General features: G+C 45.0%; 3 protein-coding genes and 1 pseudogene across 3 annotated transcripts; 3 read left to right on the forward strand and 1 right to left on the reverse strand.

Moving 5' to 3' along the window:
* Nucleotides 1-22,904: 22,904 nt before the first annotated feature.
* Nucleotides 22,905-32,156, reverse strand: LOC146189010 (BTB/POZ domain-containing protein 2-like). The gene is made up of 3 exons (XM_084605158.1): nucleotides 32,129-32,156; nucleotides 29,919-30,111; nucleotides 22,905-23,490 (listed from the first exon to the last, which is right to left on the reverse strand). Exons 1-3 carry the CDS (start codon nucleotides 32,154-32,156, stop codon nucleotides 22,905-22,907), a joined length of 807 nt encoding a protein of 268 aa, XP_084461284.1.
* Nucleotides 27,926-29,221, forward strand: LOC146189011 (uncharacterized; annotated as a pseudogene).
* Nucleotides 32,157-37,231: 5,075 nt separating the features above from the next.
* LOC146189012 (uncharacterized) lies at nucleotides 37,232-37,783 on the forward strand. Its single transcript, XM_084605159.1, has one exon. The coding sequence runs from the start codon at nucleotides 37,232-37,234 to the stop codon at nucleotides 37,781-37,783; it is 552 nt and encodes a 183-aa protein (XP_084461285.1).
* Nucleotides 37,784-44,168: 6,385 nt separating this feature from the next.
* On the forward strand, nucleotides 44,169-66,143 carry LOC146189013 (BTB/POZ domain-containing protein 1-like). Its single transcript, XM_084603195.1, has 5 exons — nucleotides 44,169-44,280; nucleotides 51,292-51,380; nucleotides 53,367-53,587; nucleotides 64,590-64,908; nucleotides 65,604-66,143. Exons 1-5 carry the CDS (start codon nucleotides 44,274-44,276, stop codon nucleotides 65,877-65,879), a joined length of 912 nt encoding a protein of 303 aa, XP_084459321.1. The 5' UTR covers nucleotides 44,169-44,273; the 3' UTR covers nucleotides 65,880-66,143.
* Nucleotides 66,144-72,089: the final 5,946 nt, after the last annotated feature.

Below are 72,089 nucleotides of genomic sequence, written 5' to 3' on the forward strand. Positions count from 1 at the left end.
GGGAGGCGCTGCTCTACCGCCTTTCCACCTAATCTGTATGACAGGTTAAAACCTAGGTTACTGTCTTGTATCCTCCGTTCCAGGTTTATCATATAAAGCATGAACAGCACCGGTGATAGAGGACAGCCTTGTCTTAATCCTTTGCATACTTTGACATCCTCCGTACTTCTTATCCCTTCCCACGTAATTTCTGGTTTGTTATCCCGGTATATTTCTTGTAGGAACTCTATTATCTCATAACCGATACCTTCTTCTTTTAATATGTTCCACAGGAGTTCCCTGCTTACGTTGTCGTACGCCCCGTTTATGTCCAGGAAGGCTAAATACAAAGGTCTATTTTCCACTCTAGATATTTCGATGCATTGGGTAAGCACGAACAGGCAATCATCTAAGCGCCTACCATTTCTAAAGCCGTTCTGAAGTTCTCCGAGTATCTTGTTACTTTCAACCCATGCTTGCACCTTTAATTTCACCGCCTGCATGGCTAACCTGTACATTACAGATGTTATGGTAATCGGCCTGTAGGATTTTATGTGCATCCTTTCTCCTTTCCCTTTATAAATCAAATTCATTTTACTCTGCCGCCAGCTGTCCGGAATTTGCTTATTCGCTATGACTGTTTCCAAAGCTTTTAACAACGTTTCCTTACTTTTTGGACCGAGTTCATTAATCAGCTTGATCGGAATTCCATCTATTCCTATAGATGTGTTTTTAGGAATATTTTTTTTTTTTGCCTTTTTCCAGTTTAGATTGGTCAGTTCTAAGCTGCTTTGTATTCTACTACCTTGTGTTGCTTCCTGATTTGCGGAGATTACCCTATCGTCGTTCTTAAATGACTCGGCTATAACTGATGTAATGTAGTTCATTGCATTGTCTCCCTTTAAACAATTTCCCTCGTTATCTTGAATCCGATCTTGCTTTCTTTGATTCTTCTTCCCTAGCCAGCTTATATGGTTCCAGAATTTTCTTGCTCCGCCTCTAGAGGCGTCGTGTATATCAGCCATCCAGCGATCGGTGGACTGTCTTATTTTACTTTGCACGGGGGCCTGCACTTGAAGTTTCTTTTGTCGATATGATTCCCATTTTTGGTCGATTTCCTCTTGAGAAGCCTGTGCTTTCTTTGCCATTCGGTGTTCCCTTGAAGCAGCCCGTCGTTGTTCAATAGCTTCCCTGATTTCCTTATTCCACCAGCTCCGTGGCTTCCTCTTTCCATTCCAGCGGTTTGCTACTTTAACCTCCTGAATTTTACTCCTTATGAGTAGTTCTACCTGTTCATAATCCCAGTCTTCCATGGGGCTTTTCTCTATTGCTTCCTCTATGTCTGCAGCTATCTGCGCTATTTGATCGTCGTTTAATTTTGCGTTTACGTTTTGTCTAAGTTCCATTTCTCTTTTCATCAAGGGCCCCATCTGCAGACTAATACGTTTATGATCACTTCCAAGACTACACTCCCCTTCTTCGTCTATTTCCATTTTTGTTACCTTCCTATAAATTTCCTGCGACATTAGACAATAGTCAATGGTCGTCTGCCTGTTGCGGGATTCCCACGTGATTTGGCCTTCACATTTTGTTTCTCTATTTACTATAACTAGATCGTGTCGCTCGCAGAAATCTAGCATTAGCTTCCCGTTACAATCCGTGTATCCATCCAGATCGTCGATGTGGCCGTCCATGTCCCCCAGCAGAATAATATTGGCCCCGTTTCCAAACTGGCTTATATCGTCACTGAGACATTCAACAAGATCCCTGTTTTCTTGCCTGCATTGATGTCCTGTTCCCAAATAAACTACCCCTAGCCATGTCCTTATGCCGGCAATGGTTCCTGAAACCCAGATATGTTCTTTACAAGATGATTTAATTCTTTGCCAATTTGTTCCCTGGTGTATCAACATACCTACCCCTCCACCCTTTCTTTCCGTTCTCGTTCTGTTGCACCCTTCCCAGACGTAGCCTTCTATAAACGGCGGATCTTCTAGATCCCTGAGATGAGTCTCGCAAAGAGCGTACACACCTATTTTGTCATCCTTCAACTGCTGTTCTATCTCTAGCCATTTCGCTCTTTTTCTACCTCCTTGCATGTTTATGTAGCTGATCCTAGTGTTAAATTTCTTTTTTGTACTTTTCTTTCTCGACCTACTCTTTGCCATTTTTGGGGGCTCAGCCTCCATTATTACACTTTCTTCTGCTTCTCTTCTAACTACCTCTGTGCACGGAGTCCTCGCGGACCCCCTAAAAAAGCTACAGCCCTGCCTGCCAAGCGCCAGCCGATCTCTGCTCCAACCCTTCTGTTAAAATGAATGCCATCTCGCTGAAAAGCCCTACCAAAACCTGCTTTATGTACCTCCCTGTTTACCTCAACCACTTCGAAACGCTTCTCCAGGCTTAACTTTCTTATGTCCTGATTAACTGTCACCGTCCTTTTCCATCTTTCCGTTCAATCCTAGCACCTAGATGTGTGTTCTCGACATCTAGCGCCATCTGTCGCATACGCCTGTCATGAATCATCTCCAGCTGCGCCGATCGCTGAGGCCAAGAACTGCACATGCGCAACTGGGGTCGGTGGTTTGTTTTCAACCAGAGGAGAGGCGCGCATGCGCAGAGCGGCCTTGTGCAAAAGGCGGATTCACGCAATCCAAATTAGCTGAGAAGATTCTGGAAGTCTATTCCTTTCTACGAATGCTGAAAAAGGTTGTACAATAGTACGGGAAAGAGGTTTACACACTGTTTGACCACTCAGGTGCGGTTCTTCAAGCTTGTTATCTCAAAGCGCGCGTTGTTGGTGCCGCTTAGCGTGACGCACCAAAAGCAAGTTCTTCGTCGCAATGATGCGCATTTCTGCAATGAGTCGCTCGCCCAACAACGCTCCCGCTGCAAGCACCGCGCATAATTTTGTGCGGGGATTCCAGCCGCAGCCACTGCAACCTGTTATGTCCCAGCATTTGCGCGCTTTAAAAGGATGGAGCATTACTGCACGAGCGCAAAAAAAATGGACGCGGACAATATGGATGCAAGTGAAAGAACGAGTTTTGTCCACAGCAAAGCGCTAATTTGGATAAAGTTGTGGAAACAGCGCAAACATGCAGCCAGGGAAACCGAAAAACCAGAGAGCGTTTAAAGAGCCATAAGTACAATCTGTTTACCTGGTGTGCGGCACGCACCACTGCATGAATTTAATTGACCGAGCCGATAGCTCTCGGCAAATATGCTAAAATTTCCATTTGGGTTGAAGGTTTAAAGATGCCTGACTACTGTGCCGGAGTACCCGGGATCGATCCCTAAACCGCCCACGGCTGCGTTTTCATGGAGGCGAAACGGAGAGGCACCCATGTACTGTGCGATGTCAGCGCACGTTAAAGATCGCCAGGTGGTCTAAGTTACTCCGCAGCCTTCCACCACGGCTCCTCTTTCTTTCTTGCATTTTCGTTCCCCTTTCCTCTCTTCTTTTACGGCGCTTCCCTTACAGGAACAAGTGTGACAGATACTGCACATTTCTCTTCCTGCGAACCAATTATTATTATATTATATGAAAGGTTATGTGGCACTTGGCGCACACGTTGCTTCAATGGCCTGATCAAGCTACCCTGATCAAGATGTGACTTTATTTAGAAGCCAATGAGATCCTTGAGCACTTTACATAGTTAAGTGTAATGCATACATGCTGTACAGTTGCTGAACGTGAAATAAGGAACTCAAACTTACAAGAAAATACAATGACCTGAGCCTGACAATAACGCTTACGTAAGAGACAAGTCGCAGAGGGTTTTCTTTATTTAATCCCGCACGCATGTGCCGAAAGGTATTAATAGAGTCGTTGAAAGGGCACAGACGCTGGAGCACAGAAAGCTAAGGGCCACGGCTATAGGATCGCCACGCAAATGCACGGCGACTGGTCGAGTCGAGAGCGCGCTTTACTGCTCTCCTCCCTACCGGCCCTTGCACAATAAGCGCAGTCAGTAGATGAGTGCGATAGACGAAGACATCCCGCTGCCTGCGCATGACAGCAAGCATTGCATGCGAGCACTCCGCTTCGGGAAGTCTTATCAACGCAGCAAAGCATCTAGTTTTATCGCTTGTCGTGAAGTGGCGATTTCGCCTTTTCACCTCTCACCCACCCTATCTGGGTCAGTGATACTAGTACAATGACGAAAGCAACCCGCCAGAGTCACGAGGCGCAGCCACTCAATATAACATTTACGAACCGCGGCCGCCAGAGGAAGCACCATTACTAGAGGCAGTTTTCTGCCGCTCTTTTCGCGGGCGTTTCTAGTGCTCGCCACGCACTTAATTTCGATGCCAACGTAATTCTCGAACACTTGAATCGATTATTTTTGTCTCGGGGAAGATGTTTTTAAAACCCTGCACTCCGAATTCTGTCTTTAGGAGTGCCGAAGGGGGTTACCTTCTCTCTGCAGTACGCTAGTCCGCGGCTGCAGCAACGTCGAAAGCAATTAATTACTTAAAGCAAACATATAGTAACCCAGTATTTGATGCGCCTAAATGCACAAAATATTCAAAACAGCTGATTAACGCACCAGGCTGGGACTGCAGTCGAAAGGAATGCGCGAGTTGGTCCCTGGACATCGCTATATTCCTCAGTAAGATGAATCATACAACCATGAATTGTTGTGGCTGTAGGAAGAAAGAAAAGAAAATGCACGAGCCTGCTACTGGCTCTGTAGCTGAGCCACCTTCGCTGCCTTGTGCAGACAGAATAGAAATAGAGAACAAAGAAAAGGAAGAGGGAAAGAAAGACGCGCACCGCAACAACGGCCGTCGTCCATCACCGAAGCGGAGGCGGGTGCAATGACGGCCTACAACAAATAAAAATTCTGTGGCAGGCTAGCCCCCGCCGTAAGCGGCGATGACCTACTGTCCCAGCCCCATAAGGGAGATAACCATGAATCGGTGTTGGCGACAAGAAGTTATTAAACGGCTCTTTGTCAGACGAGGCTGCCTACCGCAGGAGGCTTCTGTATTGCCACCTCCATGGCTGCTCGAGCGCGCGACGTGTGTCTCTGCATTGGGAAGTTAGGTAATTTGGATAAGTTACAGGAATGTTCCTAACTGCGTAAGCGTTTAAATAAATATAAAGCAGGTATACTTGCATGTTCAAGAGGTTTACTACTAACAAAGGTCGCAAAATCTCTTAGTTGTGCCACTGCTCTATAAGAACGCCAGCAGAATCGGCCGAAAGCATAGCATCATAACAATATGCTGCAAATAGCGGCGCACGCCAGTTGGCGCTATCCTCCGCAGCACGGGCGCGCTGACGGAGCACTTTTCTTTCTTCCACCTCGACCTGGAACGGAAGAGTCGGCATCCTATGACTTCGGCGCTCATGACCGGGCATGGATAATATGCAACTCAATTTTTGCATCTCAGACGGGAGGCTCAGTGACAAAAAGGGCGACGTAGAGCCTACGTCGCGGCTACGTATTGCCTTCCTGGTCATCCTTGCCATCTCGGCGGGCTTTTTGTTTTTGAACTTTTTCCCCCGTCTATCCGACGACTGGGTGCTTTGAATGGTAGACCGGGCGCCGGCGTACAGGACGAAGCGTACGGCATAAGAAGCGCAGCAATGAGCCATGACCAAGCAGCAAGCGTAGCAATTCAACAATGAGTGCGCAGCACTCACAGCTCAAGTAAAGCCCCTCAATAAACTAAAAGTAGCGCCAACATGTGAAGTTTGCCGCCCGCCTCCTCTCCTGCGCTCTCCTTCGTCGTTCGACCCTCTCATTGGCCCAGCGCCGTCACGTGCGCGCGCGCGCTTTTTTTTTTTTTTTGCTGGGCGTGCAGCTTCCTCCTTTCCAGCGGGGCGGGCGGTGCGCGGCACATATCGCCGTGTGTTTTGCTGCCACGCGGACTGCTACTAAATCGTTCCCGCTGGCTATTTAATTTTTTTTTTCAAGCTGTGTGTGTGTGTGTGTGTGTGTGTGTGTGTGTGTGTGTGTGTGTGTGTGTGTGTGTGTGTGTGTGTGTGTGTGTGTGTGTGTGTGTGTGTGTGTGTGTGTGTGTGTGTGTGTGTGTGTGTGTGTGTGTGTGTGTGTGTGTGTGTGTGTGTGTGTGTGTGTGTGTGTGTGTGTGTGTGTGTGTGTGTGTGTGTGTGTGTGTGTGTGTGTGTGTGTGTGTGTGTGTGTGTGTGTGTGTGTGTGTGTGTGTGTGTGTGTGTGTGTGTGTGTGCGTGCGTGCGTGCGTGTGTGTGTGTGTGTGTGTGTGTGTGTGTGTGCGTGTGCGTGCGTGTGTGTGTGCGTGCGTGCGTGCGTGCGTGTGTGCGTGCGTGCGTGTGCGTGCGTGAGCCGAGGAAGGGCTTTCGAAGGTGCTGCAGCTCAGTCCTCGATTTTTCTTTTCGCGTGTTGCTCAGCACGTACACATTGAATTACTCGAACTAGATCATACTACGTAAGCAAAAACCGGCGCAAAAACGGGGACGAGGTTTAGCTTGCTCGATATGGGAAGCTTGGTGGCGAATTAAGAGAGGAAACAAAAATACGGGAGCAGTGAATGCGTTAGCATTACGATCCTCTATTCAAATTTTCTTTAGGTTTTAGTACATTTCATTTCTCATTAAAGTTTATTCGCTAAATTGTGCTGCAAAACCGCTTAGCGCCTTTGACTTGCGGTTCGCTCAGTCACTGTTAATTTCGTTATAACGTTCTTTCTGTAACAGCCACCGCATGTCCAGCCCCTCTTCTCCACTACCTGGGCTGGGGGACTTTTCGCCCTAATACGCCGAATGAAACGTAAACAAATATTTTATCCCGTCGTCTATTTTGTTTTCATTGGTCTGCTTTGAATACGCTGAGATAGACTTCAAAAGTGTACTGAAAAGACCCTACTGAGGCGAGCAGACATGGCGTGCTCTCCGCAAGCTGTTAGCGAGGCGAAGCGCGCAGCACCGTTGAGGAGGAGAACTACAGAACAAGTATTTTAGCTGATAAAATTCCTTGGCTTAACAACAACCGAAACCCCCAGTTTGTCTTTGTCTAATTACTGTTTTTATGTTCAGTTTATTAGAATTCCTCTTGGCATATGTAATGCACAAAAGTCATTTCCGCATTTAGTAGAGAAAAAAAAATCGAAACGTCTTTTTTCACAAACTGATCGTTCCATTTCATGCTGAGCGACCAATGCACAAAGTACTACGCGCGGAGAGCAGTGGGACAAATCGAGCAGCGAGTGCAGCTCGAGAAGAAGCCACGCCTACATGCGTATTTACTTCTTGCAAGATTTTGCGCTTTTCATTTATAATGCCAGGTCATCAAGCCGCGTTTTTAAAACGAAGCGGTTCCCAGCAAAGTATGTTTAAGGGAGGGAGAAAGCAAGATGCAGAGGGCTGGGCTGCGCCCACTGCCCCTTTCATTACCCTCCCCCCCTCCCCCTCTTGAGGGAAAGAAGGACCAGGATGGCAATACGTTGCCGCGACGTAGGTTCTACGTCGCCTTAGTTGTCACGTGACTTTCCCCTTCCGACGTTCAAAAATTGAGTCCTGGATAGTACAGAAGGCCAGGGTTTGGCCCCCGGGCATCTTCTCGCTTCAGTACGCCAGCCAGCCTGAGTCTTCGGCGTCAGTGTCATGTCGCCTGAAAGAGCGCAAATTCGGGCCACTCATTTCATATGGGAGGGTGACATTATAATCAGCCTGCCATGGCATTTAAATTCACTTTACTCCTATAACGCTGGAAGGAGCTGGCAACTCGGCTAGTTCCTTTGATATGGGAGGGTGATATCAGAATCAGCCGTGTAGAATCCTTTGAATTCTCGTTACCCATAGAACACGCAGACACGTCCACGTGGTTTGTGTAAAGCGGAACTTGACATGTGGGCTGGTAGCTCTCGCTCTCGCGGTATACCCTTAAAAGCCGAGCTTTAAGTGTCCCCAATAATGTAGCGCCGTACACTGACAGGGCCTTATGGGTGAGTAATGTAGCAGGCAAAAAAACGCTTCCGCTTCCAACCCGGTTCCAACCGCTCCCAACAAGAGATAAACCACAGCTGATGTTTACCTGTGGGCAGCCACTGTACAGTGCGGTCGCTTGAAGCAACAAAAAAATATTACGTGACCCTCATGATCTGTTACACAAGCATCCGAAGACTTTCCCATAGTCAAACAGAAAACTAATGCAGGATATATACATGAAATTAGTAAATTTTGGAGCTACGCAAGGGACATTTGAACTAAACACTAATCTTAAAACGACGACAACATATGTAATATTTCCGAAAGAAGCTCCTCAACACGAAAATTCCAATCTCATTACACAGTTATGAAAAGTGAAATCCTGCGCACGTGCACTTCATTTCAGAGAATGTTGGAGAGGAAATGGAAAAATATTCACGTATATAAAGTCACCCCTATTTTAAATGTCCATAATATCCTCGCATCAAAGCGAAAGCCAAGGCTTAAATCATTCTTATTGCATCGCAGCACAAGCGTTTCCAGAATCGGTCGAAAACTTTTACCTATACAAAACTTAGCCAGCTTTTTAATGAAGCGAGAATATACCACCCAAAATTAGACAATTTTGGCGCTCACGTGAGATCGCATACAGTGAGGTTGACTCCGATTAGACGGCAGGCATTTCAACTCGCTACGAAGCAGATCATATTGTCCATTTCCAATTGCTATACAATCTTGAATAGACAAAACTGCCGATGCTTTCTGACGTTAGACTAGATATAATCTAGATCATGCTTTTAAGGCACAAGACATCAGATGTCAAACTCGCGCTTACCAGAATTCCTTCTTTCTATATATTATATCTGTGTGAAACAAAGACCCTAAAAACACGTTTACTTCAGATCTGTTTCAGCATTTCATGCATTTAATCATTAATATTGTCATTAGATTGCATATTTCAATGTGTACGAGAACATTTGTGTTTTACGTGGGTTTATGACTGTTCCATGTGATGGTCTAATAGTCTCACTTATCACACTGGCACCTGTGAGGCTTAATTTTGTTCTACGCTCCCCTCTCCCATCTTCCTTGCGTGCACTAAAGCGTTCGGGAGCCACAGGAACCCTAAAATAAATAAACATGGATGACCATCCAATAACCAAAGCTGTTTGATCATTATATATTTTTCGATCACATTACTACATTTCATTCACCCTGATGATGATTTTTATCGGTCATTGAAAGCATTGGATGAATATTTAAATAAAATGCAGCGTGAAGATTGGAACACCATTTCTTTGACCCGGCCTTCACCTTGCACCAACGTCCACCACTTACCACATCGCTTAAGTCTCTTTCTGCGGTCGAAGGAGAGAGATTTGAGCTCTCTTCCGTGATCGTCCCATAAAAGGCGTACTGCAGATGGCAGCAAGCTTCCTGGCAGCTCAACGGAAAACGAAATACTATAGTTCGTATAGACCCTTTTCGCGGCGAGGAGGAAAATAGCCTCGAACCGGAACGCGCTGCGCGGCTCCTCCAGTCTGGTATGTGGGGACGCGGGGATAGCAGCGGGGGCAGCAGGGCATTCTACAGAGAAAGGGCACAAGTTGCAGTCTTTTGCACTCAGAGTGTCTTGAATAGCCGCAAAGTATCTAAGACGATTAGCTGATGTGAGCGATGTGCTTTCTTTCTCTGTTCTTTCTTCTTTCGCCCCTTTCTTTCCTTCATTTCCCTGATCGTTTCATTTCCGCCGGCCGCAGTTTAGCTGCTAAGAGCTGCCGCAATCTTTTTTTTTTTTTACTCAGTTGTTTGCGCTAACAAAAAAAAAAATTAACAACCAAAAGGAGATGATTAACAGAAGATAAAATATTAACAGCAGTGGTATGCCCGTGTGTTGCTCTACACTGTTCCACTTGCAACTCACTCAATTGGGCGAAGACGAGCAGCTTCTGAACTCCAAGCCCCAACCGAAAATGTTTCGCTTTGGCAGCCTTTCGTGCGAGTTCCAAACACTATGTTTGTAGAGTAGGGACCAGGAAAACTTAATACCCGTGCAACAGCGGCAGACTTTGGGCAACAAGCGGATGATATTCCTTGCGGCAAATATTTACGAGATGCCGCCAGGTAAAGAAGAACTATTTCGATTCAGTCACCTGAGGTTAATGCAAGTATGAAAGAACCTGTACCACTTGAAGACAACGATATGCTAATAAATTGGTTGTCAACTTATTCAGTGAAACAGCGCTAAAATATTTTTTTTAAACACGCATCTCGTAAGATTTTGCTGCCGATAATGAATGGGAATATGATCATAGGAATAGCAGCGATTGCTTGCAGTAAGCAAACCTTGCGACGAAAAATGGACTGTATAATTGTTGACAAAAGCGACTTTCGATGGGGTCATTATGGGACATAATTTAAGGTCCCTATTCCATAGGTATCATTTGTTCATTTTATCTTGTATTTTAATGTCAGCATGACGGTAGCGTCAGACAAACGCAACTAACGCCCAGTCGGAGAAATTTCAGGATAGCAGCTTCCGCTGTTGACAAGTCATCGCCACATACCGGCAAACAGGTGGTCGAGTCATGTAGGCAATGCTGAAATCCGATTGCATAGTAGTGGACGCTTGAACACCCTGCCTGATTGTCACCCAACAAAAGTAGCCAGGGTAGAGTAAATGGATCCGAAATGGATAATGGATACTTAAGAATAGAACCCCAGTGGAGGTGTGGGAACTTCCGCAGTAGCCGCTCAAGTAGTAAAGAGTATATGAAGGATCGGTTGACCCAACTAATCTAGCGCGATTAGCATATTGCTCCTAAACGGGACATGAAACGGCTACATTCGCTTTCTTTCTTTCCTCAAATTGTTACGGTAAGCCGTCTCTAGAAATCATTTATGAATAAAAAGTAGATCGAAAGCTGCCATCACTGTCAGTGGTGCGCCGCCGCCTCTCTGTGCCACATAAAAGTTACACACTAATTGTAATCAGGCTTGTAGCCTTCAGTAGACCTGAGCAGGAGCATAATTTTTTTGTCATTTCTGACCGAATGGCTTCGCTGCTACTGAAAACTTTCTTTTCTTTCAGCTAGGTACTTTCAGAAAGCAAAAATTTGCGCGCGAGAGCTCGAAAATGCCGATTTCCGCTACTTGTCGCCTGTTCCGCGGATGGGACCCCACATACCAGCATGGCGGTTGTTCACAACTCGGCCGCTAGATGGCGCCACATATACAAAATGGCAGCGCCCATGATAAAACGGTCTATAGTGTTACTCTTTTCACTTTAATTCAGCCTCTCCAATTGGGGCTGTTCATTAGCAGATACCTTCATTGCGAAAATGGTATTTCACAATAAAATTTAATTAGTTGAGCAGATAACAAAACAAACTATTATTTCGCACTAGTGTTGCACCCTACAAGAACTGTAAAGGTGTTTGTTGAGAAATAAAAAACAGCTGAGGACTTTACTGGACCCAAGAAATTGCCAGAGGATAGTAAAACAAGTAACTTCTTAAACTAAAACTTATGGGTATTATTTCCTTAAAAGAACTATGGAATACTTATGGCCGATGGTCGCCGACAACAACCATGCCAGCAGGTGGAGAGGAGCGGGGTTAGGCCAAGGAAGCAACACCATGGCTGCGATGAGCAAAAAGGGTTCCATATTTGCAAATTCACTGTGGCCGTTGCGGCTGGAGAGGTCAATACCTAATGGTAAAAGCGTACACGTGCTCGACTAATGTAGGTATGCAGCTACATCAGAGGTCGTTTTTTGAGGAGCAGCAGAGTGCGCGTCGCGCCAACGAGGCCGCCGTATTCAAAAGTTTTCCGCTTTGTGTCAGTGCGTGTGTGTCCACACGAAAGCACACAGATTTGCATCGTTTGCTGCACGTAATTCTCAACTTACCGCAGCTGTGAGTAAAGAAAAAAAAGCTTTCACATGCCTCACTGTCGACAGCATTGGCGAAAACTGGGCTTTTGCGCTTTCCTTGGCCATCTGATTAAAATGAGCTGGTTCCTACTTTCAAATTTTAATTGTTCGTAAAAGGCGGCAATATGAAACGGCCCTGACAATACTCCGTAGATTAAGCGGATATATCAACACACCATGATAGGGAGCGCTTGAATTCAGTAGTTCTATTGCGATGACTGCCGCACATTAGTGTTATTTGTGTTACTCTATTGACAACTTTTCCACCGCTCGGTCTTGCGGTTATACCAAGAACTTTATAAAAGAAACAAGAAACATGCGTTATAGCTTGTACACGCCACTCGCTCTTTTGGTAATCAGGTCGGTTTAGACAGCCAGGGAAAAAATGTGCATCCTGCTCTTATCTTCACCAGCGCTGCTTTAAGAAGACAATGTGAATTTTCTTCTGGAGAAAAAAACGTTCAGGAGAATCTTTTCTTCCGTGGGCATCATCATTTATTTTCTGTTCGAAAGTGCGTCCGTGTGAGAGCGGGAAAAAAATGATGCCCGCAGTGCAACCCTTGTCTCTGTCTCGACCCTTACCATTCTTTTCATGCTTAAAAGACGAATATTTACGCATTTTCACCCTTTCAGTACAAATGCAACTCTAGACAGGCTTCTTTTGTCTGTAGCTATGATAGACACGGCCAGCGCCACCAAGTGCGCTGCGTTTATTACCCTTCAATAAGGGTAATTTTTTTTGTCTCTCTCGCAGAATCAGCAGAGAGATCGCAGCGCCAAATCGACCACTTCTGGGATTCCGCTAAAGCGCAGAAGGTATGCTCAGTGACAATATGAGGAAGGTGTAGTCCCACGCAGGGCCATCTTCATGTGTTGTAATTCCTTAAAAGCCAAAGGTTTGAAATTGCCAAGTTCGTTAAGAATGCCAGACACATTGTTTTTTGAAAAGGCTCCTTAATGTCCTAAATGCATTCACTTATCTTTCCTTCAACCACGCGTTTCCCGCGAAGAATAGTCATTATTGGGGAACCTCGTTAAGAGATTAAGTGTCCGTAAGTGTTTCTTTTTCAACATGGGTTGATCATGAATGCCCTTCCTATTTCTCTGTATCTCATGGAATCTATTCCCATGCTTTTCCCCCGTCAAAATGGGAGAAATGCATGGGGTCAATACAGTAGATCACTACCTGTGCTTGCTTAAACGATTTTCATTGTGCTTTCAACTGCTGATTCAACTCCGAAATTTTATGTACCATTTGCAGCTGGCGGGTTCATTCATCCAAAAAAGGCCCCCGCACATCTCCGCCGCCGGCGTTCCGCTGAAGCAAGGTAAATTTTCTGCACTTGGATGTATTTCATAACGCTTTGGTTTGAATCCCTTAATCCATATCATGGAATAAAAACACTACAAATGGACGAATATCCAAGCCTTGTTAAGACCTGGTGTCTTTCATCTACCATGAACCAAGGTTTCCGACAGAGTGATATGCAGAAACCTGGCGCTCATTTCGGCCACCAATGGCGTAGACAGAACCGTGAAGCTGATATGCTGGTTCCACATATAAAGAATTTAAGCACAAAACTATAAAGCATCCAGTGCACGGCCATCAGAGTTGCTTTCAACCGGTACTGCCGCCTCGACTCTCCGTCTGACCTTCCTAAGAATAGGCAGGTGGTAATACTATTCGTACCAAAGCAAAGAATACACTTCTCAAGTTTATTTATCGTATTTTGATTAACAGTAAGATTCTGCTCCCACACAGAAACGCTAGAACACAGCATTCAAAACATTTAGTCGAGGCGCACAGCTGCCCATTTATTTCCTCCTCCTATCCCCTAGCACTCCGTGAATAGAATGTTTTACTTGGTGAGCTGGTTAAATGCCTATCCTTGGATAGCTTTCTTTCGAAGTTGTTAACTCTTTCTTGACTATAGGATACCCTGCATATGTTTACTCTGTCACCTGTGTAAAATTGCGTGACACATGTTTCTTCTAGCTGATTGCATCGTTTTAAATCTTTCTTTTCTATTTCAAATTCAACTCACTAATCTAGAATTATCTCGTAAAAATTAGGCAAGTGTACATGCGTTCCTGTCACTTTCTGTCCAGTGTATTTTATGCCCTAAGCCTGCGACTGCCCCCACATAGGTAGCAGTATCTAAAAAAAATAAATATTTAAGTTTCTGCTTCCTCACCGGAAGAAACGCCTGATGCTAAGACTGCTCACGCTACGGTGAAGGTTCCGACGACTTCCACCACCTTCAATCCGTAGTTATGCGAATTGAAAAACTACGTAGGCATTCCATACAAGTTGTCTGTAAAATAGAGTACTCGAGAAATCCCACTACTTCTATGTTTCCAGCATAAGGTTTCATGCTTCCATACGTGGATAAAAGGTTTGTTACTATATTTTGTCACTTATCTAAATGACGACAAATATTCTCCTTCAATTTTTGTCCCTATGACTGCAAATTCGCAGGGATTCATCCATAGTACCTCTTAAAACGCTTAGTAAACCTCTTATCATTAATCGTGATCACCCTGTGTAATTTTTAGCATAATTAGATTTCCGCTTGTTTCATAGCGCCCGGTGCTTGCATAAGAAGGAGATGATCTCTGGAAAAGTGTTATCCGCAATAACTGCAATGCACATGCCCTTGTTTCCTACCTTAGTCAGTAGACTTAAGAAGGAGAGGGAAAAAATCCGTCAAGTTTAGGGAGTTTACCTTTTCTCACAACACTCCCGTGAAGCAGCTTGCCACTGATATCGTTTTGCCGGCAGGCACATTATTTGGCGCAATTTTCGCACCGAATTATGTGTGCTGCTATCACGAACAGGCATGTCGTCACGTTACAGATTTAACTGCCTTTGTCACATAAGCGACTGGCGCTTGGGCGAGAATTGTTTGCAGGAGAAAATTGGCAGCCGCGTCTCCCAATGTGTGAAATGCATACATCAGTCCTTGACGTCTGGTAAATTGCAAAAAAACAAAAAATGCGTTCTTATTGAGTCCACTAAATTAAGGTAAAACCACATTTTGTTGAGCATTCGCATTTAAAATTTCTTTTTCGGGCACAGTGGTTCAAAAGTGGTATTTACAAGGCGGATGAGCTTTTGGTTATTATCGTAGCATTTGTTTTAATATATATATATATATTCGCAACACCTCAACGTTTACTCCAGCAACATAAGTGTAATGCAGCAAATTTTTTGTTCCAGGAAAATGTTCCATCATTTAAATGTTAGATCCTTGAACGTTTCTTTTGGAATGCTGATTGAGGACCTTTGTCTATATTTACGCAGATGTACCCTATCCAGAGGTCGGCCATAACTACAACGTCACTATTTTGCCGTGGTGGAAGCGTAAGTACTTTTGCAAAACCTCGAAACCTATGCCGGCATTACCCTTTGCATGTAGGCCAATATGTTTTGCAGCCATATATACTTTTTAACGCTATGTACGCATAACTAGAATGATTGTTGGGTAAACGGGTTCATGATGTCGCGTCCGTGTAATGCCTCTCGCCGCGCAACGCAGCTGAAGCCACAATGAAAAATACCCAGCTCTTTATTATGCCAAGAAAAGCAGTACATAAGCGAACAAAATGGCGTTTGTATGTTTTTGTATGAAAACATTATTTCCCCTCTTCCAGCGCAGCCTTCTCGTACAATATGCGATGTTTCGCACCACGCCTCATGAGTTTGTCTTGGGCTGTCGCTAAGTACGAAAACCTCAACCTCTCATTCCAGCCCGCAGTTTTTTCTGGCATGTTCAAAGGTGAACGATGCCATATATTAATGAAAGTTATATCTAGCTCTGCGCATATACGTCGATGACTTATTATAGCTCTTTTTACACCTTTCCATTATATTTAAATGTGTTTCAGCGCCTGATATGCAGTAGGAGTGTGATGCAAACATTAGTTGAATTACTCGACGGACATCGTAGTGCAGCAATTTGAATTCATTTCGTCCACCCAATTTCTCGTACGCGTGGCGAAATCTGAGAAACTAAGGTTGCTGTGGACCACAATTGTACCCACTTGTTAAGTAATGGCAGCAAATATACGCCAAGTAAGCGCAGCACGTCTGTTATTTACGCCCTGCGTTAAAACAAAATACGGGAGTGTTTTCTTTTTGTGTCTGCTATTTTTTACAAAATATATATATATTGTTAAATTGGTTCAGGATAGCTTCTGAAAATTATGGCAGCTCTTTCGTTACCTGGAGGATGCCTCAAAAGGGCGTTCACTTTCAAACTTTTCACATAAATTTCTGCTCGCTTTTTGTGTACATTTTAGTTCTTTAAGGGTACCGCCGCTACAATTAGCAAGAGCTCGCTGGCACAGACATATAATCCCTGATGGTCAATCCACGTTATCTCTTTTCGAATACACATACAATCTTCTAGAGACGCCGGGGACCGACGGTTAATTTATTCTACACCTAGCGTCTATTCATGAAGCTCGGAGCCTGCACATGGTGCGTCGTGCCAGTACACTGCAATTCTGCACAATGCAGCCCTTGGGTTAAAAGTTTTTGCGGTATTAGACTCTAATTGGCGCTGACCAGAAATACCAATAGCGCCACGTTGGCATCAACTCCGTCTAGGGCTATCCGTCATTCAAAACACACATTAGCAGGATTACCATCTTGACCTGCCCAACCTGGCCTCATAACGAATAGTGGTAATGAGTCGACGACGGGACAAAGTATTTCAATGTGGCTCTATAAAGATAGTGCGAACGCTGCTTATGGTATAAGTTCGCTAATTAAATAGCTATCACAACGATTCTACCGCAGTTTCACAGCCTGCAGTCTGCACTCAGCCGAAGGTAGTCGGACCCTGCGAGGCGGCCATGTCTCGCTTCTTCTACAACACCATCAGTCAGGCCTGTGAGCACTTCTACTACGGTGGCTGCCATGGCAATGGCAACAACTTCCATACCGAGCGAGAGTGCCACGAAACCTGCGCGCCGCAAAATGTGGTGCTGCCTCGGGCGTAACAAAACAATAAAACGCCTTCATGACAGCCATAGCCATAGATTCTGCAAGCACCGAGGTGTACGGGCAAAAAAACAAAACAAAACGACATGACACCACATGATGCGATTTTAAACATTTCGTAACAAGAGCTTCGGAGGTCAAATTTTGTAACCCTAATATCACCGTTAAGATGACAGCAGCTTAAGATTGTTCTTTACAAGGTAAACTCTCGGGATAATCAGTGCCATCCGGTAAGCAATTAAACAGCCAAATTTGATATTTTTCATAACGCCGACAAGAAGAAAAAACGCTTTGAAGATTTTAACTCCTTAACCACTCAATAAAAAAAAAGCTTTCAGATCACGAACCTTAAACCAGTATCCTGGCAGGAATAGACATGCCTGCATCGAAAACCAGAAACCTGGGCAGCATTTACAAGAAACAAATTTTGCGTTTTCGAACGCAAATATTGTAGACTGGTCACCCTTGTTAATTCAATTTAAGGCACAGGCACACAGTTCTCCGCACGTACGTTAAAGATTGGTCATTTTGGGAAAGCGGCATTTGGCATCAAATAAAGAGTTGTGCTTTCTGACTCACTGCTTCCTTTTACAACACAACAATAGCTGAAAAAAAATCATGCAAATGGAGACCACGGCACTCTAAAATTACGCCTGTAGCACATCCAGCACAAAATGTACTATAAATAATTGTATAAGCAATTAAAACCTGCCGAGATTGAGCCATGCTACTCGAACTTGTCTACCTAGTGGACGCATGCAGGGACGCATGCAGGGTATCTGCATGCGTCCACCGGGTAGACAAGTTCGAGTAGCATGGCTCAATCTCGGCTCGTCTTCCAGAAAGGGGTGTACTCATTATCGTTCAAATCCAGTCTGTTACATATATTAAGCTTCAAATGCGCTTAAGCTCAAGCGAAGAAGCTTGCTTCGTGTTTCAATCACTTTATTATAAATCAAATGTACTTCCAGCAGTTCCACAGTGCTCGCTTCTGCGCTGTCATTGCTGACGCATTGTTCAGTTTCCGCCAAGGCGACGTAACGGGAATGGCATCATATGCGCTTTCATACACCCTTCACCTAAGGACTTAGGGCCGCACCCAATCAGCGATCGCCTCAATGGTTATGTTCTTTTTGTGGGCACTTCCAGCAAACGAGCTCTGCAGTTTCCAGATACGGCATAGAACAAATACTAGGCCCACCTTTCTCCAAGAACACACCCCATACAGCTCACCCGTAAACGCGCATGGAAGCCGCAAACCGGTCAAAACATGTTCTCAGTTCAAGCTTGTCAATCTTGCCATTTGACTTAGTGAAAACCTGGCCATTTATCCGTGTACTGCGTACGCAAGGACCAGAAGCTTCTGGCAATGTAACGGAGAATCTTTACATATGCTGTAATATTCAGAAAGAGGCACGTGCGTTTTGTAGCGAAAGCTACATTGGCCAAGAACGAGGAATTTCGCGTGGCGGGAGGAACAGAGCCGTCGCCTAGCAACCGCCGCAGCTGGCTAACGCCGCGCCGTCTGGTAATCAATAAGCAACCAGAAGAATATGCCTCGTCTTTAATGCAACACCATAGCTAGGCTTAGGCATAGTGAGCAGCGCACCTTAATTCTCCTTCTCTAGCATGAGGATGATAGTAGTGATCATAATACGCTAGTCATCGGCGAATAACGGGCGAGCGTATACTCAGCACTGGACAGGATTGGATTGGACAAGATTACATTGGACTGGATTGGATTGGATTGGACAGGATTTGTTCGTGTTTCACTGCAATGAGCTGTATTTGAGTGGACTGGGTTTGATTAGGCTTGATTAGTTTAGATTCAATTAGATTAGACTGGATTGGATAGTATTAAATTGTACTGGAGAGGAGTAGGCAGCCCAGCGCCAGGCAGATATGCTTTCGCTACGTATACCCTAGCCTAGCTAAGCTAAGCAACGGCCAGTTTTTTCTGCTGTCCTGAGCGGACGCGGCTTCGTTTATATCAGCAGTAACGAAGTAAAATTTAAAACAAAATAAGGCGAGGTTGCGGAGCCCACAATGTTTAAACAGAAGAGCTAACTTAAGGTGTGCAAAGGTGACGTCAAACTAAATACTAAGAATGACAGCTACGTACGGGACATAGCCGCGCCGCTTCTTGGGCGTGCCCGGCATTTGTAGGGAAGGTACTTCTCAGCTTACCTGAGAGCAGCAGAGCTAAACAGTTCCTCCAAATTATTCAGTATTGGCTTTTTTTTTTTCACAGTTGCATCTTCCCGGTACTCACCTGTAGGGCTGAAACGTGGAGGCTAACGAAAATAATTCTACTTACGTTGATAACAACGCAGAGAGCTATGTAACGGAAAATAGTAGGTGCAACATTAAACGATTGGAAGCGTGCAAAGTGGGTCAGAGAAATAACTCGAGGTAATGATATTCTAGTGAAAAATGGGTGGGCAGGGCATTGTAGTACGAAGAGAGGATAACCGATGGTCAATAATGGCAACAAACTGGATTTTAATGCAAGAAAAACAAAGCAGGGGCGGCAGAAAGTTAGGTGGGTTAATGAGGTTAAGAAGCTCGCAGGGGTCAAGTGGACTCGTCCCCAAGGATGGCGCGACCTGTAACCATTTCATGTTTACATCTACTCGCGATTACGGGAGGCACATTATTCTTTTTTCTTTGCACTTGTGAAGTGGGGCGATTTTTCAGGCCCCTGAAACGGTACTTGGGGGAATATTCTAATGCGAGAAATCCATAGAGGTGGTCTTTCAGTATTCGAGTTATAGTAACGAACTAGAATATATTCTGGTTCACTTTAATTCGAGTCGAGCTTATACGCTCTGCGTGGAGCCTATAATCTGCAAGTAATAATGCTCCTGGTGCCCGCTCGCAATTGATTAGGGCGACACCTTCTTGCGCGCCCCCTTCACTTTGACGTCCACTGGGCTTTCTTGTTGCGCTCATTCAGTGGACGCTCGAAAGTGACGCAGGCAGGACGGAGAGCACCCCCTGCGGTGGCGCAGTGGTCAGACATGGGTCAGACGTTCGGCTGCTCAAGCGGAGTATCCAGGCTGGAACACGACCACGGCGGCCGCGTTTCGATTGGGGCGAAACGCACAGACGTCCATGTGCTGTGTGATATCAGTGGACGTTAACGATCCCCAGTTTGGAGAAATTATTAAACGGCCCTCTATTAAGGCACCTCTTTCTATCATCTTGCCTTCCTCTCTTCTTTTACTGCGCGGTTCAGATGTCCACCGAAAAGTGTGACAGGTATCAGTTCAGTTCAGTCGTGTCCGACTCTTCGTGACCCTATGGGCCATATCACGCCACGCTTTCTGGTCTCTCACTATCTTCCTAACATCACACAACTTCATCTGCAGCGCCTCAAGGATGTCATCTAACCATAGCGTTCGCTGCCTATACCCCTTCTCCGGTGACCCTCAACCTTTCCCAAACCCAAATCTTTCTTCAACGACTCCTCTCTTCTCATCAGATGACCAAAGTAGCTGAGCTTTAACTTTAGAATTTGACCCTCCAATGAGCAGGCAGGGTTTATGGTCGACAATATCGACTGATTTGATCTTCTGGCAGTCCGAGGAACTCTCAAGAATATCCGCCAGCACCACAATTGAAACGCGTCAATTCTTCGGCGGTCAGCCTTCTTCACAGTCCAACTCTCGCATCCATACATCACAACTGGAAAGACCACAGCACGGACTATACGGATCTTGGTTGACAGACTAATGTCTCTGCTCTTTACTAATCGGTCAAGGCATGGCTCTCTGCGCCATGGATAGCCTTTATACTGCGCCTTTATTTTCGTACCAACCAATTTACATTTTACTGGACGCGGTGTCGTAGCGACTTGTTTCCATCTTTTTTTTTTCCCCGCGGAGGTGAGCACTGAGTTTAAGGGGAAAGGAGGATACACATTTTTCATCGCCAATGCGTTCATTGTTAGTAAGGCTGGCCTAACTTTTTTAGCCTTGCGGAGAGGTCTGACGAAGGTCTGATAATGCACGCGTGCTTTTTCTAGATTTAGTAAATCGGTTTGCATGGCACTTTTAACAAGTGTTTACTTCGCCTAGCTAGAGCAAAACGCCGTGAGTGATATGTGGAAGCACCTTGGGCACACCTTCCGAGCTGCACCTGATGTGTTTAATCCTTGGCCAAAGAATGCTAGCGAACCTTACCGCGTCTTATCGATTGCGACTGATCCATGAGCAGAGCACACCATGCATAATTATACCGTCGTGTAGTTGTTGGTCGACTGAATATCGTTACTAGAACCACATGCACAGCGAACCCTCCTTCATTTTCGCTTGACATAGTTGGGAAGTAATGAATAAAGAGGAGGCATGGACTGACATGCTTCGGCGAGTTGGTATGCGAAGGAAGAACAGCGGAACTTGCTTACTTCCGCCTGCCGCGATGCCACAAGAACCTGGAGCTTCCTTGACTTCTTAAATGAACAAAAGCGCATCACGCCAGCGCATCGCTGACACGTCTCTGCGGAGATTTGAGTGCGCATAGCAAATTCACAGCGGTGTCAAATAGGAGATGGGAGAGTGGGGAGTGGAGATATAGGGAAGAGAACTATTTACACAAAACAAAAATATTTTCATAAACAGCTGTGGCAAAAGAGGTGTATTTGCAGTCCAATTGGCTGCAGGACGCAAAGAAGCTCCCTGAAAGGAAACTGTACAAGTTAACAACTTCTGAAATACTGCTAGTAAACCTTCGACAGGGCGCAGGGAGGTATGAAATGGAAAATGGTAGGTTTAACGTTAAAAAGCAGGAAGCATGCAGTGTGGGTCAGAGAGATAACTTGAGTTAAAGACACTCAAGTGGAAATCAAGGAGAAATGAGCATGGGCAGGACATGTAGTGTCAAGCGAAGGTAACTGATGGTCGAAAAGGGTAACAAATTAGATATCAAATGAAGCAAACTGTAGCAGGGGGCTGCAGCAATTCCGGTGGACGGATGAGGTTAAGGTGTTACAAGGGTCAAGTGGACGCAGCTAGCACAGGAGCACGTTTAGAGAAATATGGGAGAGGCCTTCGCCCTGCAGTGGGTATAGCCCGGCTCATGATGGTGATGGAAACTTCTATAAATAAGTACTTTCGTCTGGGCGAGTTGGCTGATATTGGCAGAAAATTAGACGGGTTTAATGCAGCTGAACCAATTGCCGAGCGATAGGAGACGGTAAGTTTTGGTCTCATCGAACTCATCTAGCGTTCCGTTGAACGCATTAAAGTGCACGGGCATTTGCAGAACCCACTGCATACCGGTGCATGTGATGTCTGCGGACGCTTTCCCGCTCCTCTCGGTCAAAGTGTGTGACATCACGGAAAGAGCGCTCCGGCCTGAAGTGTTGTATAACAATAGATGGCAAACATACACTGTCCGGAGGGGAGATGTGCTGATATATCGATTTTCCAGCGCCCTTGCAATGATGTCCCCCTGTTTTCTAACGGAGAACCCCTCGTTCTAGATTCCTAATCGGATGGCACAATAGAGGTGATAATTTACAGATATTCTGGCAATATGTTGCAGTGAGCGAACCTGTCTTAGATATGAGCAAAGTGGCAACACATAAGTCATAAATGACAAAAAAAACACTACTATAACGGTTATTTATTAGAGGTTTTTATTCATCGCTGTCATTCACAAGCTACATTCTGCGACGCGATGTATGAAAAGGGATATAAGAGCAACTGTTTAAAGCAGAAAACTACTGAACACAAACAAACTGTGTAAAGAGATATAACAGCAATAGTTTTAAGCAGAAAACTACTGAACACAAACAAACTGCGAAAAGAGAAGTTTCATCATTCTGTGCGCACGTCGTACGAAAGGGAAATGAAAAGCGCTTGTCTAAGCAAAGCATAAGACACTAAAACGTGTATTTCGCGCTACAATAGCCCGTAACATCTTCAGCCTCCTCCTCTAAAGGACACCTCGGTAGCTTCTGCATCCCGCGGATCAATGCTCCTCAACTTAAACGAGCTCGAAGATTTTTCGCAATCCCCTGCGCTCAAAAGCAAATATGCAGAGCTAAAAGCTAGGAATGCTTAGGAGCGCTGCTCCCGTACCTTGCAGAAACCAGCAGGCATACATGTGGAACCGTTGTCTACGATGTTCCTCAGCAACGCTAGCGCTTCTTTGTCATCAAAGATATCCCACATCCTCGGGCCCTGCACAAACTCCTTCGCCGAGAGCGCAAGAAATCGAAGCTTGGAGAAGAATGGCTGCATCACGTGTCGAACGCTGACAACTCGTCCTTCTTTGTGGCTCTGTACGATGCACCGCTGCTGAGCCCATTCATACACGGCGGATATCACAGACATCTCTGGAACGCCTCTCAAGTGGTCCAGAATGTATTTCACGGAGCACTCTTTGCAGGAACCGAAGTTGTTCGAGCTCAGCACGGCCAGGCCTTGCGTACGGAGAATCTCCATGACTGGCGTGTCCGCTCCCTGTTCGGCCATTGTAAGAACGTTGTCCAGCAGAGGGCACACATCGTCAGGTCGTACATTTTTGGACACGTATTCAGCGCATCTTGCAGCAAGCACGGCCATTTTGTACTTGATTGCGGCAGATCGTGTGTACGATGCTTCCGGGACATCTTTCACCTGAAGCTTTCCGGTGTAGATAAATCTGCAAAAGACAGTTTAGAGATCAAGTGATCATGTCTTGTATATATCAAATGTTTTTGTAAAATGCTAAAGTCTCGCCGCAGCGGCTCAGTGCCTCGTCTACTGAGACGGGCGACCTAATTTTCTATTCCGGCCAAGACGGCCGCCAAATTCCAATGTAGCAAAACTTAAGGCGTCCATGTGCTGCGGGATGTCAGTCGATGAAAGAACCCCTAGTGGCCGAAATTTTCAGGAGCCCTCCACTATGGCATCCCTTAAAATCCGGGTGGTCTAAGTTGACTGAGTAGTTTGGGGCGTTAGACGCATCGCCGTAATGTACAGAATCAAAAGTTTGGAGGATTTGCGGAAATGAGCTGTATCCTAAATTCAGAAGTAAAATTATTCTATTTATAGAGTACTGATTTGGTTTAAGGGGTTTAACGTCCCAAAGTGACTCAGCCTATGCGGGAGGCATTTACAGTGTGTTAATAACAGGTTTTTGCATCGTATGATAAGCAGTAGCCACAGTGGCATAAATCCACGCAAATTTCAGGGTAGTACATGAAGCTTGCCTTGATAATCATACGGAATATTTACATAATATTTTTTTTTATTAACAGGATATGATAAATTAAAAAGAAAAGTTAAAGGCGTGACCGAGTGCAACAGTTTTAATTGGCTTCGCTTTAGTACGTATTGATTCTATAATATTCGCATGCGAATATTTAGGAATTAGGAAGATAAAGTATACCACCGTGACAGGATTTCTATCGGCATCTTCACGACAGCATAATATGCAGCTCGCATATATATATATATATATATATATATATATATATATATATATATATATATATATATATATATATATATATATATATATATATATATATATAGTACAAACGAAGACCAACGTGTGAAACAATTTATTGACGTTTCGGCTGTGCAACAGCCTTCGTCAGATTTCGCGCATTTTGGTGAAGGCTGTTCCGCAGCCGAAACGTCAATAAATTGTTTCACACGTCGGTTTCGTTTTCATTACAATTAACCGTGCCCAAGATTTTCTTTTCACTGTACGTACGTACATACATACATACACACACACACACACACACATACGTACGTACATACATACATACATACATACATACATACATACATACATACATACATACATACATACATACATACATACATACATACATACATACATACATACATACATACACACATACACACATACACACATACATACATACATACATACATACATACATACATACATACATACATACATACATACATACATACATACATACATACATACATACATACATACATACATACATACAATGTTACGGGGCATACCCCGACGTAGCCGCAAAGTTCACCGTCAGGAACACACTCGCAGCACCAACAAACTCTAGCTTCAGCGTCTTCCTTTTTCACTACTCCACCACTTCGTCGTAGTCTCCTAGACTGCGTACCGTAACAGTACCCCCCGTCCCCCGTGAGTTTATATAAATATATATATATATATATATATATATATATATATATATGTGTGTGTGTGTGTGTTTGGGGGGGGGGGGGGGGGGGTTATCTGATATGATAAGAACGGTAATCGATGTCCCGTGACCATTTTTCTTTTCAATAAAATCTTTATATGCGGTGGGCAAATGTCTCGATGAAAGGGAATAGACATTAGTTTTACAAGGTACAGCGAAGTTTTTTCGGATCAAAATTGTATATAACTAGAGTTGGAAAGCGCCGCTTTTGCCATTTCAATTCTGGAGACCTGCTGAATCCGCACTTAGATATTGGCATCTATTATTTTACTCACTAATTATATGCAACTTCTGTTATTAAAGGTATTAGAAGCCCGTTTTGTTGTTGCAGTTGATTTAGTAAAAAGTCGGTCATTTTGCTTCATGAGCGACGCGCTGCAAAAATTTTCCTTTTCAACCTTTTTTTCTAATTAGTATGCGGAACCCCGCCGAGGTGGCGCAGTGATTACGGCGCTAGACTACTGTTCCCAAGAAAGAGGGCATGAATCCCGGCCTCGGCGGCCGCTTTTCGACGGAGGCGAAAACCAAGGCGATCGTGTGCTGTGTGTTGTTAAAAAAAAAAAAACGTGTGCACGTTAAAGAACCCCAGGAAGTCAAAATTTCCGGAGTCCTCCACTACGGCGTCTCTCATAGCCTGAGTCGCTTTGGGGAGTTAAACCCCACAAACCTATTTAGTATGCGGGTTATCTTCTTGTTTTCATATAATAGCTGGAGCTCTAGATTTCTAGGTGTGTTCTCCACACGGCATCAAAATTGCCTGAAATATGGAAACAGCAAAAAAGGGGCAACTTTCATTTATGTTAAAAAAACATCTTGGATTTTTATTTTTGTCCCTCTCAAGAATCCTCAGCACCTCAGAAATATTACGGACTAGAAAAGTGTTGCGTTGCTTAAAATTATAAACGTAAATATAGAGCTGAGGGCTTGTCCTGAAAGTTGTCAAATTGAGAAGCATTCTGGCAACTTTCTGTTGGGAACTTTTTAAATCGTTTAGAATATTAGCTTAAGGTCACGATTTTTGTTTTTAATGGCCAGCTAATTTTACAATGGAATGGCATTTGCATTGGGATTTGTGTTGCTTCAGTTCTCTGTGATAATGTTTCAGCTTGTATTGACCGGAACTTACACCATTCTTTTAAAGCGAGGAAGGTCAAAAACGCTTTTAGATAAGTTTACGACCTTTTAGTGGTTTTAAAGTCTGACTCTTTCTACCAGGATACGATTGATGCTGTTTTAAATTATTTTAAGCAACGCGGACAAGGTATACATTTCATTCCCGAGTTACCCCCCAGGAATGTTTTCAGTTCTCGAATCTTAAGCTTCAAGTCGCTGAGCGCCATGTTTGTTGTGAATACCAACCACGCTATAATCCGCTCACCTTCGACGAAACACTCACAACTCCACACCACAACCTGGGACTCTGGGCACAGCACCAAGTGAAAGTGCCGCCGCTAACCTGTACCCGACGTGCGTCTTTGTCTATGTTGTTCAGTGCAGCGAGGCAAGCAAATTTTTCATTGGTTGCGAATAGTAAATACATTTTGTAGCCATTTTATGGATGAACGGCAATTTGTAAGTCTAAAGTTTACAAATAAATTCCCGTCACGCTCGGAATTCGCAGGTCACGGTTCAAATAAAATCGGCAGCACATTCATTGTTTTTCAGCTAGCTAATTATCTTTCAGCCATAAATTGTTACTCTTTATTTTTAAATGATTAACACCATAAAAACAAGGGCCCCGTCATTGTGGTACAGTAGGTAGGGCTCTCTACGGCTGTGCCCAAGGATGCGGAATAGAATCCCGGCCGCGGCGGCCGCTTTTTGACGGAGGCGAAACGGAGAGGCGTCCATGTGTTGTGCGACGTCAGTGCACGTTAAAAAATTCCAGGTAGTCGAAATTTCTGGAGCCCTGCACTATGGCGTTTCCCATAGCCTGGGTCACATTGGGACATTAAACCCCACGACCAAAACAAAACCCCTAAAAAAAACAATGATATTAAAACATCACCTATACAATCCTTGGCTTCTATGACTGTTGGCTCCTTTGACTTGTATGTCATAATGAGGGCCTTATTTCGCTGCTCTTCTCTGCTCAATAGGTTAAAAACGGCTTCGGTTCTGGTAATGTTGATGCTACTAGTTGCATAAAAGGGTGTTATCACAACTGCCACCTTCGCCGTTATGTGAGGTCCCATTTTATATGCATGTATTATAGAGGAGACACGTACTCCGTCCGCCGCTATAAACAAGGACGGCGCAGGTTACCTCTCTCAGAGCCAGCTTGCACAAAGCATCAATGCCTGGAAACGTGGACGATTAGACAGCTGTCTCTGTAGCACATCTATAGATGATAGATCACAGAGCCCCGTACGAAAATGCGGAGATCGTGCGTTCGGGTCCCACCGGCGACATATGTGTCCTTTTTGTCTTACGATTTCTTATTATTTTTCAGCCATAAAATACTGAGCCACATGAATTTTTTGTTTCTTATTGACCGATACTAAAAACAAAAAGGTGTTATGCCTACCACTCTGCAATTCCTTTTCTTTTTAATACTGTTGCTACCATCCTTAGTGCACTATATAGTCATGTTATTTGCGGGATAAAGCGCTACAAGGCGCCCGCCTACTTTGCGGTACCTCAGAGCCTAATTATCCGGGACCCTCCACTACGTCTAAGCTCGTAATCCGCGTTAGTTGGCAAGTTGAACAGCATAAACTTTACAAAAGCGTCGGTGTCTCTAATATGAAAAGTACACAAAAAATGCTCCCGATTTCCTTGTCGCAGAAAACAAAACCCAGGAAACCATTTAAATGTATATTCCAGGCTCTATCTCTTCAGGTAACGAGTGCTATCCAAATAATTAATATTTTGCTAAAGAAGCGCGACATGCCCATACGAAAGGTTTGGTTTCGTTTTACGGAGTTTACAACATGGAGGAAGGAAAAACTAGGAGGGAGCGCGCGGCAGTATCCGTGAAGCCTAGTCATAAAAAATAAAAGAGAGCGAGTCGTCCCCTACATATTAGACCACGTAATAGCGTGCGGTAATATCTACTACCGTGCGCATGCGCGAATCGGCGCCGCGCGGGTAGCGCGGGGTCCGCCGCGCGCGCTGCACCTAGCAGCTCCCGGTGGCTACCTCTAATGCAAAACTCAAGGCGTTGGGGGTGCTCAACTCCTACCAGGAGCTGCGGGAGGCCCATCTCGTGAACCTGTATACGCGGCTCATGCAGACGGCACCCGGGCGCCGCCTGCTTAGCCGCTTACGTGTCCAACATGATTGCACTCCAGAAGAGTCGAGGCGTATCCCAGATCTGTGGCGCGATATCCTCTGGGTATCTCCGCTACCCCGTAACATGTACACCGACACGCACGAAAACAGACGACAAGCGTGGGCTCAGACGCTTGAGGGGCGGTACGGCTCCCGACCCGGTGTATATTATGTAGACAGCAGGGCCGTCGCCAACGGGATTTTACACGGCCGCTGTTGTTCACCAAGAAATGCACATTGATGGACTCTCCTTCCGAGCACAAAATTTAGCGCGAGTCGAGGACGTAGCGATACCGCTTGCTGCCGCGGACCCAAATTCAAGGATGATAATAACGGACTCCCGAAAAGCGTGTGTTAATCACTTAGAAGGAGAGATCTCCCCCTTAGCGAGTCGAATTCTAAGGCGGACTGCCACAGCTCCAACTTCAAAGAAAATAATTTAGGCTCCTGGCCACCAGGTAACGAAACCGCTGACGCGGCTGCCTGAGCGCTTACTCACCGGGCTCCTCATCGAAGCTCTTCTGACTCGGAGACAAACCAGCCGCTTCTGTGGTTCAAAGAAATCATAAAGTATTATAGCGACAACCACCACCTTTTCCCGGCACCTGCAAAGGACTGAGTAAGGCGGAGGAACGAACTTTAAGGCGCCTGCAAACAGGCCCTCTATTCTGTCCTGCAATCTTAAAGCATTATGATCCTAACACTGATGGGCGATGCCCGCACTGTGGAGAGACTTGTGATGTCTTCCACATGGTGTGGGCATGTACTCGAAATCCTCACCTCCCCCCTTCCCCTACCCCTTCCCGAAAGGCATGGGAGACTGCCCTCCTCAACTGCTCCACACTGGAGTCTCAACGGGCTCTGGTGGAACGGGCGCGAGACGGGGCCTCATCATGCGGTGTCCCGGACTAGGGACGCCGACCATGTAGCGGGGCCACTCTGTGGCTCCCAAACTTCAATTAACCAATAAACGTTTCCACCACCACCACCCAGCAGCCCACACAGAAGACAGCCGCGTGCCCGCGCCATGGCAGACGCGCGCACTAAAACGCACCATCAAAACGTAGGGTGTAACTAGGAGAGCGAAAAAACGGCGGAGGGAGCGGCTTCATCGGCACTTGGCTTGCGAAGGTTGGCCGCGTGACGTCATGCTCCCTCCTAGTTTTTACTTCCTCCATGGTTTATAATCCCAAAACGAGACACGCTGTGAGTGGAGTTATCCGAGGATTAAAGCTACCTGTTGTTCGTTAACACACCCGTCGGACATTCCACAGCACGTGGGGGCCTTGTATGTCACAGCGCGGATTCCGCGGCCAAGATAGCCTCTGCCTCCCGGCTGTGTATTCCAGCATCCTCAACAAGCCACCATGGTGGGGCCCATTAGAAAGGAAGATTTAGTTGCTTTGTAAAAAAAAAATAAAGCTCTGTGAAAACCTTGTTCATTTCAATTTGTGAAATAAACACCGACGACGTCCATTCGATGTGCCTACTACAGGCTTTCTTGTAAGGGGTAGAGGGGGTACATTCTCCACAACCAGCATTAACTATATAAAACTTCAGCTTGATTATCGTGTTTTTACGTGTATCAGAAACAAACATTGGCTCCTACCTCAGCAGTCCAGAGAATCCATCTGGGTGCAAATCAGTGATGATAACTGTTTCTTCTTCTTTCGCTCCTTCTCCATAGAACATGGCTTTGAACTCTGAGATGTGCAATGCCAGGATCAGTCGATGGGCCTTAAACGATGCACGCTTTCCAGGATAGTGCTGCGACTCGACCGTGAATTCCACGTCCGCGAGGTCTTCAGTTGCCAGAAACTGGCCGAATGAGAACTGCAAAGATTCTTTATTTAGACTTCTTTTTTTTTTTTCTTTGCAGCAGTTGCAGAGACACAAGACATATTAAGGGCTGGGGTAGACTGGCGCAACCGATGCCAACGTTGCGACAGTGGATGCAGAGCGGCGTTATGTTCACGCATGGAGGAAGGAAAGGAGAGGCCCTGACGTCATTTTTTTGAAGCCGGAGCGGCCGCGCCGCGGCCGGACGCTGCAAGGTCTCTCCTCCTCCTTTACCCTCCGCATTCTCTTTCTCCGCGACGCTCACGTACCTAGGGCCCTTAGCAACGCTGTTGCTAGTGGCCCGAGTTTTCATAGCGACAGCGTCGCCGTTGCTAATGGCCCAACTTGGCTAACCCTAAATTTTGACGTCACTTCCGCCACACTTTCTCCAATGCATTGGGAATGGCAAATGCCTCTCGTAAGTTGTTTCCTTCCCCCATGCGTTCACGCTTTCCTTCACAACCGCTAGTGAGAGCACTGCGCTAGAGAATATCTACCCTGTAGACACCGGGGGTAAGCTTATGAGCTCCTTCCTTTCCCTGGAGCTTGGAGACTCGGGTTGACCGAAAAGGTATGCTGTGGCACGTTGGTGGAGCGGCGGAATTGAAATGTGACTTGAATACCACATAAATTGCGACTAGAAGGTCGCATCATAGCCGAAACGTAATTAGGCAATGTAGTTCTATGAAGCAAATAAATTGCGCTGAAAGTATGATTGGGGTAATTAGTAGTCATTCCCTTCAAACTTTGTTACGGATCAGACACTACAATGCTAGGCGACTCTAGAAGATTTGTAATGCTTGGTTGAAACTGGGCTTTATGTATGTCGTGTAGTATTTCAAACAGGGAGAGGAACATTTAATTGATAAGACCCGTTAAAGAGTTCGCGTCATACTCCTAAAGACGATGTTTGTGTGTCCCAGTGGTTTTTTAAGCATCTTGTGAATTCGCTGAGTGCTTCATGATAATGCCACAGCACTGGGCACTTACTTATTGGGCGGGATAGTAAAGACATTTTAGCGTAGCGGCGTCCAGCAGTCGGCACGCTTAACCCGAATGCTAGAAAGCGTTAGCGTGCCCTGCCGCGAGATTGGCCGCTGGAGCCGAAACAGCAGCCGTAGTACGTATGTTTGTGTCGGATGACGTAGCCGAGACGCAGTTTTATACGAGCTGTCTTTGGCCGTCGGTGTGAACGCTATTTTGATGGACCCGTGGCGCCGTACTTCCCTCTTGGCTCAGATAAAACACAAGAACACAGAAAACCCTTTGCAGTTGCTTATTTCGGTAGCCCGACATGGCGTGCAACTTCTCGCGCGCCTTTCAGGTTTTACCTAAGAGCTCAATAATTAATGATGAAAGTAGTTTTTCCTCAAGGTGCTGGAAGGTATTTGCCTTCCAACTTTACACACAATAAACCCGCATTTGCTGTGCAGTGCATACCTTTTCTTTCAAACCGCACCTTTGAGGACGAACTAGAAAACTGCCCGAGCAATCGCGCAGCCATTTTGCTATCATTGTCGTTTTTTTCCCTATAGTTAACTATGCCATCATTTTATTTATTGAATTTTTGTTTCTACATTACTATCATTGTGTTACTTTTCTGCTTTCAAGTCACCAATCTTCCAATCGTTTTTTGCTAGCCTCCACCCCATTTTCATTCTCCCGGCCACTGGTATCTCTAAACCCCAGAGCTTTAGAAACAGTGATTGCGCCTGCATCGACTTCCGGATTGATACAATCACATTCGAGTATAAGATGGTTAATTGTTTCTGCGGAGTTACCACATACTGCACATGTGTCATCTTGATGGTTAAATTTCTTTTTGTAACTCCGTGTTTTAAGGCACCCCGATCTACTTCAAAATGTAGGGCAGTGCCTCTTGAGTTATCCAAGAAAGCTTCCTTCCTGATCTGCCTTTTCCACTTTGGGTATAGCTCGACACTCTGCTTTTTTTTCCCATAGAATCTATCCAATTTTTACCTTCGTTGTTCTTCATATCAGACGTCATGTCAAACAAGCGCTCCATCTGTCGTCAAACGCCGCAAGCCCAACGGCCAACGCCTCGCAGTGCTGTTGTGAGTCCATGCCATGTTTCGAACTTTCGGGTTAAGCGTACTGACGGCTGTAATAGCGTGAGCATATACCTATTTACCGGATGCCGCCTAAGCACGTGCATTGGCCTAGTTTTCATCAGTATACGCATGCGCATCTAACGTATGCGACCGATATACATCTACGCTATAGCACGTCTCCACTCCGCTAGCCTTCATTTTCCCAAGAATGGAACAACAATAACGACTGCACCCAGGCGCAACTGCGTTTTCTTACGTGCGTATACAACAGTTGTTTACTGAGCTTTCATGTGATTCTTTGTTTAATGAAGCACTAGTAGCTTTACTTGTCTTTCGACAAACACATAGCCGGGTGAACTTAATGACGTTGCGCATCGGCCCTTACCATCTCCCTTCACCAATGTAATGAAAATTTTACAATACGCCGCTTTATCCAGAAGCAAGTTCAGCGACCATCTGCACTAATTTAAATACCCTAATTTGTTTTTCGCAAATGATGTCGACGACAGCTACCAGCCGCCTTCAGCTCTCCTCAGCAGACCGGGTCACCTCGGCCGTTTCCTCTGATATACGCGCATTCAAACTTGATCGTTGATTTTAAGAACCTGTTGCCGGAAGTACAGTGTACTGTTAAGCGCATTTGCTACATCTTGTGAATTCGCTCTCACTTACGGATATATCGTATTCTCTAGGTGCCAGATTTTTTTTATATGGGAAAATACGAGATGTTTTTCACAAACATGCAAGCATTTCGATGTGCAGGTTATGATATCTGGTTTCTGGCCGAGTTGCAGCCAACTCAGTCATCCTCGGCAGCTCCGTTGTACTGAAGTAGATGACCAACGAGACTTTTATCGGCTGTACAGCTGTAATTGGAACGGCGTGCTGACATGTAACAAATTTTCGACAGTGTCCCCCCGCATACAACATACATTACCTGAATGCACAAACGTAGAGTGAACGTCGAAGTATCCTTCAAATCGAGAGCTGAAGGGACTTCCTTTACGAAAACTCGAAAAGCAGCTAACATAAACATACACGCGCAAATGAGAACGCTGAAGATGATTAAAAAGTAGTCGTATATGTTCACCTATTAGAAGGGTGACTCACCTCTGAGAACGTTTTTGCTAACTGCGTCTCCGCATGGCACCTCCCGAGTCCGTCACAGTAGCGCTTGCAGCGAGTGCAGTAGCCTGGAAAAACACATGGCTGATGTAACGCAATAGGTGTGGTGGGTTATTAAAAACTCACCACGCATATTTCATATAAGGGATGCCATTGATCCGCTTCTTACGATATTACCTGTTTACTTCTAACTCCGAGCAACAAAACAACAAAAGCGGCCTTCAAAGAAGCAGGTAGCTTTGAACCATTAGGTAGCTGTAAGAGACTTCTTCCAATGCCGAGGCAAATTTTTGGTATGTGGCACATCCTTCTTTCACTTGTATGAAAGGATTCGAAATCTGTGACACTCATAGATTCGCCTTCGTGAGCTTCTCGTTGATGTAATTGATTAATACATTATTAGGAAGTATAATTATGAATTATATTCGTTCAGCAGTTAATTAAAAGGGCCAATACAACTGAGATTCTGTCGGTGCACGTCACAAGCGTTTTCTTGCTACAAAAATGCATAATACAGATAAAAGTGAAACATAAATCCTCCATGTTTTTTAGGAGCACAGATCTATGTACCCGAGAGGGCTATGGAACGAAAAATGGTAGGGGTAACATTAAGAGTTTGGAAGCGTGCAGAGTGGGTCAGAGAAATAACTCAAGTTACTGAAATTCTAGTGGAAATCAAGAAGAAATGGACATAGGCATGGGCAGGACATGTAGTGCGAAGAGAGGATAACCGATGGTCGCTTAGGGTAACAAACTGGATTCCAAGGGAACGAAAGCGTAGCAGGGGGCGGCAGAAAGTTAGGTGGGCGGATGAGGTTAAGATGTTCGCAGGGGTCAAGTGGATGCAGCTAGCACAGAACCGGGTTAATTGATGAAATATGGGAGAGGCCTTTGCCCTGCAGTGAGTATGTCAGGCTGATGATGTGATGACGCGTTCTGTGAATACTTATACATATATATATATATATATATATATATATATATATATATATATATATATATATATATATATATATATATATATATATATATATATATAGAAAGACCGGACCCTGGTCGAAACGTCGACGAAGAATAAATGAAGTGTTAAGCATCTTCGCTATTTATTTCCTCTGCAGCCAAGAACGTCTTTTTCGCAAGCACATATATATATATATATATATATATATATATATATATATATATATGCTTGCGAAAAAGACGTTCTATATATATATATATATATATATATATATATATATATATATATATATATATATATATATCGCTGAAGGACGGGGGGGGATATCGTGTTAGAAAAACTGGCCACCTTTTATAGGCAGTGCCTGGTGTCATCGACGGTACCGGAACCATGGAAGAATGCAAACATTATCCTCATTCATAAGAAAGGGGACTCTAAGGACCTAAAAAAAAAAACAGACCAATCAGCTTACTGTCTGTTACATATAAGGTATTTACTAAGGTAATCGCTAGTAGAATCAGGACAACCTTAGACTGCAATCAAGCAAAGGATCAAGCAGGGTTTCGGAAACGGTACTCTACTCTCGATCATATGATCATATCCATGCCATCAACCAGGTGATAGAAAAATGCTCGGAATGTAACCAGCCCTTATACATAGCATTCATTGATTACGAAAAAGCATTTGACTCAGTTGAAGCCTCGGCGGTGATGCAGGCATTGCGAAATCAGGGGGTAGACGAGCGGTACGTGAAAATGCTGGAAGATATATATAGTGGCTGCACAGCAACCATAGTTCTGCATAAAGAAAGTAACAAAATTCCCATAAAGAAAGGTGTTAGGCAAGAAGACACAATCTCCCCAGTACTATTCACAGCTTGCTTAGAGGAAGTATTCAGAGACTTGGAATGGGAGCAGCTAGGGATAAGGGTAGATGGAGAATACCTCAGTAATCTGCGATTTGCTGATGACATCGCCTTGCTAAGCAACTCGGGAGATGAACTACAAATAATGATTGATGACCTAGACAGGAAAAGTAGAAAGGTAGGCTTGAAAATCAATATGCAGAAGACTAAGGTAATGTTCAACAGCCTCGGGAAGGAACAGCAGTTTACATTAGGTAGCGAAGTACTGGAAGTAGTAGGCGAATATGTCTACTTAGGACAGGTAGTAACCGCAGATCCGGACCATGAAAAGAAAATAACAAGAAGAATAAGATTGGGATGGAGCGCATTTGGCAAGCACTCGCAGATTATGTCTAGCAGCTTACCGGTATCGCTAAAGAGGAAAGTGTATAACAGTTGCATCTTACCTGTACTCACCTATGGTGCTGAAACGTGGAGGCTAACCAAGAGAGTTCTACTTAAGTTGAGGACAACCCAGAGGGCTATGGAACGAAAAATGGTAGGGGTAACATTAAGAAATAGGAAGCGTGCAGAGTGGGTCAGAGAAATAACTCAAGTTACCGACATTCTAGTGGAAATTAAGAAGAAGAAATGGACATGGGCAGGACATGGGCAGGACATGTTATGCGAAGAGAGGATAACCGATGGTCACTTAGGGTAACAAACTGGATTCTAAGGGAAGGAAAGCGTAGCAGGGGGCGGCAGAAAGTTAGGTGGGCGGATGAGATTAAGAAGTTCGCAGGGGTGAAGTGGATGCAGCTAGCACAGAACTGGGTTAAGTGGAGAAATATGGGAGAGGCCTTCGCCCTGCAGTGAGTATAGTCAGGCTGATGATGATATATTATATATATATATATTGGGATTTGGAAAGCGCAGTACCTGTCTCATTTTGTTTTTCAGCGGACAGCTGCACTTATCTCAGGTATATGTCGCGGTTCCAATACCTACCAAGGACGTGAGTATTTTCTCCGACGGCATTTTTCTTGATTTTGGGTTAAAGCGACGCTGGCAGCGACTGCTTTTTGACCGAATGAGGTGTACACGCTTCGCGTAAAAGATACGAAAGCCGCTTAAAACTGCTTACTTGGAGTGAAGGCGAAAACATGAACGTGTCTCGAAAATTTCGTTACTTTTCCTCGCTTTTATTTTGTTCTTGCCCTGATTTTTCTTGCCTACTTTTCTTCAATTTATTTATCTGTGTAACATTTATATTTGCCATCTATTTTATTCTTTACTGTTACTACCACAACTAGTGACTGCATCGCGCAATGACTTGACTGCGTCACCATGTAATCAGCTCAAACCAAGGAGACATCTCAGCTATGTCTATTTCTGATTTGCTGAGTCAGAAATCCCCTGGACCGGATGGTATTACCAGCGAGTTTTACAAAACATTTTCTTCTTGCCTTGCACCTGTTTGGCTGGGAGTTTTCCAAGAATCTTATGACGCTGGTTTTCAGCCTGCCACTTTCTATTGTGGGCGTGCTATTTTAATATTAAAAAGCAAAGACGGTGACCGCTTTAGGACTGTTGAAGGGTATCGTCCAATTTGCCTCTGCAATTTAGATTACAAAATTCTCGCTACGGTCCTTTGTGGCCATATGCAGCTGGTAATCACAAAATTAATAGGCCTGCTCCAAGTCGGTGGCATTAGAGACCACAGTATTGTATTGTCCGGTATCCGGTCGCGCGGAGAACGACCAAGCGCTGACGGCAGCTGTTTACGCCACAGAGTGTGAGAGTGTGCGTACGAGAGAAGAGTGAGGGAAAAGTGCTAATGATGATAGCACTGGTATATAGAAAGCAAAACCGAAACTTGTACGGGATACAGTATCTCACGCTTAAAACAAATACACGAAACGCAAGTAAAACCGCAGTATGCACGTGAAGGGAAACAGTAAGGTCAGTATTGAAGTCTGTCAGGTGGGCGACGCTCTCTTGCACTTCGACGCAGCGCTTGTCCTTTGTCGCTGCTTTGCGGAGGAGATAGTTGATCTTGCTTCAATAACTGGAGTAGTAGAATGTCATGGGATACTCAGATAAACAAAGTCTGCACTAAGCTTTCTAAATTCATAGCCATTATCTCTCGAAATAAATATATTCTACCAACGAAAACGAAGCTTGACCTCTACTATGCATTCTTTTTCTCCTACTTAGGATACTGCTATTTGGTGGGGGGAAATACCACTATGTACAATTTGCAAAAGCTTTTTGTTCTGCAGAAGAAAATGCTACGCGTTATAACAAATTCCTCCTATGATGCCCCAACCCGTCCCATACGGATGAAATACAAAATAATTCCAGTACCTAAGCTGTTCGAGTACAGGTTTGCTTGTTTTTATAAAAAACATACCGCACGAAATGACCCATTTTTGTCCCGCATTGTACAGCTGGTGCCACACAACACGCCCTATGCTGCAAGAAACCCTGAAATGTTTGAGGTACCCAGATGTAGAACAAACTATGGTTTTGCTATGTTGAAATATATACTGCCAATGTGTTTGAACACTTTTCTTTACAGCAACATGAACAAAATGACTTTTTCTTTCCTCCGAGAAATGTTCACTGATTAGGTTGTATTGATAAGGAATTCGTCTATCGACAATTCATTTTTACTTTTTCCTTGTCATTGTATAACTTCTTTTTTCTGTTTCAAAGCACTGTCTCATTTTGTAACGCGTGAGTTGTTCATTTTATATCGCACAAACTGCCGCTGCTGTTCATCGTCGACCTTACGGGTGGCGAAGCCCGTCAAGCGGTCATTGCGAACTGCTTTTTTTTCGTCACCCGCGCTTTTTGTAATACAAAAGCGGAATAAACATTCATTCATTCATTCATTCACTCATTCATTCATTCATTCATTCATTCATTCATTCATTCATTCATTCATTCATTCATTCATTCATTCATTCATTCGTTTATTCGTTTCAGCTGGCTCTGCGCGATTCCAGGAGTGGTTGGCTCATTGTTTAGAGGCAGTGCCCAGGGCGGTGTAGAGTCAGAGCTGTTTTCTGGTACGCGAGATAATTTAGATGCATTCCAGATGCGGCCGTCGCTTAGGAGAAATGAATTCCGGCCTCTTATTCTGACTACTTTAAATGGATCCATGTATGAAAACGATGCCTTGCCTCCAGCTTTGGGAATCCTTACTCGAACGAGGTCACCGTTTCGAAATGTTTGAGTTTTAACACCCCGTCTCCTATCTGTATACTGTTGGGTGCATGACTGCTTAGCCAAGACCATCTCACGAACCGGTTTCAACCCAGCCATGGAGTGTACGTCGCTCCCAGAGGGCATTCCAGCAATACTGAGCCGTGTTCTGGGTTGACGATCGTGCAGGAGCTTCGCAGGTAACAGGTCAGGCGAAGCCTGATGGCCTGTGCGCAACAGAAACCTTCCTCCACGAATGTCGACATGCCAATGCTCACATGCAAACAGACATGCCAAAGCCTCTCGTCCACCCACAGAATATCATCGCTCCGCGGCGCTCAAAGTTCTCGGTGCAAATGCAACGGTGCGCATTTCTTCACCATCGCGTCGCTGAAACACAGCACCCAAACCCTTTTCCGAAGCATCTGTGGTGACGATTACATCTAAATCTGGGTTGAACATTTGTATGACGGGACTAGCGAATAAGGAGCTTTTGACGAGATCAAAACTGTGTTGAGCTTCCTCACTCCAAGCAAACTTTTGATTTGACCTCAAAAGCTTTCTCAACGGTTCGACCAGATCAGGAAATCGGGGAATAAAATGGGAGTAATACCCTACAAGTCCCAGGAAAGAAGGCAACGTTGAGAGATAGTGACGAGCAGGCGCTTTCACAACAGCGCCCACTTTGGAAGGCAATAGGCACAAACCTTTCCCACTAACGACATGTCCCAAAAAGTGCAGCTCAGGAGCAGCGAAAAGATACTTGTCATTTAGCTTCAGTCATGAAGCGCTTGCACATTGAAGTACCCGTTTCAAATTTCGCTCCTCGCGTGTCCTTCCTCAGACGATTAAGTCGTCAATGTAACAGAGCACACCCTTGCAGCCTTTCAACAGCAGCTGCATCATTCTTTGGAAAGCTGCAGAAGCAGAGGCCAGATCAAAACATACTCTTTTAAATTGAAACAATCCATCATGAACATCTGAAGAATATGTGCGTCTTGCAGAAGTAAGGCAGTCGCTCATGAGATGTCACGAATATTGACTGAGTCAGAGCCGCAACATGCTGCGGCGAAGTTCATGACAAACCGCGGTAAAAAGGCAGCGCGTAAACCGAGCGAATATCTACAAAACAATACCATACGTCTGTTTTCAGATGACGAAATATCAAATGACCTAAAAAGCTTGAATTTCCGTCCCTGCGGATTTTTTCTGACTCGCTCTGCCGTATATCGAGCGGTAAACTTACTTCGCACCGTATTAATCACTGGCCATGCGTCAACCTGGTTCATCGTCAGCTTTCACTGAATCGAAAATATGCAGTCTTAAGTGCTGGCCAGCTACCGGAATATTATTGCCGCAATTTACGGTCTATAAAGCGCTGCATTTTTACAAACATTTTTCTATAACGCCTTATACAATAGTGCGCCTTATAGGCACTTCTCGCTTCATTTTGCGCAACGTTGCCATATGACACCATTCCCGCGAAACGGCGTCGGGAGAAGCGAATTTCTCGATCACGAAACCTATGATCGTCGCACAGGATGTAAACATGACTAATACGCGTACTAATATATGAATGCCAAAAGATGTCAACACCTGTAGTACTCCTCGCCCAAAACATTATAAGAACAAGACGATTTATGTTTCCAGTTGCCATCAAAGAAAATGTATCCAGTGACATCGCTATCATTTGCAACTTTGATTGATGGCTAGTAATAGTGCGTTTTTCCTTCTTGTGCGTACTGCGGTTGACGCCGGAGCACGAGGGAGCAGTGATTCCGAGTGTGAATAGAATGCATCAGAAGCGCTGCCGCCAGGGATCGGCTACTTCTTATGGCGCATCCGAAGACGAAGCCCTTCAATGCTTTGAGCAAAAAGAAAGTTCGCTGCTCTGCGTTTTCAAAAGTCTTTCTTTCTTTTTTTGAGTGTGAGTGTTGCCTCTCTTTTCTATCGCTCTCCGCCGCTTAAAAAGGACTCCACAGGTACGCAACATTTCGCCTTGTAAGCATGTATTCTTAAGTCCCAACGGTCTAACTGTGTAAGTTCAGGTGCATCTTGTATACTACTGTTGCATTAACAGCCTCGAAATATAAGTGGCGCATCCTATAGAAAAAAGTGCGTGTTATACACACACACACAAAAAAAAAACGATAATAGGGTGTTGAAGCCTGCGGAACAAATACCTAACACCATTATCCGTTTGGAAATTAAACAGATGGGAGAAATAAATTTTCCACACTGACTCTCCACTGACAACTACGCAGCGTCACGGACCATATTTTGTCGAGGATCTTTCCGATCACCGATCTTAAGCATAAAAAGAATTAATGACGACACTGCACAACGGCCTGCATGCACTATACTGGGCAACACCCCTTGGACACACATTCATATCCGCCAAAGGAGGAAAAGTAAAAATCCTGGCAAAATCTGGAATGGCAGTAAACTATTACTCACTCATCGTTGGCTTAGAAGCAGACGCCTTATGCACTTCTTTAACGATGGTACGTGAAACCGTCGCTGGCCAGCAGCCGTCACTCTAGTCAGAACGAAAGAGCCCGACGAGAACCGTTCCTCTTCAACCTCGCCTTGCGGGAGCAGCGCAGTGTGCACCAGTGACACCACTTCGACTAGACAGGGCGATGCCTACGCTACGCGGCGGCGGCGCTAGTGTTCCATAGCCGAACGAAATAAGGAGCTTGATTCAACTGCCGCTGATATTGCGCAATCCATTCCATTCGCGAACCGTTGCTCACTACACGGCGTGTCTTTTTCTCACCATCTTCGGCACTCAGTGGTCAATTATGCTGCCACATAGGTTTCCACACCCTTCTCTTTACGATTGAAATCGTATACGCCTATTTTTGTAAATATGGTTGACGAAGGGCAAGGGGACTAGATGGTTTTGTCACATTTCATATCTTGCTCCCCGAACTACTACGGTAATAAGCGCTATTCAGAAAATTGGGAAATGATGGAATGTGTGGGTGTGGGGAACAGGTGGCTGTGAAAAAAAAAAACATGTACGGTGGCTGAACGCAGACACCAAGCGCTCAAAAAGAGAGAGAAAAAAAAAAAAGAAATGTAGTGGATGTGTAATCGAAATGAAGCCGCTCCACGTGAGCAAGGCACATTCGTGTGTTCCAGCCAGTGCACGTTGCCCCAGCGCGCGTCTCGGGTTACCCGCGCCAGCGCTGCGCTCCTTTGCGGGCGCTCCCGGTCCGAGCTTCCCACACACGGAAAAAAAAACACTTGCGGTTTCTGCTTCGGTTGGCTATTCCTTGTTCGAGGTCTACCCGAAGCAACGAGGAGAGGGATTTCGCCTTTTTTAACGCACAATACACACGGTGTCAAAGGGGGAGTGAGTGCAACGCTCCTACGGTTGATCACGATTTTATTTTCCTCTTAGCGAAAGGAGGAGCGGTTACTACTGCTTCTCATAGTGGCATTTATTCTCATATGTTGTGGGATATATTTTACTACTCAGGTTGGGGTATGCGTTAGTCTGTAGCTGTCTCTAGGCAACCGACTGCTCTCTAATAAAATTAACCCCCTACACTCTACCATGTGTGTAACCCCCCTCTCATCGGCCAGCCCTTGCTCAGCAACGCCCAGCTGCTCACCGCGCACACACAAAGGGAAAAATATGGGGTACACTTGTGTTCAGCCTTTAAGAATGTGACACGACAGCGCTGATGACTCACGTCTACGGAGCTTTTTGTGGTTCCTCGCTCGCTTATTTACCAATCGCGTAACTTATATGCTATAAAATCCCGCGCATTCTTATTATAGTGATCCTTTTTTCCTCACGTGTGCCTTGGCGGATATCTCGGTTGAAAGGGGGATTCCCGGCCTCGAGGCAAACCATCCGCGAGAGAAAACCGTCGATCCGTGCCTCGGACATTCTACTCCGCAGGCATGGCCTTCGCCTATCGAGACGAGGCGAAGAAGTGTCTGTGTTGACGGCGTCTCTTTTTGGGTTACGTGTGTGCTTGCGCGTGATTTGCGGTGCAATGGACACTCGCGAAGCATCCCGTGCTTCGTGTGGACCGAGGGACTAGAACGAAGCCCAGCGTCTGTGAAGAGGGGCCAGCCTTCCTTTGGGATCGGATGACGGCTGGCACCTGTGCACACGCGTGATGCCGTCGGATGTACAAGCGGACTGTACCCCAAAGCTCAAATCTCCCTTTCCGGACAAACAAGTAAGCAAATAACAAAAAGAAAGGCAAAGCCCTAGTAACTAGGATTGCGTCCGCCGTCCAGTGTGGTTCAGCTATGCTACCGCAATACAGCTCCCAGGAAAGAGCTCTGCTGAAGCCTGATCGGAGGAAAAGGCGGGACCCTGAGAAGAAAGCCATATTTAAGTGCGCAGGACTGTGTTGATTTTGGCTTGGCCTCATTCTTGCCGTTTTTCTGTCACTGCATTTTGTAACAATGTAAATATATATTTGTGTTTTTTCTTGAACACTCCTGTCTCCTTGTCCTGTCTCCTGCGAAGAAGCTACCGCTGGGCTCCGGTCGCAACTGCGTACACACGGCCCAGGACGTTCTCGACGCCTAATAGTGCATTGAATAAAGTTGTTTCCTCCTCGTACTCCTTGCTAAATAACACGTTATCCAGCTATCGGTCGTAGGCGACCACACGACTTAGATGTAAAAGCCCGCTTTGTTTTTGTGGTAATTTGTTAATTCGTAGCAAATTTTTTTTCTGCGCACTACATTTTGTTTAATCCTAGGTGGATATAACTGCTGCTCCGATTGTGTTTGAAGAAGGCGCACTTGTATTTCTGGCAGGTTAGTTGTTCTTAAAAATGAATTACACAGATAGTCCCGTCGTGATTTAAATTTCTTTTAGTAGCCTAATGTTGCTGATGGTCGCGGCGTGCCAAGTGTCTATGCTCACACACACACACACACACACACACACGCACACGCACACGCACACACATTAAAAACTTCTTGTGTGTAGCAGGCGTAGACTCATACCTAGCAAGTCATCATCGCTGATATCAAATTTCTGATATACATCACCTGCCTCTGTGCACAGTTTTGAAAGATTCGAATTCCTTGTGTGTGTTCATTTTTTGTGTTGACACGTTATACTATTGAGTACAGTTGCGGGCATTTTACTGCATTTTTCAAGTGTGCTCTACGTGTCGAGTAGCCGCAAGTTTTTTTTTATACATTTTTTTGCTAGCAGCCAAAACTGACGCTTTGTTTCGCGACGCATTTTATGTAGTCCTTTGTACCTAGTTTTTTGTTGTTGTTTTTTGTCGTAAATATTACCTTTGTCCTCATGTAAAGTGAAGTAATTCTTTGCAATATTTCTAATAAAAGTCGCAGTTAAACGTTTCTGGTTGTGCGCGACACATCGCCTTTTCGATGCATGGCGTTTTTACACAAAGAAATCATGTGGGCAGTCGTATGGTGCAGCACGCAATGTGAATGAGCACGAAAAGCGCCGAAGACTCGAAAATTTGAGCGCTGCGCACGAATAGCAGCGCGTTCTGGTGCCACGTATCGGGCAATGTTAAACGGCTACGACGGCCGCTCCCAGGAACGTTGCTCCATGAACGCCATCTACGGGGGTGTGCGCGCAGGCGAGTGCAGGTGTGCGGTAGCGGCGGGCGCATGGGTGGATGAAAAACAAAAACAAAGGAAAAAAAAAAAAGCAAACAAAAAAAAACGACGCAAGAAAAAAATCCTCTGGCCGCACTGAGCAGTGGAGTCAATCTATGTGGTTTGAGAATAGGCAGTTTTCAGTCTGGCAACAACTGCAGTAGGAGTTGGACTACAGTGAACTAGAATAGTTGGACCGTGGGTAACTGAGTGAAGTCTGCCGTTATCAGAAAAGGTTCACTCTCGGAGTTTTACCCAAGAGTTGTTGCAGAAGTCCGTGCTTACCGGGAAGCAATGGGCCGTAAGTAGTCACCGTTTGATTTGAACCTTACTGACTTTGGTGCCTGAAGTTGAAGAGCTGCTTTGTCGCGTACTTCGTGGTTGTTGAGGCAGCCACGTGCTGCTTAGTACATACACCAAAGCGACGTGCTTTTCGAACAGCCCGCGTATCTGTGTTAGTGTGATCGATCGATCGATCGGTCGGTTGATTGATTGATTGATTGATTGATTGATTGATTGATTGATTGATTGATTGATTGATTGATTGATTGATTGATTGATTGATTGATTGATTGATTGAATGAATGAATTCCTGTGTTTAGCGCGGCTCTGTGACCACGGATGAATTTCGTGAGGAAACGCTTGCTGTCACGGCAGTTTCTTGGATCACATTGACGTCCACTGTAAATTTACATTCTCTCAATATACCTGTTTGATCCGCCCGCTTTCTTCACGATTATTGAGTCCTGTTGGTGAGTAGAACTCGGCAAATATTAAATCCCAGTCACGGGGAAGGCAGCTTGCAGTCTGTGGGGTGTCGGTGCAGGTTACTGAGCCCTACGATGTCGCTACTACTTCAGAATTATGTAGTACGGCATCTATCAGTAGGGTAGTTATGTTCAACGACAACAAATATGTGTACGTAAGCCAAATTTGATGAGAAAAAAAAAACTGGAGAAAATGGTATAATTCTCCGGCTCGCCTTTTGTCAAAATTTGCCCTGCGCTGTGATGGCTGCGCGCGATGGCAAAGTACTGTTCGCTGCTCTCGACGTAAATACTACATCTTTGGTATACGGTCTTAGGTACGTAAAACGTCAGAACCAGGGTGTCTAACTGGAATTTGTGTTCGGCTCAGGTTCGGGATCACGCCTTTCGGGTTTGGTTTCGCCTCCGGAGACACGTTCCGTTCCTGTTCGAACAGGTTCAACCCTGCCCGAACGTGTTCAAACGGGTTAAAACATTAAAGCTTAACAATAAGAGGGACAGTTTCAGGGGCCCCGTGTTTTGTAAGCGGTCTCGTCTACTCCCGTAGCAATGGAATGAAGACTTCATTTACCCTTTTCTTGTTTTTTTTTTCTTTGTACTTCCTGTATTGCTGCTTCAAGCTAGCCTCTTCCCGCCTTCTCATCGGCTTTTCTTTCAGTTTCTCACGTCGCAGTTAGTAGTATGTGGTTATTTTATTATATAACCAAAAAAAAGAAAAAGGCGTGTGCTAGCTCCAGTATCTGCTGACATCTGAAGCACCTGAACTGGAACAGCGGAAATAAAGGGATAGCGAGGAAGGGGTAGAGGAAATCAAATAGGTGATCGGTAGGGAGAAAGGACAAAGTAGGTAAAAATATAAAAATAAACATAAATATATACACTATGCGATTTTATTTATTTTTTCATACCTCAAAAGCCCACTAGGGGCGTTACGTGGGGGGTGGGCTAATAAATCATTTAATTAGTTTGGTGATGAATGACCTAAAAGATTCATGGCCAGGATGGACAGAAGCTTCAGCGTGCAGGTCGTTCCAGTCTCTTGCAGTCTGGGCGAAAAATGATTTGAGATGCGCAGAAGTGTATGCTTGATGGGTATGGACGGCGTTCTGGTGACTGGCGCAACGTGAAACGTGGTGAGCTGGGGTGGTAATGGAATAACTGAAAAGGGAATGAAAAAGCTTGGCGAAAAGCCAGCCTGACTAGTTTACAAAGGGATAAGAGATGCTAGGGTGGGGAGGTTAGCTTTTGCTTTCAGTGATGTTGCTCTCCTACGTTATGAGTCAAAAATGCGAATCTTATGGCACGGTTTTGAAATGATTCGAGTGTTTTGGCAAGGTTATTTTGTTAGGGGTCCCAGATAGAGTATGAGTTTTCTAGTTTAGGGTGAACAAGAGGTAAATATTCGGAACGTTTTACTGCGTGCGGTGCCAGGCGCAAGTTATGCTTTAAATAACTAAGAACACTGTTAGCGTTCATAATGTGGGTGTCTCAACAAAGATCCCGTGTTAGGCTTATTCCTAAATATTTATATGTAGATGCATGAGATACCAATGCTTCGCAAATAGTGTAATTAGGGATAGGGTATGACTAACGGTGATTAAATGAGGTAGAAGTTGTTTTATTAGCTTTTAAAGACATAAGTAAGTTATTTGCACAATTTTAGTGCGAATGCAGTATTTCACGAGGTCTAACTGGACCTTCAGGATGTGCGCGACAGATACTGCGGCTTTCCTTTCGTGTAAAAAAATTTGTAATGAAAATAATAGCAGGGCATGTAAGATGATGAATAGTGATGGTGGTAATTAATAAGTATTACTAATAAAATAATAATCTATGATAAGTATTGGGATACAAAAATAAACCAAAAACAAAACACGCCAAGAAATATAAATAAAATAATGAGAATTAATTTAGGGATGGAGAAATAAAAAGGAAAATAAAAATGAAAACACTAAAAAATTAACGTCAGACCACGCCAGGATGGCGAGTGAGCCGGGGAGGGCTGAGTTGGAACAGAAGACGCTCAAACGTGAACACGTTTCCTAATGTGTGTATATCCCAGAGCGTAACCAAATTTAAGCTTGGAGCCAAAAACAAAAGAGGAAAGAACAGATAGAGGCCAATAGCTAAAACGAATTAAACCGTGCTTTCGCATGTCTAACTCTTTTTAACCTCAGCTGAAACCCTGATAATTTTTTCCACAAGTTTTATGTAGCATTGAAGATGGTATAAGCGTCTCTATTGTTAGTGATGCTACGGTAAATGACGAAGCCATCGACGAAGATAGTATATTTGAAAGATTATCATTGTAGACTAAGAATAGAGATTAAGAACAATTTGAATAATATAGAGAATACTGTATATGTGCATTTAGGAATAATTCTACAATTACTGCTCTTTGCTCGTCTGTTTTTGTTTCTTAGGGGCTAGTCGCAGGTTCCTCCGCTCCGATTGACCTCGTCCCTCTCCCTGCTTTTCAAGGTTTTTGTCCCGAGCCCCGACCTTCCTCGTCAGCGCGCAGCCCGTAGACCAGGTTACTCATTAGTTACGTTACCTGTCAATACTGAAATTCTAGCTTTCAGTACCAGTTTCCTGACTGTCTTAGGTATTCGCGTCAGTGATGGTGGATAAAGCGATGAAACGCATTTTGTTTTTACACACCGTAGCTGTACGGGCGTAAACGATAGCACATAAAAAAAGAGCTTGTGAATTAATACTTATACTAATTATGACACTCAGTTTTTTGCTCTACCCAGTCTTCACATTTGAACATCGGAGCTTCGCTCCTGGCATAGTTTAACTTGTCAAGGAAAATGAAACAAGCAGTCATCGCTAGACACAAAAGGAAGAGGAGACAAGATGGGGAAATCGACTTTTGGAATCATGATCGTGCGAGTTGAATCTTCAACTCGCCCAACGTTCAACCTTACTACTATATATTTCTTCTACAACGGGCTCTGTTACGTGTTTTAACTCCAAACTCTCCAGTCCAGCCTCGCTGGCTACCCTAATAGCTATTTACGTTGTGAAAAAGCGCTCGTGTTGTGTCCTTCTACTCTTGTCCTCGTTTTTCGCGCTACCTTCAAAATGAATTCGAGTTTCCTATTGAGAAGAGGAAGATTTTTTTTTCTCGGACACTTCGAGCTGTGGACCCAGCGCATCACTTTGAGGTTCACAGCATGCCCTACGGCGAAACACCGAAGCGATGCAGGCAAAACCGCAGAATGTGGAATGCCGCTGTTGCCTCTCTGGTCGCCAAAACATTTGATTCGCCTAAAAGGTCTTTATCACTGTTCTCTCCGCCTTTCTCCCCCTTCCCGTAATTGATGGCTTCGACGATTTCTTCAGCTGACAGCTCCATGTGGTCCTTCATTTTGATTCAATGGCCTATCTTATCATTTATGGGAACGTTCTACTAGAAGCAAGTTGTTCCTTCTAACAGTCCCCATTGACAGCGTATATTTTTCTTGTAACTCTGTGTTCAACTCGCAAGAGAACCGGAGGAAATATATTTCACTTTCTATATGTGTACTTAGGACAAACACGTAAACAAAATTTCATTACATAAATCATCATCACCATCAGCCTGACTATACCCACTGCCGGGCTATAGTGCCCTTCTAGGCACTATAGCCGGGCGAAGGCCTCTCCCATATTTCTCCAATTGACCCGGTTCTGTGCTAGCTGCATCCACTTGACCCCCGCGAACTTGTTAACCTCATCCGCCCACCTAACTTTCTGCCGCCCCCTGCTACGCTTTCCTTCCCTTGGAATCCAGTTTGTTACCCTCAGCGACCATCGGTTATCCTCTCTTCGCACTACATGTCCTGCCCATGTCCATTTCTTCTTCTTAATTTCCACTAGAATGTCGGTAACTTGAGTTATTTCTCTGACCCACTCTGCACGCTTGCTATCTCTTAATGTTACCCCTACCATTTTTCGTTCCATAGCCCTCTAGGTTGTCCTCAACTTAAGTAGAACTCTCTTGGTTAGCCTCCACGTTTCAGCCCCATAGGTGAGTACAGGTAAGATGCAACTGTTGTATACTTTCCTCTTTAGAGATACCTGTAAGCTGCTAGTCATAATCTGCGAGTGCTTGCCTAATGCGCTCCAACCAAATCTTATTCTTCTTATTTCCTTTTCATGGTCCGGATCTGCGGTTACTACCTGTCCTAAGTAGACATATTCGCCTACTACTTCCAGTACTTCGCTACCTAATGTAAACTGCTGTTCCTTCCCGAGGCTGTTCAACATTACCTTAGTCTTCTGCATATTGATTTTCAAGCCTACCTTTCTACTTTTCCTGTCTAGGTCATCAATCATTATTCGCAGTTCATCTCCTGAGTTACTTACCAAGGCAATGTTATCAGCAAACGCAGATTACTGAGGTATTCTCCATCTACTCTTATCCCTAACTGCTCCCATTCCAAGAACCATTCCCATTCCATTCCACAGAATGCATAGGCAGTGTTAAATTCTCCGAAACTGGTACTCTGCTTCAATTCCCCCCAAAACCAACTTAAAACAAGTATTCACGGAATCAAAACACGGTGTCAAAGACGCTTCGCGTGTGCTCTTAATTAAAGTATAGGCTGAGCATCCATTTAATTTTTTTTTCCATACCAATCCCAGTAACACCAGTTATTGCTTCATTCATCATGCATCTCATGGCGTAATGTTCATAGCAAGTTTAATATCGGTGTTCAAGCATGTCGTAACAATGTGTACTTAAATACATATTGCCACACACAAGTAACGAGGGAAAACACCTTCTTGCCTTTGTCGCAGCTTTCGGCGTTAATATCGCCTTGAAGAAGGCTGTGGCCCTTTGGTCCTCTTAATATTTAATTCTATTCATCCACTGCTACCTATGACATCACCTAGCCGGAAGAGTAAAAAAAAACTTAAAGGTGTGGCCTAATTTTGTATCAGTAGTATATAGAGTGTACAGTATGTAAGGTAGTAGTTTTCACGTTTACTACCTCCACCTTTCGTATCAGTATTATAGAGTAGTATATAGAGTATACAGTATACAGAGTATATAGAGTAGTAGTATAAACTAGTAGTAGTACACATATGAGTAGTATAGAGCAGTGAGCTACATAGCTGTGTGCAAAAACCACCTGACCTAAAGACCGGGTGTTTTTGTTTTTGTTTTATTGTTTAGAGTTCCAGAATTTTATGATACCGCAACTTTTTGGCTTTAGCTTTATTTTAGCCTTTGGGTTATATTCGGGGCTACGGCGGACACCAGTTAGGCAGACTCCTACAATTAGTTCGCTAGAGAGAGAGAGAAAAAATTTATTGCTCTAAAAAGTTTCTGGTTTTAGCGGCGGGCCGATGTCTTCGTATCTTCGGCCTCTTCACAAGGTCGGCGCCCCTATTCCAGGGCACCGCTGAGTCTTGCTGCTTCGCAGGCGTGCCGCACCAGTGCCCTTTGGGCCGTGAGCTCGCTGCTGGTCAGCAGACCCTCCCATTGTTCCGCATTCTGGTTATTTAGTTTGTGGAAGGCTCTGTTTCGTTCGCATTCCCATGTGATGTGGTTTAGTGTGGGGGTTGCCCCGCACCACGGACATGTGTTCCTGTATTGTGTAGGGAACATCTTGTGTAGTATGCATAGATTGTGGAATGTCCCTGCTTGCAGTCTCCGCCAGCAGACCGCCTCGTGCTGTGTTAATTCGCTAAATACCTGATTACGATAACTTTTTTTTTAATTAGTCACGGAAAAATTTTCGTGAAAAGGAATAAACCACGACCTTGCTGATAGCCCCCGCGTCGATACCCAGTGGGCGCAGCCATTGCGCTTGCAGTATGGCGTCAAGGCACGCATTGTCCGTGAAGTCTAAGCTTGACACACCTGTTGGCGCTGTGTTTCAATGTGAAACTGCCTTCATGATGACATCTATGAGGGCCTTAGCGCGCGCTACAATTGTTTTAATTGAATTATTTTTTCTTGGGTGTATACGAGAGATCCCCAAATGTAAATAATAGTAAGTTTATTAAGCTTTCATTTAATGAAATAGTTCAGCTAGTCCTGGTGTCTGCAGTAGCCCCCAATATCGCCCCAGGCCTAAACGTAATGCATGTCAGTTACCGTTATTTTTCATATTGGCCCTTCTGAGGAAAGAGGAGCTAATAAATACCGCTTTGGCTAAGCCGTACGAACGTGCCTACGTAGTCTAGGGGCAGTTCGTGTGACCCGCGATCCAATGGTACAGGAGAGCCCGATTCCCATCTGAAACAAGCTACACGAGTTTGTAGCTCCCGCCAATTCGCCCACGTCATGTGGTCTCTCCACGTAACACAGCCCACCGACCAATCATCCGTCGGTCATTTCACCAGCTGTCTACTGCCTGCCAGAGGTGTATGCTCCTGATAGGGCCTTCTAGGCTGTCACTCTTTCTTTGGAACTTCGCTCATAATTTACCGTTTTATGCAAACGTTGCAGTCATGGTAGCACGTATTAGATTGTCAAAACGCGTGTTTCGAAAAATACGACAAGTCTCCAAGCTTAGTACGTTGTACGCACTTGTGTTTCATTCTAGGTTGCATCTTCTGCCATAACTACTTCGAAAGTCCCAAACAGGGGTATGCTTATGCTTCAACCCAAACAGCGGCTTCGTTCGAATCGGAGGTAAGTCTTTATTTACAGTGCTTTTATATCCTCTCAATAGCCTTTTTTCCTATTAAACAATGCTGCAGTGGCCCTCCAGCGTGGTGATGGACGTCTTGTTCTTTCAACAGTTGGAAAAATGCAGAGATGATTATTTCATGCCTTTGTCGAGTTTGTTTTTCCTTTCACCTTTAAATACATCACACGTATTTTCACTATATCTTTGTAGGCTCTGAGGGCATGTGCACAGTAATTACATTTGTTTATTATTTCTGTCTAATACCCACAGCGCCGCAAGCGGCATTACGAGGAGGGGGGGGGGGGGGGGGGAGCGGACAAAACATCATTTTATCACCCACTAGCAGCACACGAAAAAAAAAAATGAAAGAACGTCAATGCGACAAGCCGGTACATCTCATTAAAGGAGATCCCAAGAGTAGCAGCAAAAGATTTGCTGGACATAATTGACACTACCTCTTCGCATAGCCTATTCCAGTCTCTAATAGATCTTCGAAAAAAAAAAAAAAAAAAAAACCTGTAACCTGATAGGGGTAAGATTGTCGGGTTCTCCTAACAGAAAACATTGCTAGCCGAGGTACCGATGACAGGAACAGCATTCACCGATTTAACATGCGCGACTGGACGCGCTATGGCATCAGTGTATTACACATGCTTGCCATTGTCGTGTACAGAGGTTTCGCCTGTTTACTGACAGTTATATATCTCTTCGTACTCTTCAGGCTCGCATGACTGCTGCCGCAAGACTGCCTCAACTGCATGGCGAAGGCACACAATGAGTGATATGCGCAGTGAACTGTGACGCGTGGTGTGTTATGATACTGAAGGTTTACCGTCTGAAAGCTGGACGTGGACGCATGGAACATATCGTAGCAACCTTTGCCTCACATGTTCTGACATCTTTTTTATAACTGCGAGACTGATTTAACCGTTATGAACGGGTGGCAGACGATATATATAGTTTTTGGAATGCAAGTTTGAATTTTAAGATGAAAGCACCTTAGATAACCAATCATAATGATTTCAAGTCGTTCGTGCTTAAACCCGCAGAATTTATCGACCGCAGAGCGAAGTTAGGGAGATAGGATTTATGATCACACAAGACAAGTTGAGCAGTCGTCGAAGGGAACCAGCCGTCTTCTGCTAGCCAATGTTGCTAAAGTGTCCGCCAAAGGGAGGACTGAGGGTCCCCTTCACCCTTGTTCGGAGTACAAAATGTACTTGACCAATATGTAACATTGGGATGTCTAATAAATAATATATCCAAATATATCATCACGAAAACACTGCAGAGTATGTGATGTGACTGCATTCACATTTTGATGTGTAATTAAGTGATCTCGCCACGTTTTTCTGCTTAATTTTGTAGCAAACTATCAAAAAATCTCGTTCTATATGGGCTTATGTAAACCTTCGTCACCCGTTTTTTGTCCGCCCATAGAACACGACTTAGCTTCGATTATCCACGGCTTCAGACTCCAGATTTCGTGAATAACTGCCACGTCACACTCTGCTTATAGTCCCACTTCCGCTGAACAGCTGACATCAGCAAACGCATAGAATGTTGAGACACTTAATGTGACACCCGGAGCGATGCTACTTTAATATAAATGTATAGAAAAGAATGGAAGAGACGACACGTTGTATTAGCCTATTTTGTTCTTTCTTGGCACTGAGGCAGATATCCCTAAACGATATTGCCTTATATAGACACGCATGCTGCGATTTTTCTCTCCATTGATTCGTAAGCTTCCTTTGACACTGCCGTGAGCAAAAGACATGGGAAGCAACCGGCTCTGCAAAGTGGCCCGTTCGTTTGAGCGATTTTGATGTTCGACACGCTCAAGTGCGAGCGGCTCTGCAGTGCACGTTAAACTCCATTACTTAAACGTTCGTCAACACAGCGCTGTGGAGACGCTAGCTAAGCGGTGTCCTTATCATTATGTATCCCTTTTGTAGAAAATACTTGAGATCTTGTTTTTATCGCAGTTCTCGCTGACGACGTTTCTTGGATCTCGAGAGCTCGCTGATGTGGAGTTCGTCGTGGAGTCGCAACTCTACACCGGAAACTATGGATCATTTAAAGCCCACCGTCTTATCCTGGCGCTGCAGAACGAAGTCTTCCGGGCCATGTTTTACGGAGGCTTTGCAGTCGAAGATAGGATCGTGATCACTGACTTGCACCCGGAAGGATTTAACGGTCTGCTCCGGTAGGTACCGGCATTTTATCTGGATTTGGAAAACTGCTGTGATTTAGACGAATTCCACGACTTGCTCTCTGGGGGCTATGGGCACAAGCTAAACAGGGTCTTGAGAATAATTCAGGAAGCGTCCACCAATTTTATTCCGGTGACATTAGATGGTTCATGGGCACAGAAACCTGGTGTCGTCAATACAGCCGCGGGCTCACAAAACCATGGAGATCAAGGCAACGGAATCTATATATAGCTACAACTCGTTTTAACGAAACCCGCTTTAACGAAACTGCCTTATGTGCTCGTTTCTTTCCAGCTTCTAGTAAACTTTTAACTTCAACTGCATAATTTAACGAAGATATGTAGATTCCTCCTCAGAGGCCCATAGAGGTCAATGCTTTGACTAACCTAAAATAACAAAATAAATTTCGTCATGTTTGCTTATTTAACGAACTTTTTGTTTTTCGAAAATGAAGGTGTTGAAAAACATTTGATATTTATTCAGTTGCGAGCCAACATAACATCAAGAAATGCGTTAGTCCGCTTTTACCAAACTGCACCGTGCAATATGATTTTTACAATTTGGAACTGAATTCACCAGATGGTAGCTAAAGCGTTGGATGCCCTTTATCTGCTGCGGAAGTTTCCCACTACACACAAGGAGACGAAACATGTGCTGACGCACCTCAAACTTCAGAAATCGGTGCTGTGGTTACTTGCGAAGCGCACGCAACCAAGATCACTGACGCATTTGTTGGGAAATAAATTTGTAGTCTACAAGGGCTCTCCATGTTGAGATAGTAAATTTTTGTGTCTTTTCATACGCCGTAATGATGTCGGTTGTTTCATTTTCTTTTTTTTCATTTACATTTTCGGCTCAATAATGCTTTGCCAACATGTTGTTGCGGTAGCTTTCTTGATACCAGTTAGTTTCTCGTTTTTTTTTTTTTTGTTTAAATTGGCATAGTGTACCTTTTAATATATGTGCTTATTAGGCGTCTTAGTTCTCATTTGCATTATCTACTTGCGCAGACTGGTCAGGCGCATGAAGGGACGCTTGGGGACAGGTTGCGGACACGTGGGGAAGGTTGCGGACACCTTCAATTTCCTCACTACGCGCTTATCTTAAAATTATCCATATAGCCTATCCGGAAGGCATATATCTACAACCGTTACCACCACTATAATAACGCCAGTCCCAAATGCTCGTATAATCAGCAGCAAACACGTTGACCAGTTCACAGCAGTGTAAGTTAGTTATTAACGCTAAATGACTGTAATCACTGTGCTAATTTCTACAAATTATCATAACCTGGATTACTAGTGAACACTGCCGTTAAAAATCAGTACTGAGTGTGGCGCAGCGGTTACGGCGCTCGTCTACTGTTCCCAAGGACGCAGGATCGAATCCCGGCCTCGGCGGCTGCTTTTTGAAGGAGGCGAAAAGCAAGGCACCCGTGTGCTGTGCGATGTCAGTGCACGTTAAAGATGCCCAGGTGGTCAAAATTTCCGGAGTGCTCCACTATGGCGTTTTTCATAGCCTGAATTGCTTTGGGACGTTAAACTTCACAAACCAAACCAGTAGCGAAGCTAACAATTTCCGAAATTACAATAAACGACAGATGTCGCCACAGTGGCTTAAATACGATACAACTTTTAGGTTGGTTGGTTGGTTCACAGGAAGGGAAAGGTGCAGTATCTGTCACACTTGCTCTGTGGACACCTGAACCGCACCGTAAGGGAAGGGAGAAAGGTGAGAGTGGAAAGAGAGGAAGGGGAGCAGTAGTGGAAGGCTACGGGTAATTTAGACCACCTGGGGATCTTTAACGTGCACTGACATCGCACAGCACACGGACGCCACTTCGTTTCGCCTCCCTCGAAACGCAGCCGCCGTGGTCGGGTTCGAACCCGGGAACTCCGGCGCAGTAGTCGGGCGTCTTACCACTGCGCCACCCCGGCGGGGCTTGCTAGGGTGAACAGCAAACATCATCGGTTTTCATATTTCACTGCGCCAAACAATCCCCGTGCATCGGAATTCATAAGCCTATAATGCGGTCTCATGGTTATTCTCTTATTAACGTAACCAGAAAAGCCTTGACAGGGGCTGGGACCAGCCACCCTCCGTCACTTAGGAAGGGGACGGAGGGTGGCTGCTCCTGGCCCTGATAGGGCTGGTAGGTAGGTCACCGCCGCTTGCGGCGGGCGCTAGCCTGCCACTAAACTTTTATCTGTTGTAGGCCGTCATTGCACCCGCCACCGCTTCGGTGGTGGACGACGGCTGCTGTTGCGGCACGCGTCTTTCTCTCCCTTTTCTTTTTCTCTCTTCTCTACTTTCTCTCTTCTCTCCGCACGAGGCAGCAGAGGTGGCCCCGCCGGGGTGGCGCAGTGGTAAGACGCCCGACTACTGTTCCGGAGCACCCGGGTTCGAACCCGACCTCGACGGCTGCATTTCGATGGAGGCGAAACGAAGAGGCGTCCGTGTGCTGTGCGATGTTGTTGTTGTGGCGATGTCAGCGCACATTAAAAATCCCCAGGTGGTCGAAATTACTCCATAGCCCTCCACTATGGCTCTTCTTTCTCTCTTTACACTTTCACTCCCACCTTCCTCCCTTCGATTACGGCGCGGTTGCGGTGTCCACAGAAAACAAGTGAGACAGTTACCACGCCTTTCCCTTCCTATAAATAAATAAATCAGTGGCTCAGCTACAGAGCCAGTAGCAGGCCTGTGCATTTTCTTTTCCTTCTTCCTACAGCCACAACAACAGAGCAAGCGTGACAGTGCGCCTTTCCATTCCTGTGAATCAATTAATAGTATTAGTAGTAGTAGTAGTAGTAGTATGGTAGTCGGTGTTTTTCAATAACCGCCGACATGCGGCCTTGTCAGTGTGATTTTAGCGCGCGGAACGATTTTGTACACCGTTTTTCTTTTGTAATCTAATGATAGAACGTCGGCTGGCTTTGATGCGTTAAACGGAGCTCTCTTTGTGTTCGATAAGAGGCGCGCTATGTATCGTGTGCAGCAGCACCGCTCAGGCTTTATTTAGCATTTCTCCACTGCAGATTCTACAGCGCTTTCGGAATTTTGGAAGCGAGAACTTCACTTGCCGCGATGCAATGATTTCGCCGTGGCCCCAATTTCCAACGTAGTTGCACCGCTCTTTCCACTTTCACTCGCACCTTCCTCCCTTTCCTTACGGCTTAGGTCAGGTGTCCACAGAACATGTTTGGCAGATATTGCGCCTTCCTTTCCTATGAACCGATTAAGAGGAGAAGTAGCCCTGGGCTGTGCATGTCACCTTGAAGGTCAAAGACATACTGCGCATTTACGTTCCTATAACCCAATGTACAATATAGAAGAAAAAAAATTTGGTGTTGTTTTGTTTGTGGTTAAACCTGGAGTACGCAAGAGCTTTAGTTTGTGGTTAAACCTGGAGTACGCAGGAGCTATCTGCATCATCATCATCATCAGCCTGATTATACCCACTGCAGGGCGAAGGCCTCTCCCATATTTCTCCACTTAACCCGGTCCTGTGCTAGCTGCATCCACTTGACCCCTGCGAACTTCTTAATCTCATCCGCCCACCTAACTTTCTGCCGCCCCCTGCTACGCTTTCCTTCCCTTGGAATCCAATTTGTTACTCTCAGTGACCATCGGTTATCCTCTCTTCGCACTACATGTCCTGCCCATGTCCATTTCTTCTTCTTAATTTCCACTAGAATGTCGGTAACTTGAGTTACTTCTCTGACCCACTCTGCACGCTTTCTATCCCTTAATGTTACCCCTACCATTTTTCATTCCATAGCCCTCTGGGTTGTCCTCAACTTAAGTAGAACTCTCTTAGTTAGCCTCCACGTTTCCGCCCCATAGGTGAGTACAGGCAAGATGCAACTGTTGTATACTTTCCTCTTGAGCGATACCGGTAAGCTGCTAGTCATAATCTGCGAGTGCTTGCCAAATGCGCTCCATCCCAATCTTATTATTCTTGTTATTTCCTTTTCATGGTCCGGATCTGCGGTTACTACCTGTCCTAAGTAGACATATTCGCCTACTACTTCCAGTATTTCGCTACCTAATGTAAACTGCTGTTCCTTCCCGAGGCTGTTGAACATTACCTTAGTCTTCTGCATATTGATTTTCAAGCCTACCTTTCTACTTTTTCTGTCTAGGTCATCAATCATTATTTGCAGTTCATCCCCCGAGTTGCTTAGCAAGGCAATGTCATCAGCAAATCTCAGATTACTGAGGTATTCTCCATCTACCCTTATCCCTAACTGCTCCCATTCCAAGTCTCTGAATACCTCCTGTAAGCAAGCTGTGAATAGTACTGGGGAGATTGTGTCTCCTTGCCTAACACCTTTCTTTATGGGAATTTTGTTACTTTCCTTATGCAGAACTATGGTTGCTGTGCAGCCACTATATATATCTTCCAGCACTTTCACGTACGGCTCGTCTACCCCCTGATTTCGCAATGCCTGCATCACCGCCGAGGTTTCAACTGAGTCAAATGCTTTTTCGTAATCAATGAATGCTATGTATAAGGGCTGGTTATATACCGAGCATTTTTCTATCACCTGATTGATGGTATGGATATGATCGATAGTAGAGTACCGTTTCCGAAACCCTGCTTGATCCTTTGCTTGATTGCAGTCTAAGGTTGTCCTGATTCTATTAGCGATTACCTTAGTAAATACCTTATGCGTAACAGACAGTAAGCTGATTGGTCTGTAATTTTTAAGGTCCTTAGAGTCCCCTTTCTTGTGAATGAGGATAATGTTTGCATTCTTCCATGGTTCCGGTACCGTCGATGACACCAGGCACTGCGTATACAGGGTGGCCAGTTTTTCTAGCACGATATCCCCCCCGTCCTTCAGCAAATCTGTAGTTATCTGATCCTCTCCAGCTGATTTCCCCCTTTTCATAGTTTCTAGTGCTTTCTTGACCTCGTCCTTCGTCACTGGTGGAACGTCTGACTGTTTTTCCCTACCGCCAATCTCATTACGGTCCTGACTACTTTGGCTACTGTAGAGATCTGTATAGAACTCCTCGGCTACTTTGACTATCTTGTCCATATTAGTGATGACGTTGCTCGCCTTGTCCCTTATCGCATACATCTGGTTTTTGCCCATGCCCAATTTCTTCTTTGCCGCTTTAAGGCGTCCCCCGTTCTTTACAGCATGCTCAATTTTTTCCATGTTATACTTCCTTATATCGGCCACCTTGCGCTTATTGATTAGCTTTGATATCTCGGCCAATTAAATCTGGTCTGTTGGATTGGAAGCTTTCATACTCTGCCGTTTCTTAATCAAATCTTTCGTCTCCTTAGACAGCTTACCGGTATCCTCTCTAACTATCCTACCGCCTACTTCTACCGCGCACTCAGTAATGATATCTCTGAAATTATTGTTCCTTGCCTCTAGGGTAGTGCCGCCATCCTCAGTTAGAGCTGAATACCTATTCTGTAGCGAGATCCTGAACTCTTCTGCCCTCCCCCTCACTGCTAATTCGTTGATGGGTTTCTTTCTTACTAATCTGTTGCGTTCTTTCTTCAGATTTAGGCTAATTCGGGACCTCACCATCCTGTGGTCACTGCATCGCACTTTCCCGATTACCTCTACATCCTGCACAATGGCGGGGGTTGAACACATTATGAAGTCGATTTCATTTTAGTCTCTCCGTTAGGTCTTTTCCATGTCCATTTCCGGTTCTTCCGTTTGCTGAAGAAGGTATTCATGATTCGTAAGTTATTGCGCTCTGCAAACTCTAGTAACTCCCCCCTGCTATTCCTAGAACCAATGCCATAGTCACCTACTGCCTTGTCTCCTGCCTGTTTTTTCCCTACCTTGGCATCTGCATCTGCATCTGCAGATGCTACGCTATCTGCGCTATCTGCGCTATCAGCTATCAGCTACGCTATCAGCTATCTGCATGGCTACGCTTAAGTTTGGCTTGAAAGTAAAGACATGGCTTTTGCGCATAGTAGTTTACTTTATAGTTTCAGCTTTATTCATGTCATAGGGGCACTTTTGACCACTAAAGTTCGATAAGGCGAAAGCCTCTACCGCGCGGTGGTTCAAAGCCCTTTACTGCGGTACCTCTTAATCTCTGTTTTCACTCCCACCTTCGCGATGATGCAATAGCGTGTCGTTTCGATGGAGGCGAAACGAAGTGGCGTCCGTGTGCTGTGCGATGTCCGCGCACGTTAAAGATCCCCAGGTGGTCTAAATTGCTCCGTAGCCCTCCACTACGGCTCCACTTTCTCTCTTTTCACTTGCACTCCCACCTTCCTCCCTTCCCTTACGGCGTGCCGGAGTACCCTGGTTCGAACCCGACATCGGCGGCTGCGTTTCGATGGAGGTGAAACAAAGAGGCGTCCGTGTGCTGTGCGATGTCAGCGCACGTTAAAGATCCCCAGGTGGTCGAAATTACTCCGTAGCCCTTCACTACGGCTCCTCTTTCTCTCTTTCCACTTTCTCTCCCACCTTCCTCCCTTCCCTTAAGGCGCGGTTGAGGTGTCCACAGAAAACAAGTGAGACAGTTACCGCGCCTTTTCATTCCCCCAAATCAATCAGTTTTCCCCCTTACGGCGCGGTTGAGGTGTCCACAAAAAACAAGTGAGACAGTTACCGCGCCTTTCCGTTCCTATAAATCAATCAATCAGCGTAAGCTACCAGCTAACATATAAAGCCCCCCTTTAACCGAGCCTTATGAACGTGCCTGCGTCGCCTGGGCATAATGTGAATACAAGGGTTTTGGCAGGCTGATGGGATATCATCCTCCCATATGAAAGGGAAAACCCGAGTTGGCGACTCCTGCCAAACGTAATGTCAAGAAGCCCTACGTCCAGTTAATGATTGGCCATGTCGGATACCAGCTTCTTCTTCTACCTTGATAAATGTTTTTTTATCGATATTTATTGCCTCGGCATCAGTAGGGTATGAGATGAAGAATGAATAAAGGATTAAATGAATGGACTACCTTGATAATGCTACCTTGATAAATAGTACATACCCATGAAGGGCCAGGGTTCAGTGTGGACTGCCAACAGATACTGAATTAGTGCATTAATTCATTATCAACTAAATAAAAAATTTAAGGTTCAAGATCTTAGAATTGAATGAAAGAAAAAAAATACGGAGCAAAAATTTGGAAGTACTGCTTCCCATGACTTCTTTCATCGCTCTTCGAACAGTCACGGAAGGGTGGCTGATCCTGGCCCTGATGGGGCTGGGACAGGTGAGTCACCAAGAGGCGGTGGATAGCCTGCCACCGAATTTTTATCTGTTGTAGGCCGTCATTGCACCCGCCACTGCTTCGGTGGTGGACGACGGCTGTTGTTGCGGTGCGCATCTTTTTCTCCCCCTTCTTTTTTCTTTCTTCTCTATTTTCTCTTCAGTCCGCACGAGGCAGCGGAGGTGGATCAGCAACAGAGCCAGTAGCAGGCCCGTGCATTTTCTTTTCCTTCTTCCTACAGCCACAACAACAGTCAATACCACTACCAGAGGTTCACCTTGAACTGATTACATCTTTGCGCGACGCGTCGATGTAACTAGCATGAACCATGTGTCTTCGGTTACCACATGTCGTTATTCGCTGTCCTGCGTGAGGGCCGAAAGCACACGCGTGATTGAAAATGGTTTCCTTCAAAAACGGTATTTTGCTTATGGCAACAAAGCATGGGTCACCACGCAAACATTCCTCCAGTGGAATCGTCTAGGCGTAGCACAGATTATATCGCTCATTTTCATTTCGCACTCGCATTTTGCTCTTCATAGCAGCTAAAATAAATTTGCTTTATTTTAAATGCTCGTTATGACCTTTTAAGTTTGCTCTTATATCCCAAGTGCAAGCCTACCAACCCTCGCGATTCGTTAGGGGTACTGCAATTTTTTTTTTTTTTTTACTGCACTTTCAGATCGTGCACGAGAACTACCCAATAGCTCCCAAAAGTGTCTCTGACAATGTTAAGATAGCATTTTGGCGAAAAGCTTCAGCGACACATGCAGCCGTATAAAAACCCCCAGCGCTACCATGAGCGGTAACATTAAGGCCATCGACATTATCGGATACGAAGTGCGATTAAAATAAAATCAAGGCAAAGTGGTTGTAGTCACTTGCGCAGTTTTCAATGTGGAAAAAGAAAGGCAGTTACGTCCAAGCCAACTGCGAGACAGCGCTCCTATGCTGTACAATTTTCCTCATGTGTTTTAAATATACACAGAGGACAAACAGAATCAGGCTTGCGTAATACAACATGACATTCTCACGATAAAAAGACAGACGTCATCAAGCATTAACATCTGTATGACAGAAAACGAGAATAAAATACAGTCGTCGCTAACACCGGCCGATTTCGTAAATAAAATGCATGCCCCCATAAGACATTTCGAGCTCTGATCCAAGGGGCTAAAGTACTTTTGTCATATACGCCAAACTCACGACTAGCAGTTTGAACATGATGGCAGTGGTGTATGCTAGTTTTCTCAGCCATGAGTGCGATATTTGTTAGCAGAAAAAGTACACACAACGAGTCAGATAAATAATCAGCAAACAAGTTTAGAGAAAAGAGGCGCTCATTATGAGATGTACATAAAAACGAAGCCAACAGCCATTGTTACAAAGGATGGGCGATTTTGTGTGTGTGTGTGTGTGTGTGTGTGTGTGTGTGTGTGTGTGTGTGTGTGTGTGTGTGTGTGTGTGTGTGTGTGTGTGTGTGTGTGTGTGTGTGTGTGTGTGTGTGTGTGTGCGTGCGTGTGCGTGTGCGTGTGTGTGTGCGTGCGTGCGTGCGTGCGTGTGTGTGTGTTGCCTTTGTGGACTTCTGTGCTGCACGCACAGATTAAGTGTGTGTGTAGTGGATCTGAAGTACTAATGTATTAGTGTAGATAAACAATTTTATTTGTATTATGTCTGTAACACTGAGTACTGAGGTGAGTTCGCAGGCCCGTTCGGTTCATGGTATGCAAAATAAATCCTTAACAGGAAAGAAACTTACAGCACAGAATGCGGCACTGCAAATATATGGCGCTGCGTTTGTATTCCACAGGCCAGATCTTATGAACTGACTACAGAAAAAAGAAAAAAACATCTGAAAACACGTGTAAATTTAGATGGCGAGAATAATGTTACTACGGAGCGAGCAGCCACCATAACGTCCCAGTATGAAATGGTCCCACTGAAACATGTGACATGCATCGTGAATAATTCAAACGGCATTTGGACGATCATAACAATTTACTTTCCATGTAGAAATTCACAGTCGATGAGGGTATCCAAGCACACTGTCTCTCTAAATGACAAGTGTATCGATAAAACGACAAAGCGTCAAAAATATCGGGGACAAATTCCAGATCTCGAATTATGTTTCTTTTGCATGAGGGTTTTAGGACTTTTCTGTCAAAGACGATATCTGTTGCCGGTGTTTAAATCGCTGGCCTGTTTCTTCATTGCAGGTACTTCTATCGGGGACAAATTCCAGATCTCGAATTATCAACGCGAAAGCGTTACCTCGCTATGTTGACAGATTTCTGTTGGTTGGTTGGTTCACAGGAAGGGAAAGGCGCACTATCTGTCACACTTGCTCTGTGGACACCTGAACCGCGCCGTAAGGGAAGGAATGAAGATGGTAGTGAAAGTGGAGAGAGAGAGAGAAAGGGGAGCCGTAGTGGAGGGCTACGGAGTAATTTCGACCACCTGGGGATCTTTAACGTGCGCTGACAGACCGTATCCGCAGACAACGTCCGCAAAATCGTGTCCGCAGCAGTTGCGACTAATTGAGAAGCGGTAAAGGTTAATGAGTGCTGTGAATTGATAGAGACTGATGTAACGTTGCTGCAGAACAAATAATTAGTCAATAAGTTAATTACGTAATTAGTTACAGGCAAAAAATGTAAACGTTGTCTGCAGCAGTTGTAATTGAGAAGCGATAGAGGTTAATGAGTGGTGGCAATCGATAGAAGGCGACTTAATATTTCGTCCGAAATAATAATTAGGCCAATAAGATAATTAGGTAAATAATTAGAGGCAAAACACGCAAAATCGTGTCTGCAGCAGTTGTGAGTAATTGAGAAGTCGTAGAGGTTAATGAATCGTGTCAGTCGATAGAGGGTGACGTGTGCGAAAAAAAACAATTAGGCCAGTAAGTTAATTAGGTAAATAATTAGAGGAAGAAAATGAAACAGCAAAGGCGAAAATGGTGTCATAAGCGATGGCTTGGCGCCACATTTGAATGTATCAAATACTAAAACAGTTAATTAAATCAGTCATTTATAAGGTGATGTCAAGGATGTGACGTCACGCAACCTGAAGTCAAGACAAAAAGGGCATAGGAAGGGACTGGCTCGCAATTTCAAAGTACCAGACTAAAGTAGTTAATTAAGGCAGTCAATTAGGGTGACGTCAAGGATGTGACGTCACGCAACCGGAAGTAGAGCCGAAAAAGAGCAGAGGAAGGGATTGGCGCGCAATTTGAAAGCACCAAAGACTGAAATGCATAAACAAGAGAATCAGTCTGACGTAGAGGATGTGACGTCACGCGACCGGAAGTAGACCCTAAAAAGGGCACAGGAAGGGATCGGCGCGTAATTTGAAAGTACCGAAGACTAAAATGGGTAAACAAGAAGTGAATTAATGTGACGTCACGTAACAGGAAGTAGAGCCGAAAAAGAGCAGAGGAAGGGATTGGCGCGCAATTTGAAAGCACCAAAAATGAATAAACAAGTGAATTAATGTGACGTAGAGGATGTCACGTCACGCGACCGGAAATAGACCCGACAAAGGGCGCAGGAAGGGATCGGCGCGTAATTTGAAAGTGCCAAAGACTAAAATGGGTAAACAAGAAGTGAATTAAGCAACTAGAAGCAACCAACAGCAGCATCCGTGCTTTCGCATTACTCCAATGCAGATTCCTCAGTGCTCTTTAATATTTTTTTTTTTTCCGTGAAGGTTTTAGGACTTTTTCTGTCAAATTCGATATCTGTTGCCGAATTTGCCTTGAATCGCTGGCCTGTTTCTTCATTGCAGGTACTTCTACAGCGGAAGACTGCAGGCTACAAACGTCAGCGAAGCATTCCACACTCGAACAGCGGCAGTTAAATACATGGCACATGAACTTGCACATGAATGCGACGAATATGTGGCCTTTTATATACGGCCTAGTGACGTGTGCGCTTTCGTGGATAACATTCTCACGACTGGGGAACAAGAGGCAGACGCGCCGGCGAGAGATATGCTCCGGACGCGCGGCCTCCAGGTACTGTCCTCGAGCAGCTTCGTCTCCTGTCTAGAGTGCACCGTCAGCTATGTCCTGGACCACGACAGCCATCTCGGGAACACCGCGGACGTGGTCCAGGACATAGCTGACGGTGCACTCTAGACAGGAGACGAAGCTGCTCGAGGACAGTACCTGGAGGCCGCGCGTCCGGAGCATATCTCTCGCCGGCGCGTCTGCCTCTTGTTCCCCAGTCGTGAGAATGTTATCCACGAAAGCGCACACGTCACTAGGCCGTATATAAAAGGCCACATATTCGTCGCATTCATGTGCAAGTTCATGTGCCATGTATTTAACTGCCGCTGTTCGAGTGTGGAATGCTTCGCTGACGTTTGTAGCCTGCAGTCTTCCGCTGTAGAAGTACCTGCAATGAAGAAACAGGCCAGCGATTCAAGGCAAATTCGGCAACAGATATCGAATTTGACAGAAAAAGTCCTAAAACCTTCTGTGGCCCCGCCGGGGTGGTGCAGTGGTAAGACGCCCGACTACTGTGCCGGAGTTCCCGGGTTCGAACCCGACCGCGGCGGCTGCGTTTCGATGGAGGCGAAACGAAGTGGCGTCCGTGTGCTGTGCGATGTCAGCGCACGTTAAAGATCCCCAGGTGGTCGAAATTACCTCGTAGCCCTCCACTACGGCTCCTCTTTCTCTCTTTCCACTTTCATTCCCACCTTCCTCCCTTCCCTTACGGCGCGGTTCGGGTGTCCACAAAGCAAGTGTGACAGTTACTGCGCCTTTCCCTTCCTGTGAACCAATTTAACTTTTTTAAGATGGCTGTGATTACGGCCGTGTATGAATGGGCGCAGCAGCAGTGCAGTCTTCGGCAGCAGGACGACAGCAGCGCAGTCACCGTACGAGAAATAATGCAGCCTTTCTTCGGGAAACTTCAGTTCCTCGCCCTTTCAGCCGCAGAGTTTAACAGAGGCCCCGCTGCCTGGGGTATCTTCGAGGACAACGAGGCACTGGCGTTGCTGAGCAACATCATTGTTGACGACCCCGGTACTGTGCCGCCCGGTTTCTGTACGATTCGAGAACAGCGCTCCTAGACCTGGACTACGTCCGGGTGTCTAAAAGTGATCTGCAATGAACATTCTGAGTGTCTTTATCTGCTATAAGTTTCAAGGCGTATTGTTTTATTGCACAAGGCATGGGACAGCCAATGTCAATTCGTTTATTGACGATTCTGTTCGCTATACTGAAAAGCAATACTCTAATTGTAATTCGTGAACTTTTTTTCTCTTTTCTTCGGTAGCCATTCATGTAAGGACATGCGGTGAATTGTGCTTCTTGTCATGTACAAAGTAAACAACTCCTGTACTTTTACAGTCGTGTTCTTTTTATATCTATGGAATTCTGTTTTGACCAACCCAACAATAGCTTCACGCATCCATTACGTGTATTTAAAGAGCAAAATAATGTTAATCGCATGGAGGTAACGCCGGTATTTTGCATTAAGGGAAATGTTTTGCGTATTTTACGCTTCATGAGTTGCCTGGTCCATCTAGCAGTTTCTTAAATAGCATAAGAGGTTTGTAGCAGCACCGTCGTCGTCATCATCGGTGCGGCACAACACAAGCGCTGTTGTGGATAAATAGGGTCATCGCGTCCGTTCGGGATGACTAGGCGAGTATAACATTGCGCTTGACAGGCATGTAACAAAATGAGGCAAAGTGCGAGCGCCACGGCTTCAGCACAGCTGCGGTTGAGGGACGGCACGGCTATCACGTCACCAGGCAGAGGCGAGCGTGCGGTTACCTCTGTTATACCTCGGTTACGGCGGCGGCCGAGTGACTTAGAGCTGCCACGCAGTTTCTCCTCGGTTCAAAGAGAAACACGCGCACACGGCGAAGAAGCTACAGAGGGGAGTATAGAAGCTTTCGCTTTTAAAATTGAATAGGTAGGCCGTGTTCGGGACTAGTGGCTCCTCATTCTGCTACAGAGATGGGTCTTTGATAAGACGGCTATCTGCTGCAATAAATTAACGGAATACGTTCAAGCTAAAGGTGAGTTGTGTATTTTGATGCGTTCAACAGAACGCAGGTTGTGTTCGATGCAACGCTTGGTCGCCCGCAGCCAAAGCTTTCGCTCCACACTCGTATGCCCTAGCCACAAATGGCAGGCGCAACGAAGCCTTCAGGACTCAGGAGACGGCGTGTAGAAGAAACGGATGAAGAGCGCGCTGCACGTCTCGAGAAAAAAAGGAAGATTGTTTTGGGAGACGTCGAAGGTGGTCTGCGCGCAGACTTTGCACGAAGAGTGGGTGAGCACGAATAGGCCACGTTAGAGTTTCACCGCTGCTTCACGAACAACCCATTTGGAAGTGTGTTCTGTGTGCGACCGGCTGTGGCATAAACATGCACTAACACCGGTGAGTGAACTTATTCATTCGACTCTTCATTTGGCCGCAAGAGCGGCTATGCTTTCGCAATTCAACTAGGGTTAAGCAGAGCTAAACCACAGCCAACTTTTTTTTTTCCTTGTTTCAAATGGTTGTTCACTGACCACGTTTCATTCCTGTTTTTTCTTCTTCCATGTTTTGGTTCCTACTATGATGCCTTTCTGTATTATATCTTTTTAACCAGTGACTAGGTAAACAGAAGAAATGCTTTTTTTTTTTTCATCTGTTATGCCTCATTTCCCTAGTCTCTACCTGTTTTTCATTTCTCCTGGTCTGCTTTTATCTCTCCCACAGTATTTTTTTTTCTACTAACCTCCAACTTTATTTGGCCTGTTTATCTCCCCCTTCCTCTTTTTCAATCCCCTCGCCGTATATATTTTTACTTCTCTTTCTTCCCACAGCTGTCTGCACCAATCTGTGCACTCGTAGCCACCTGCCAGCACATACCTGGAGCTCTTGCTGTGGTTATAGTGCTCTAGAAGATTGGGCAGTGTGTCGACCGCGCCGCGAAATGCATGGGAGCGAGGGGCCGCTTTTGCGATGACGGAGGCGCCGCAGCGCAGAGGGCGCCACCAGCAACTGGTGTGTCAGCCGTCCGAGCGCCCGCGTATGCGCGCTGTGCGGCGGGGCGGATACCGCGCGGACTGTACGTTCTTGTTTGCTTGTGCGTCGTCTCGAGCTGTTCGCGACAAGATTTTACAAATATGCCGGTTAACGGTGCTCAGTACTGTTAGCAATCACCTAATTTATTTTCCATTTTGGCCGTCGGCAACACCTCGGGGAAGTAACGTGACAGGAGTTAGCTCCGAAGAAAACAGCTTGGAGAGAGCCGGCGTACGACTCGCACAGCATGCTTCACTTGCCGCACAGCTTGCTTTAGCATTCCTAAAGCACTTAATTCACGTCCAGAAATGTAGTCGTTTTGAAAAGAGGGCAGTTTGGAGGCAGGATGTATGAAGAAGTGAAACATACAACACGTGCGTTCGAGCGCTGACTAAAACTGGTCACAGTAACCCTATTATCAAAACAGTCCAAAATGGTATATTCCATTGTTTCCCACGCCAACTATGCCGACTACAGTACGTCACTGAAGCCACAAGAGAAGTCGGCATTCAGTTGGAATGAATTAAATGTGGACTACCCCGCATGGAGGTAGAGATGACCTAATTGTTCAAGAAAATGTTTCCATTCTAGGGTACGCAAGCCACCGGTAATATGCAAGTCATTGCCTCCAGAAGATCGCTCTAGTCCTGTTTTATGTACATACAAAAAAAAATGAATAGCTTTGAAAAAGAAATAACGACGGAAAATAGAGGACGCAGAGGCTAGGGTATACGCTTATTCGCTTCCGCTAGATCATCCTTCTGCGAAAGAGAGGTTGTGAGGCCGGCACGGTTTCTCACCACGAACAAAAATAGCGCTATAGGTTCGAAGCTAGGTCGCAATTTACTCAAAAATTTGGCTCGATGCACGGTCCTTTTCGACTGCTTTGCACTTCAGATCTTGCAATCTTCCTGTAAAATGTGAAGGTTCAAAAAGGTTACCTACTTGGAGCACCAGAAAAGCTCCCACTTGAAGCAATGAAATTTATAGTGTTTTTTGCGGCTTCGCTCTTTGCGAAGTAAGCGAATCACGACAAGAGTTTCCAAAGGGAAAACAATTAAATTCCCTTGGAAGTATTTCACGTGTACTATCAACCTTGTTAACAATTATAGTCTGGTTAGTACTGCAAAGAGCACCCGCGGCAAGTAGCTCGATTATATATAGTCCGGTAAGCAGTAGTTGCAAGTATACAGTCGATTACTCATATTTAATGCCACACACTGAAAGAATAAACACGTATTATGTCCGCATTTGATTTCGGCATTATTTTAATTGCTTGCGTATTAGGTGTTCGTCATCTTTTTCGCATTTTTCCGCTTTCTCTCGGTGCGCGCCAAGAACTGCATCATACCTGCCAATTCGACGCGTAATTATCAGTGCTTTTATTTTTGTTTGCTCTGTACCATTTGATTCCAGTAAAGCGTCCGCACTCAAGTGCCCACATATGAACGTATTACGTATGTGACAGGTCTAATTTTTGACGTTTTATTTGAAGTAATGCCGTAGCTGTACTTGACTTTTTGTTTTTGTTTTTTTTTTTAATCTAAACAGCTGGTTCACCCTTTGGTTAGTGGGACGCAAACAAATGTCCGTGATATACGTATATGTTAATCACGAACAAAGAATAAATGCTTGAGTCGCGTATACCTTGTTTATTTTATTTTGCCAGTAAATACCATAGTGCTTTAAATTTGTACGGTAGTGAATAAATGTGTTTTGCTCGCACACTGTATTTGTAATTTATATAAGCGGTGATTAGGGCACAAAAAACACCGATTAAAGAGATATATCACAGATTACTGACGATTTAAGATGAACGTTGTTATGCATTAATAAGCGCAAGCTGCAAAATGTAAGCAGGTGTTCGTAAATAAGGTTTGTAAAAAATAAGTGTTCCTAAGGAGGCCTTACGAAGCACAAGCTTTGATTCGCATGTACACTGTTTTTCTCCGCGTGTTAATAGCGCTCCTGAGCAGTAGCCTTTATTCCCTTACGGGAAAAACGAATGCAAAACACCACGCTTCGTTGCAAACATTAAGTACAAATTGCTCATCTGGACGATTTGTAACTGTCCGCAGGAAGAAATGTTGAGAGTTTCAGATAGCGATTCAAACATAGCGCGCTGCTCCGAAGGACTACCCAAGCGTGCACAATGTCTCCAGATAGACGTAAAAGAACGGCAGGGATCAGTTTAAGCATCTGGAATAAGTCGCCTCTTAATTATTATCACACTAATTGCGTAGCGTCTGAAAATCGCTTCAAAGAGAACCGCACCCCTCCTCTGTACCCCCGCTATCCCGCGGCCGCTACGCGCCGAGCGTCGAACGTGGCACCCCTGTTGCACGTCGCGCCCTCTCGCGGGAGTCGGTTCTTGTCATCGCAAAAGCGGCCCGCTCTCCGGCTCCGGTCGTCACACTGCCCAATATTCTAGCCCCGAGAGCGAACACTGGCGCCGCTGCGATCGCCGCAGTCTGACGTCACGGCAAGGACTCCGCCAGCCGGGCTGCTGCTCCTCCCGGCCGATGCCGGCTCCTTTCATTCGTATTCGCTCACGAATAATCACGATGGTAACTTATTGCTCAGTGCGCAGTGAAAATCACTGAAGAAAGCCGGTGTAAGCTTCCACTTTACCCAAAGTTGTTCAAAATGAAGGAGGTTAGATTGATAAAGTTAAGAATGGGGAAGCAACCGTCGGCATTGCCACTAGTGTGCAGTAAGCACTTCAAAAAGGAAGACTGTGTAGCCGGTGTACAAGATACTAGGTAAGCCGTACGTGTAGCGACGCTTTTACGGGCTGTTTGTCAACTAGTCTTTTTTTTTTTTTAATTATTAGTGCACAAGAACAAAACTATTGCCAGACGCTGTTCCATCCGTCAACATTCCCGTGCGTCCTAGCGATGCAAGGCGATCGCTCCCGGGATCGACGAAGCGGCGGCGTAAGTAAATCAGCCATTGCTCAAACTTTCGTTTCCTCGATCTTTGTGTCAGTGAGTGCTCAGACATTTTGCTCAGTAGCGGAATGTCCAAGCTGAATCAACTGTGACTCTGCTTAAGTTTTTGTTTAAAATGTGTCTCACGGCAGTGGTGTTCTCGTGTGCATTCATGCCGCGAAATTTGACACAGTCCGCACAGCTGTGCTGGTCTTTTTGTTTGAATGCTGATATTTTCCAAGTTTTCCAAGACATGGGGCGCAGATTCAATGCAACGCGTCCCTAAAAACAGCACTTTAGTAACGGTTGTGATAGGGAAATTTTTTTTTTTCGGGCTCCGTGAAGTCCTGCCTTAGCTACGTCTCAGATTTGTGTGCTATGCAACAAGCGTGGCTTTAAAGTGCACGTGATGTGCAGCTGCTCTGCGCTTTTCTGAGGTAATGCCCAAACTTCGTTAAGGCCTTGTTTCAGTGTTTTTTGAGGTTGTAGCCTGAATCTTTCTATCTGATTCGAGGTGAAAGAGGCGTTCCCGCAAAGTCGTACCAGTTCTGCGCACACGTAGAGGCTTTGACAACATACAAGAATGGGGACAGTAGTGAAAATTCGAGCGCCGTTCCAATGGACGATGCTACACAACTAGAAGAGGAGGTGGAAGTTATAGATTGAGACGGTATGTCTACCTATGGATACGCTATGCGGCCACTATTCCTTTGTGATGATTCACATTGACGTGAACGATTTTTATCAAGCATTCAGGAAAAAGAACAACATTTATATATCCCGCATTGTCTTTAGTTCTGACCATGAAACTGAAATACATGAGTAAGCTATAATCGTGATAAATTATCGGCTTTTGCTTCCTCAGCACTACTATTGATCAAAACAAACAATTAATACCTTAAACAATCTCTATATTACTGCAGTAAATTCGAGTGGAGAGCTTGTTACAACATAAAAATGAAGTAATAAAACCGCAAGTCATCCGTAGATACACGAGGAATTTTCTTTTATCTATAGCCACGTCACCAAATGTACATGAAAATACTGCATTTCAACCTTATCACTCTAAGCATAATGTTACCCTAAGAACAGAGAAGGACTGGCCTGTTTAAACAAGACCCGTTTTTCATCCTCTTCACATATGGATTCAATGAGCTGTTTGTAGTATTTAACAAAACGAAAAAGTTTTCAATGCGTGACGGAAATTTAGTGATATCTCTGTATCTGTAAAGAGTGGTTTAGATGGCATAATAATTCTGTCGTTTTTTTTTTTTTCTCAAGGACCAACACACAGCGCTAACCAAAGAACAGGATGTTCTGAAGGT

The sequence above is a fragment of the Amblyomma maculatum genome, chromosome 5 (assembly GCF_055883805.1).
Source record: "Amblyomma maculatum isolate TAMU_Amacu chromosome 5, ASM5588380v1, whole genome shotgun sequence".
Taxonomy (NCBI): domain Eukaryota; kingdom Metazoa; phylum Arthropoda; class Arachnida; order Ixodida; family Ixodidae; genus Amblyomma; species Amblyomma maculatum.

Bases quoted from the DNA above. Each gene is read 5' to 3' on its own strand.
- LOC146189010 (XM_084605158.1), bottom strand. From the start codon at position 32,156: ATGACGTCTGATATGAAGAACAACGAAG. The intron at 30,112-32,128 runs GTAAAAATTGGA...TGGCAACTGAAG, and splicing joins TGATATGAAGAACAACGAAG to ACCTCGCGGACGTGGAATTC. The intron at 23,491-29,918 runs GTAGGAGCCAAT...TGTCTTTTGCAG, and splicing joins GGATTCTCTGGACTGCTGAG to ATTTATCTACACCGGAAAGC.
- LOC146189012 (XM_084605159.1), top strand. From the start codon at position 37,232: ATGTCATGGGATACTCAGATAAACAAAGTCTGCACTAAGCTTTCTAAA.
- LOC146189013 (XM_084603195.1), top strand. The intron at 51,381-53,366 runs GTAAGTCTTTAT...TTTTTATCGCAG, and splicing joins CGGCTTCGTTCGAATCGGAG to TTCTCGCTGACGACGTTTCT. The intron at 53,588-64,589 runs GTAGGTACCGGC...TCTTCATTGCAG, and splicing joins GGATTTAACGGTCTGCTCCG to GTACTTCTACAGCGGAAGAC.